The sequence below is a fragment of the Coturnix japonica genome, chromosome 9 (assembly GCF_054131305.1).
Source record: "Coturnix japonica strain WE chromosome 9, WE-NBRP24, whole genome shotgun sequence".
NCBI lineage: Eukaryota > Metazoa > Chordata > Aves > Galliformes > Phasianidae > Coturnix > Coturnix japonica.
Genome location: NC_140671.1, coordinates 19,737,460 through 19,798,515, shown reverse-complemented (window position 1 = coordinate 19,798,515; position 61,056 = coordinate 19,737,460). Strand labels below are relative to the sequence as shown.

The following is a 61,056-nucleotide window of genomic DNA, read 5'->3' as shown; positions in this document are numbered from 1 at the left end:
ATGGGACTGGTGTTCAAGGACCCTCTTGGTTCCTTCAGTTCCTAGGTTCTTTCTTGCCTAGATTTGACACTTTGTTTCAACAGAAGAGCTGATATTCTCTAGTGAAGGCTATTAGTTTGGGCACAAGTGATAACCTAAACCTGTTCCAAGCTGTACATACAGACCTGCAAGTTGGTCTCATTTCAGTCCCTCAGTCAATACTTTCTCTTTTCTTCCCTCAGAGCCAAAACCTGTGTTTATAAACCAGGAGAAGGTGCAGAAAGAGGTGAGTGCTGCCCTGGCAGCAAGTGCCTCCCTCAGCTGTGAAGTAGCACAGGATAAAACCGAAGTAAAATGGTACAAGGATGGAAGACTGCTTGCCTCCTCCAGAAAGTTCAAACTGGAATCTGTGGGCAAAGCACGGCGTCTGGTTGTGGAGCAGCTGGAGAAGAAAGATGCTGGAGAATACATCTGCGAGGCTGCTGGCCAGAAGATGACCTTCAAGTTGGAAACAACTGGTGAGCATTCACTTTGGGAGCACTAAGCAGCTGTTTATGTGGCTTAGAGGAAGACTGGCTGTCTTCTACCCTGTGGGCACGGAACAGCCACAATTCCCCCCGGAACAACATCAATGACCCACACCACAAGTTGGATTCTCCTTTTTAATGTAGTGGTAGCGAGGTGAAAATCTGGCTGTGGAATACTTTTGACTAAGGAAATTCTACTTTAATTTCTAGATGCACTGAATTACCCTCTAGAGTGTCTTTCTGAATATATAAGCAACCACGGGTGACTATGATCCTGATTTATATCTAGGTTCTGGCTTACTTTTTCAGTTAGGTTAGATGAATAGTTCCGGAGAAGATAGGGAAATACAGCAGTTCACTGATACCACGTGTCAGAAGAATGCAGCTCAGTGCTGGGCAGTTTGCTGCTTCATTCCCTCTTACAAGTTGCACCCAAGGCTGGAAAAGACCACTGAGATAGCTGAGTCCAACCCCTGCCCACCCTCACTGGACTTACTAACCACGTCCCCAGTGCCACATACCCGTGGCTCTTGAGCACCTCCAGTGACTGTGGTATATCAGCGTGGTTGCTTCAGTTGTGTGAGTTTTCAGCCACTGGCTGTTGTTCTAACGAGACAAAAAACCAAAACTGATGGAACAGTGTCTATACAGGAAGCAACTGGCTGTCCTGATGGCTGCCAACAGTTTTGCACAAGGTGTGTCATGCAAGCCTGCATGAATCTGGTTTAAAAACTTGCTGTTCTGATGGAAGGAGAGGATGTTGGTACAGGATAACTGCGGGATTTGTGCTCTCCCGACATCCAGTTGCAATCACAGCTTATTGTTGCTATAGAAAACAGCTTATCTGTAGACAAACTAAGTTAGTTCCATTAAGTGGCTGAAGCCCTAAGTGATCCAAGGTGAAGCATGATCCAAACTGGAATTTAGCTAATTGTACTAGGGAATCCAAGCCTTAATGAGATGAGTTATTTAAAATATGAGTCCTCCATCTAAAACAGTGTCACGGAGTTCTCTCTAGAGCTCACTCCGGGACAGTGGGCACAAACCCGGGGCAGCAGGAACAAAAGCCACCCCCCCTTTTCTCTAGCGGCACGGCGGCGCGGCCCGGCGCAGCCCAGCCACGTGCGTTTAGGGAGACGGGGAAGGGAAGGGAGATTGCGATTAAATCTAACAAAAAAATGAGGGAGGAAAAAGGTGATCTGAGAACGAATGGCAGTTTAATAACCTAATAACACTAAACAACAACAAGAGAGTTTCAACAAAGAGAATACCAAGTCCCCAATCTCACCGATGGAGCTGTGGAAGGCAGGAAGGTCTGACCATGTTCTCTCCTCGCAGGGAGCCGGTCCAGCAACGCCGTCCCCTTCCTCCCTTCCCTTCCGGTGCCCCACCCCACATGCTCATTAAGGCAGTTCACAGAAAAAAAAACTTGTCCCCTTTACTCCCATTATTAGGCATGGTGTTCTGATGTGGAATACCAACACCAACCAAATTGCAAAACCATAACATTCCACCCCTTATTACACATCATCACATCATGCCTAACTTTTATCAACATATAAACAGAACAGTAGTTAACATGCATTACATATGTACATACATATACATATATAGATATATATACACACATGGAATCACAGGCTGCACTCCCCCAGCATCAAATTTCCCTGTGGCACACACTGAACATCCCCATCCTTCTGCATCACCCACCAGGTGCACCCAGGTCCCTGTGCAAAGACAGTTCCACGGAGGGGCCTCCCCTTTCCAGAGGCTGGAAGGACCCAAACCGCTTTTCCCAGCATATTCTTTACATGCACCACAGGAACCTTATCTCCCTCCACGGTACGCAGGGAGTTGGACTGTGTAGGGCCATCTTGGTTGGCTGATCCTCGGGTGTTTACCAGCCAGGTGGCTTCTGCTAGATGTTTCTCCCAGTTCTTAAATGTTCCACCACCCATCGCTTTCAGCGTGGTTTTCAGCAAACCGTTGTGGCGCTCGATCTTACCAGCGGCTGGTGCGTGATAGGGGATGTGATAGATCCACTCTATGGCGACGCCCATCTTGCCATTTCACCCCTAGAAACTGGATTTCTTGGGCAGGGCCCTTCACTTTGTCTCGCTTAATAGCTAAACCAGCAGACAGGAGGATTTGGATTATCCGTTCTCCTTTTTTAAAAACCTCCGTTGCTGTATCACCCCACACAACGATATCATCTATATACTGCAGGTGCTCTGGAGCACCGCCCTGTTCCAACGTGGCTTGGATCAGCCCATGGCAGATGGTCGGGCTGTGTTTCCACCCCTGGGGCAAACGATTCCAAGTGTACTGAACACCCCTCCAGGTATGCAAGGAGCCCCCTGGCCAGTCACTATACGATGTTTCTGCCAGTCTCTACCAGTGAGGCTTATCTCGGCCTCCAATACAGACAGTTCCTGCGAACCCCCAGTCACCCCATGTATATGTATCCGTTCTGTCCCTTCGAAACCTGAGGGTATCAGAGTGCACTGTGCACCGGTATCCACCAGTGCTTTATATTTTTGTGGTTCTGATGTGCCAGGCCACCGAATCCACACAGTCCAATACACTCTATTATCCCTTTCCCCCACCTGGCTGAGGGCAGGGCCCCTCTATTGGTTGTCTGCAGCGGTAGAGGCAACCTCAGTAGTGGCTGACCTCTTTTGTAATTTTCTTACCCGTGCTCGCAGTACAAAATTGGGTTCGTCATTGTCATGGTTTAATAATTTTGTAATTTTTGCTATCAGTATTCCACATCATAACATCATATAAAGCATGAATAATTTTACTGAATCTGCAACTTACAGAAGAAGACTACATCTCCCAGGGAACAACACGGGACCTGGACTCTATATTAACTCTGTCGCAGAACAGACTGACGTCTTTCGAGTTCTGGCGTTCAGGGGAGTGTGTGGGAGCCTTCAGCCGTTCGCCTAGATTTACAGTAGGCCTCTCGGTTACGGGACTCATTCTCTCTCCTATTTTGCTTGATTCGTTAGCTCAATTTTCAATTATATTGTATTATATTGTGTTATCCTGTATTTCGATATAGTATTTAGTAAATAAGTGTGCCTCCTTAGATCGTTGCCGCTGTTTTCTTTTCCTAATTAACTTTTTCCTTTCGGCCTAGGGCCCCTCCGGGGCCTACGGCCCCCTGTCACGGACGCAGGTGGATTTTTAGTTCAAACCGTGACAGATTTTGGTGGAGAATGCGGGCAAATTGAGTTGCTGTTTTTTTCTGTGTTTTCTTCTGTTGCTCTTTTAGCTTTTAACAGAGCTACGAGTTTTTTTCCCTGTTAAGGAGCTATCTCGTGTTTGCGATTCTGCACCTGCGAGCTTGACCTTGAAAGTCCAGGCGGACTGCCAATACTCCGGTATATTTTATAAACACTGCTGAGCTTTGTTTTCTTTTACTTTTTTCTCTCTATTGGAGGAAAAAAAATGTTTTCTCTACTAAATTTGTTTTACCAGGGACTGTGTGCCATTGGTTCCTTTTTTGAGACGCTCCGAACATATTGGGCCATGTTTAAGCTAGCCACTTTTTCTTATGGAGCTATACAATTGTATAATGGATTGAAAGCATGGTTAGCAATGCTCACTTCGTATCTGTATACAGCTCCAGAGGGAGCAACTAATGCAACTAATTATACAGAAATGGTGATTTTTAAGCGTGCTCCTCTTTCTTTCTATGAATCCTTTATGCAGTTTTTGAATGATCAGTGGGTCACACTCTTAATCTCCCTGATCTTACTGTTGATTATTGTAATAATCTCACTCAGTATCTGGATTTATAACATCCGGAGGAAGTCTTCTCTAGAACCAGAGAATACTGAGTGGCAGGGAGTGTGGAGAGGCTTTGAAGAGATTCTCAAAGGACAGACATCTTCAGTGTTATGGAGCTTCACTCCTGAACACTTGAAGAATCCTGAGAGTTTGATTTCATATTTGAGGCAGGAATGTTGTGGCTCAGGCAGATCTCAGGAGGCACAAATGATTTTGGGCCTAGCTAATGCTTATCGGGCCTTATTCAATACCATTCCTGAGAGGGAAGTTTTTGAAGCTGAGAGAGAGAGTCTCAGGGCCGAGAAGGAGAGTCTTAGAGCTGAGGCAGAAAAACTTTGGACTGAGAAGGTAGAGAGAGAAAAAGCTTTTGAAGCTGAGAGAAAAGATCTCTTGTACCAACGAGACTCAATCTGGTACGAGAAAGAGAGTCTTAGAGCTGACGCAAAAAAACTTTGGGATGAGAAGGTAGAGAGAGAAAAAGTTTTTGAAGCTGAGAGAAAAGATCTCCTGTACCAACGAGACTCAATCTGGTACGAGAAAGAGAATCTTAGAGCTGACGCAGTAAAACTTTGGGATGAGAAAAGCTCCCTGCAATCCCAACTCAACACTCTCCAGTCCGAGCACAGTGCCCTCCGGTCCGAGCACGACACTCTCCAGTCCGAGCACAGCGCCCTCCGGTCTGAGCACGACACTCTCCAGTCCGAGCACAGCGCCCTCCGGTCCGAGCACGACACTCTCCAGTCCGAGCACAGCGCCCTCCGGTCCAAGTACAACACTCTCCAGACTGAGCGCGATGCCCTCCGGACCGAGCACAATGCCCTCCAGACCGAGCACAACACTCTCCAGTCCAAGTATGACGCCGTCCAGTCTGAGTGCGGCACCCTCCAGGCCAAGCATGATGCCTTCCAATCCAACTGTGACACCCTCCAGTCCGAGCACAACACTCTTCAGTCTGTGCATAATGCCCTCCGGTCCGAGCATAACGCTCTTCAGACTGAGCACAATGCCCTTCGGACCGAGCACAACACTCTTCAGTCCGAGCATAACACTCTTCAGACCAAGCACAATGCCCTCCAGACCAAGCTCAACACTCTCCAGACTGAGCACACTGCCCTCCAGGCCGAGCATAACGTCCTCCGGTTCGGGTACAACACTCTCCAGTCCAACTACAACAGCCTCCAGACTGAGCTTGGTGCCGTCCAGTTTGAGCGGAACGCTCTCCGAGACCAGCTATGTGCCCTCCAGGGTGAGTTGAATGTATTTAACCAACTACCAGGGGCACATGTAGTCCAATTTGGCCAGCCATTGGGGGCACATGTAGTCCAATCTGACCAGCCACCGGGGGCACAGGTAGTCCAATTGGACCAACCATCTGGGACACCAGATACAATGTTGGTTGCCCCTGTAAGAGGGCGAAAGACAAAACAAGTTTCAACTCAGTTAGAGAAAATGCAGAAGGAGTTAGAAGAGCGGAGGGAGTTAGGAGAGCAGGACTCAGGAGACTCAGGGGAGCAGGGGGAGTCAGAAGACCAGAAGAAGTTGGAGGAGCAGAGGATGTTAGAGGGGTATAAGAAGATGATAGAGGAGCAGAAGATGATAGAGGAGCAGAAGATGATAGAGGAGCAGAAGAAGTTAGAGGAGCAGAGAAAGTTAGGAGAGAGGAAAAAAAAGGAGGGTTACCTGGAGGAAATAACACAAGCATCAGGGTCAGGGTCAGAGTCAGAAGAGGAGCCAAAAGCTACTTTTTCTTTACAAGAATTTCTCAAGTCCAAACTTGTAGATGGGGCAGCCTCATCAACACAGTTGCTACCATCAACACCTGGGACTCTTGATAGAGCAAAAGGTGAGCAAAGTATTACGACCATTATTGATCGATCTTTTAAACTGAGTGAAATTCAAGATCTAAGAAAGGATTACACACGTCAGCCAAAAGAAAATATGGTCACTTGGTTACTTCGCTGCTGGGACAATGGTGCCAACAGTGCGTGGCTCGATGGCAGTGAAGCTCGCCAACTGGGTAGCATTTCCAGGGACCCACGTGTGGACAGAGGTATTGGCACATGCCAAAATCGGTCCTACACCCTCTGGAAGCGGATGTTGATAGCGGTAAGAGATAGATTCCCCTTTAAACGGGACTTGGAGCCTGAGAGAAAGAAATGGACTGATATTGAGAAAGGTATCCAGTTTTTGAGAGAAAATGCTCTGGTGGAAATGCTATACAGCCGCGAGTTCAATCGTAATGATCCAGACCAATTACATGATCCCGAAGCAGTCCGCGTTCCACGACAGATGTGGCGTGACTTTACAAAAGCAGCTCCAGAAAAGCATGCCAGTGCACTTGCATTAGTATATGGCAAAGGGGACAGGAAACCCTTTGTGAATGAACTAATTGGCAGACTTCAGGAACTTGAATTATTTATAAGCGCCACAGAAGTTAATCTGTATACTTCAGCCATTGTCAAAATTGTGGAAAGCTTAAGCGAAGTGGAGGGAACACAAAATGATATTATTGACAAATTGGCTAATGTGCCTGATGTAGATGAATCCATGGTGGTACAAGATGATGGAAACCAGGATTTCCACAATCGCCTATTGAGGAAGCTAAACAACATGAGTTCCTCTCGACCTGTATCATCGAAAATCTCAACCATTAAAAAGAGACGTCCTCGTATTCAAGCAAATGACGATGATAAGTCACCTCGAATCAACAATGAGACTACACGTCTTGCCTTGTTGCTTTTCCTCTGTAGTCATGGGGAGGACATGAAGAAGTGGTGTAATTCATCCACTTCTGCACTTCAGGCACGAGTGAAAGAATTACAAGGTGAAACAACTACCAAGGTGAACTCTTCCAAGAAGGGGAGAGTTCCAGTTGCTGCAAGTCAACGAGGTAAACAATAGAGGGGCCCTGCCCCCAGCCAGGGGGGGGAAAGGGACAACAGAGTATACTGGACTGTGTGGATTAAGTGGCCTGGCACATCTCAACCACAGAAATATAAAGCCTTGGTGGACACTGGTGCACAATGCACCCTAATGCCCTCAAGTCACCAAGGGACACAACCAATATATATCCATGGAGTGACTGGGGGTTCCCAAGAATTGACTATGTTGGAGGCCGAAATAAGCCTCACTGGTAAAAACTGGCGAAGGCACCCTATTGTGACTGGTCCAGAGGCTCCATGTATACTGGGAATCGATTACCTTAGGATGGGATATTTCAAGGATCCCAAGGGGTATCGATGGGCCTTTGGGATAGCTGCTGTAAACACAAATGGTGTTAAGCAGCTGTCAACTTTACCTGGTCTGTCAGATGATCCTTCTGCTGTGGGGTTGCTCCAGGTAAAAGACCAAGAGGTACCAATTGCCACCAAAGTGGTTCACAGACGGCAGTACCGCACCAATAGGGACTCATTGCTCCCCATTCAAAGGCTAATTCGCCAATTAGAAAATCAGGGAGTGATTAGCAAAACGCACTCGCCTTTTAACAGCCCCATATGGCCAGTGCGTAAAACCAGTGGGGAATGGAGGCTGACGGTAGATTACCGTGGCCTGAATGAAGTTACACCTCCATTAAGTGCTGCTGTACCAGACATGCTAGAACTCCAGTATGAACTGGAGTCAAAAGAAGCTAGGTGGTATGCCACCATTGATATTGCTAATGCCTTCTTTTCCATCCCATTGGCTGCAAAATGTAGGCCACAGTTTGCTTTTACCTGGAGAGGTATTCAGTATACCTGGAACCGTTTACCCCAGGGGTGGAAGCACAGCCCAACAATTTGCCATGGATTGATCCAAGCTGTTTTGGAACAGGGTAATGCTCCTGAGCACTTGCAGTATATTGATGACATTGTGGTGTGGGGCCATACAGCAGCAGAGGTTTCCAAGAAAGGGAAACAGATAATCCAAATTCTTTTGAAAGCTGGTTTTGCCATTAAGCGCAGCAAGGTGAAGGGGCCTGCCCAGGAAATCCAGTTCTTAGGCATAAAATGGCAAGATGGACGTCGTCACATCCCAGCAGATGTGATTGACAAAATCACTGCTATGTCTCCGCCCACAAATAAAACAGAGACCCAATCTTTTCTGGGAGTAGTGGGCTTTTGGAGAATGCATGTCCCAAACTACAGCCACATAGTGAGCCCTCTCTATCAGGTAACACGGAAGAAGAATAATTTCTCATGGGGTCCTGAGCAGCAGCAGGCTTTTGAGCAGATAAAACAAGAAATAGCCCGTGCCGTGGCCTTGGGGCCAGTACGGACGGGACAGGATGTGAAGAACATCCTCTACACTGCTGCTGGAGAGAAAGGTCCCACCTGGAGTTTGTGGCAAAGAGCCTCAGGAGAGACCCGAGGCCGACCCCTAGGATTTTGGAGTCGAGCATATAAAGGGTCTGAGGAGCGCTACACTCCGACTGAGAAGGAGATCTTAGCCGTGTATGAGGGGGTTCGGGCTGCTTCTGAAGTAGTTGGGACAGAGGTTCAGCTTCTTCTAGCACCTCGCTTGCCAGTAATAAACTGGATGTTCAAAGGACAGGTTCCCTCCACCCATCATGCTACTGATGCCACTTGGAGTAAGTGGATTTCATTAATTACTCAACGAGCTCGAATGGGAAAACTCAGCCGTCCTGGAATTCTAGAAGTGATCATGGACTGGCCTGAGAGTAAAAAAATTGAAATACCACCTACAGAAGAGGTATCACGTGCTAAAGAGGCACCACCATACAATGAGCTACCAGAAAACGAAAAGAAATTTGCCCTATTCACAGATGGATCATGTCGTATTGTAGGGAAGCATCGCAGATGGAAAGCTGCTGTATGGAGCCCCACACGACAAGTTGCAGAGGCCACTGAAGGTAAAGGAGAATCAAGTCAATTTGCAGAGGTAAAGGCTGTTCAGCTGGCTTTAGATGTGGCTGAACGGGAGAGGTGGCCAATGCTTCATCTTTATACTGATTCATGGATGGTGGCAAATGCCTTATGGGGGTGGTTGCAACAGTGGGAGGATGATAATTGGCAACGAAAGGGTAAACCTGTTTGGGCTGCTGAACTGTGGAAAGACATTGCTGCCCGAATAAGGAACATTGTTGTAAAGGTGCGCCATGTAGATGCTCATGTGCCTAAAAGTAAGGCTACTGAAGAACATAAAAATAACCATCAGGTTGATCGAACTGCCAAAATTGAGGTGGCTCAAATAGACTTGGACTGGCAGAACAAGGGTGAATTATTCCTAGCTCGGTGGGCCCATGAGACTTCAGGTCATCAAGGAAGGGATGCAACATATAAGTGGGCCAGAGACCGAGGGGTGGACTTAACTATGGACGCTATTGCTCAAGTTATTCATGATTGTGAAACATGCGCCATAATTAAACAAGCCAAGAGGATGAAACCTTTTTGGGGGGAAGGGCGATGGCAAAAGTATAAATATGGGGAGGCATGGCAGGTTGATTATATCACCTTGCCACGATCTCGCAATGGTAAGCGTTATGTACTCACCATGGTGGAGGCAACCACTGGGTGGCTCGAAACATACGCAGTACCCCATGCTACCGCCCGAAACACCATATTAGGGTTGGAAAAGCAAATCCTGTGGCGGCATGGCACTCCAGAAAGAATTGAATCAGATAATGGGACCCATTTTAAAAATTCCCTTGTAACCACTTGGGCCAAAAATCATGGCATCGAGTGGATTTACCATATTCCCTATCATGCACTAGCTTCTGGTAAGATTGAACGATTCAATGGGTTGTTGAAAACTATGTTGAAAGCAATGGGTGGCGGAACATATAAAAATTGGGAGAACCATTTAGCAGAAGCCACCTGGTTGGTCAACACTCGAGGATCTAGTAATCGCAATGGTCCTAACCAATCCAGCTCCCTACGTACCGTGGAGGGAGATAAGGTTCCTGTAGTACACATAAAGAGCGTGTTGGGAAAGACGGTTTGGGTCCTTCCAGCGTCTGGAAAGGGCAAACCTCTCCGGGGTACTGTCTTTGCCCAGGGACCTGGGTGCACGTGGTGGGTGATGGACAAAAATGGGAATGTTCAATGTGTACCACAAGGGAATTTGATGTTGGGGGAGTGCAGCCAATGATTTTCCTGTAAATATATAGGTAGAGTCTCAGAAAAATATTTCAATTAGATACAGAATAGTTCAATTAGGTATAGGACTTAAGATAGAGTGGATTAATGTTAAGGAAACACTTTTTCTCTATATACCTTAATTAGGCATTCTGTAAGCAAGTTTTCCATCTGGACTCTATATCCTGCACTGGCCATGCATGTGTAGAGCACACATGGAAAGAAGTATAAGTCAAAAGGAAATCTGCTGTGGTGGCTGGGAAAGGATGAGTGCACCTTGATGTGGGGGACGCCCTACTAGCGCTGCCTTTCCCCTCTACCGCTGACATGTTTTCCTTTTTCTGGCAGTTTTGCCATTGTCTCAAAATTAATAAATAGTAGGTTAGGTTATAGAGTTTTGTTCTCAACTTAGGGATTTGTATGGAATAAATATAAATTGTTGAGAAAAATAAGGTTGCTGATTATTCACAATTATACATATGAGTGTGTATGTATGTATAATGTAATGATGTAGAATAAGGGGTGGAATGTCATGGTTTAATAATTTTGTAATTTTTGCTATCAGTATTCCACATCATAACATCATATAAAGCATGAATAATTTTACTGAATCTGCAACTTACAGAAGAAGACTACATCTCCCAGGGAACAACACGATGGGTCACGGGACCTGGACTCTATATTAACTCTGTCGCAGAACAGACTGACGTCTTTCGAGTTCTGGCGTTCAGGGGAGTGTGTGGGAGCCTTCAACTCATTCTCTCTCCTATTTTGCTTGATTCGTTAGCTCAATTTTCAATTATATTGTATTATATTGTGTTATCCTGTATTTCGATATAGTATTTAGTAAATAAGTGTGCCTCCTTAGATCGTTGCCGCTGTTTTCTTTTTCCTAATTAATTTTTTTTACTTTCGGCCCAGGGCCCCTGCGGGGCCTACGGCCCCTGTCACGGACGCAGGTGGAGTTTTAGTTCAAACCGTGACAGTCATGCCACTTCTTCATATCCTCTCCATGGTCACGCAGGTAGTTCCACATGGCACCACGTGACATAGGCTCACTGCGGTCCTTCACTCGGACAGGTGTGCGTTTGCGTCTGACAGCTGAGACTGCCACAGGTTCACTGTGGTTCCTTGCCGCAGACCAGCTCTTCTGCATGTTGTCCTGTCTTTTCTCCATTCGGTCCATTCTATCCACCATTTTACAGATGGCTGCGATGGTGGTGCGGTGTGGCAGTAGTGAGTATTCGATATTTTGCAGTGAAAGGATGAGCTCAAAAATTTCAGGTCTCCTATCCAGCTCATCATACCTGTTAGAGTTCGTTAATAGTACACTGGAATACTTCACTGGTGCTGACCGTATGAGTTTCTTGCATATTTCCGGAGTACCGCTCACCTTTTCTGGGTCATGGTAATCCTCTGGGTCCCCAGGGACAAACGTGGGATCGAACAGCATTTCTGCCACAGCCATTTCTCTCAGGTACTGGATACCTTCCTCAGCTGTACTCCATTTTTCCAGTACAGGCTCCAAATCACTTTTGAGAAGACAGGTTGCCTTTACAGCTGATAGAATCCTCTCCCAGAGATTGGCGACTCCATCGAGACATCTGCTGATCCCTCTATCAATAGATGAGTCTCGAGCGATGTTTCCTAATTGACGAGCCTCATCGCAGCTTAGGGACATGCAGGAGGCCCCATTGTCCCAACACCGGAGCAGCCAAGTGACAAGGCGTTCACCTGGGAGTCGGGCAAACTCCTTTCTCGCACTTTGGATTTCAGTAATTTTCAGAGGTTTACGAGTAGAGGAAGCAGTGACTTTTCCCTCATCATCACTATCTTCTCCGCGTCTGTTAGTCTTCTGGGTTGCCTTCCTTGGTGGTTTTGGGGAGGGTCCCTCGCTCGGATCTTCCTCTACTTCCTCCATCCATTCCAGACGTGAGGACACACGTTCCCATCTCTGGCCTTCCACTGGGGCAACTGACACTGATGCTGGTGCTTCCTGTGGTCGGCTGGGATTAACTTGTTGCCTTCCCCTTAGGATTTGGATCTCATTCTCGAGACTCTCTATCTTTTTCATAAGCCATTCGTTCTGAGATCCCCCTGATCTCCCACACTCACTCAGGGGTTCTATTAATTTCCCAAGGTCCCTCTGGTGTTCAGGGGTGAGATTACCTGATACTGGGGGTCCCGATGCTTCTGGCCCTTTTCCTGAGTCTCTCTGCACTATTCTTTGCAAGTCTCTCTGCAATTTATAGTAAACTACTACAATTAGAGAGACTAACAACACAGTATTCCAATTGACACCCCAGTCATACTTAAGGAATTCAGAGCATTCGTGAGCCAGTTCAAGCACGGTGCCTGTGATGTTCGTTAGTCTGGAAGGGAGCCAGGCAGATATCTCTATCCCTGCCAGCCATCGGCTTAATAAATCTACCCCTACCCCCAACATCAGGAAGTCCTTAAGCCAGGACCACAGGAACCTACGGACTATCAGTCCTACATACAGGGCTGCTGAAAAAAACCACCTAATTACTGCCCAAAACATTGCCCAGAGCTCTGCCCGCATTCTCCACCAAAAATGTCACGGAGTTCTCTCTAGAGCTCACTCCGGGACAGTGGGCACAAACCCGGGGCAGCAGGAACAAAAGCCCCCCCCCCCCCTTTTCTCTAGCGGCACGGCGGCGCGGCCCGGCGCGGCCCAGCCACGTGCATTTAGGGAGACGGGGAAGGGAAGGGAGATTGCGATTAGGTCTAACAAAAAAATGAGGGAGGAAAAAGGTGATCTGAGAACGAATGGCAGTTTAATAACCTAATAACACTAAACAACAACAAGAGAGTTTCAACAAAGAGAATACCAAGTCCCCAATCTCACCGATGGAGCTGTGGAAGGCAGGAAGGTCTGACCACATTGTCTCCTCGCAGGGATCCGGTCCAGCATGCTGTCCCCTTCCTCCCTTCCCTTCCGGTGCCCCACCCCACATGCTCATTAAGGCAGTTCACAGAAAAAAAAACTTGTCCCCTTTACTCCCATTATTAGGCATGGTGCTCTGATGTGGAATACCAACACCAACCAAATTGCAAAACCATAACAAACAGTATTGAACTGTTACCCTGGTTTATGATAGAAGTGAGAGTTTAACAGCAGAAATCTGAAGTTATGCTCCATATTTCTCATCACTCAAGAGAATATTTGAATATATGAATTCCTTTGGCTATGTTAGAGCTCATAATGAGGTCAGCTGATGTTCTTTAAATGCTCGGAGTCTAGCAATGTGGGCAAGTGGACTGCTATTTGCTGTTGAGCTTTAGGCTAAGAAGCCTGATTTTAGAGGACCGTGGACTTCCCCTTTCCCTTCCCCTCTCCTCGCCTTCTCCCTGGACTGATCCTGCATGGTTTGAGAATGATTTCAGAGCAAGGTAAATGAGGAATAGCCATGTGAAAACCTGTTGTTTTACTGCACTGTAAAAGACACTTAGTCAAAAGACAAGTGTGTGTTCCAAGGTTAAGACTGCAGGAGATCCTAGAAACAACTCAGCTGCTCAAACCTGTAGTCTGGCTGAATATTTGATTGGCAGTTGTGGTCAGGAGGAGATGCTTGAGTAAGACAAATAAGAGGTCATGGGTAAGTTGGTCCTTCTTGTGATATTCTTCTAGGCTTTCATCAGGGAAAAGCTTAATTAGTCCAAATAATTATAGCAGAAACACCACACCAAGAACATGTGAGTGATATTTCAAATTTCTTGACGTGAAGGTAAACTTTACCTGGTTCTGCCATTCCCCAAATGTTTGTTTCCTTATGACAAGAAGAACTTTGCAAAAGTAATTTTATTTTTTTTTCAGTCTTGTGTGCAACACAAAAAGGGGTAAAATCTAGGAGGCCACCTGAAATGTTTTTTCCATCTGGAAGGATCCATTTAAGAGCACCCATGGACCTGGTTATGAACAAGTTTTCTTCTTTGCAAAGGCTGTTGCTTAATTAGCAGATACTGTACCTGGGAGAGGAAGAGGGAAGTAACTTATTTTGGAAGTCCTGATGCTATTCAAGCATTCAAGGTCAGGCTGGATGGGGCTTTGTGCAATCTGGTGTAGAGGGAAGCATCCCTGCCTTCAGCAGGGGGTTTGGAACTGGGTGATCTCAAAGGTCCCTTCCAACCTAAACCTTTCTCTGATTCCTTTGATGATTCTATTTCTCAGCTGCTGGTGTGAGATCTCCAACCTCTCCCCGTTGTCTTTCAGGGCGGCAGATGAAGCTGGTGAAAGGTCTGCAGCCCCTGGAATTCCCTGAGAAGGGAACTGTCACCTTTACGGTGGAGGTGTCCCATGAGGATGTGGAAGGGACTTGGCAGAAGGACGGCGTGCGGCTGAAGCCTGCACCAAATATCACGATGGGTGTCCAGGGGAAGAAACATTCCTTGACACTTTCTTCTGTGACCCTTGAAGATGCAGGACTCATTTCCGTTAAAGCAGAAGGCATGAATTCATCGGGGAGGCTGACTGTGACAGGTATTGGTTGGTGCAAGGTGTCATTATCTGCTCCTGTCCCAGATTACTTGAACAGCAGAACCAGCTTTCCTTCCAGCTGCAAAGAATGTTTTGCACTGGGCCATTGCCACCAGAGTATCCCTCAGATATCAAGAGGATTGTTGGAACGTTATTGTCCCTAGCACAAGTAATGATAATGTGCTCAAAACAATAGGTTTTTTTGTTGTCAATTACAAGTTCTAGTAAGCATGGAGAGTAGGCACTGCCTTTCATTATTCCTTATGCCAGATGCTCCTAGAGACCTCATTCCCAACTAAATCCACATCCTTCTTTCTCCTTCTCAGAATTGCCTGTGAAAATCAGCAAACCATCGGCAGACATTAGCGTCACTCAGAAGGACAAGGTCACATTTGAGTGTGAGCTGTCCAGGCCCAAGGTGGACGTCAAGTGGTTCAAGGTATGGCATGTAATGGTATTTTCCTTTCTGACTTCTCTGGAAATGAATGAGAGCCTTTAATTTCACTTCCAAGGGATGCGAGTCTGAGCTTTTGCTTGATAGCTTTTGCATTGCTCTCTTTTCTTAGTGCTCTTTTACTTGCCCAGATCAGCACTCTTTGTTATTATGTCCTGAGTTCATTTATCAAGTTGAACTTGATATCAAGTTGTTTTGGGTTTATTGTGAACTCCTGAGGTCTTGCTTCTCAAAATATTGTTGGTTGGAGCACAGTCTTGAGCTTCAACTCTAACACAGAAATTCTCAGCCAGGATTTTGTAGCCTTGTTGTGAACTGGGTTTTAGGGTGAAATCTGAGTTTTCTTTGCACCTGACAGTGTGAGAATTTGCTCTGGCACTTTGTGTACCTCCCCGGTGCTCAGCTGTTCCTTCCCTTACTTGAGGATAACGTCATTTATTCAAGGTGATGTCCAAACGGGCTTGTTAACGGTCCTCCACAGTGCTTTAAGCTGTCATAAGTCAGCCAGAATTTATGCAAGTTCTATAGCCATTCCTACATGTTGAAAACACTGCACTGTGCTTAAGCTTCAGCATATGTTCCAGTAAGCACAGTTTCATTAATTCTAGGGGAGTGGGTGAATTAAGCATAGATCTGAAGGCTCCCTTTGCTCAGTGCAGAGATGGAAGGACTCATGGAGATCTGACTTGATATTTTCCCTTCTATGATGGGAAGGAGCTCCGTCAAAGTAAAAGAAGTGGGCATTACTTCCCAGGGAAATAAGGGAAGTCTTATTATTCACTAGTGTGAATATGAAAATCAGGGAACATGCACATGCCAAGCAGCTGAAGACAAGACATCAGCTACCCTAAAGGTTCATGGTATGTTTAACTGAAAGAGCAAATAAATCCTATTGTGGTATTTTGCACCACAGGAAGAAATGCTTCATGGGCAGTTTGGGCACTTCTTGGTTAGTCCTTTTGGATACCTTTCTCTTTCTTCTTTATGCTCAAGACAGATTTTCCCTCCATGTGTTGCATTGGTTAAACCCCAGTTTGTAGCTCATCACCGGGCTCTGAAGCATCAGACTGGTTACTGAACACACGGGTCTGCTTTGCCCTGGTAGATTCCACCTTCCTAAGGGACTTCTGAAAGGATGCTTTTTTCTGATTTCCTACTAGCTGCTGTCCTCATGTGGCCACTTGGGTTCAGTGTTAGCATGAACATGAACATGTGTCCTGTCCCATGACTTTGGTGAACTCTCATTTTCTCTCTCAGTCTGCAACCAGGTTGGGTTGCTGTTTCAGTACAGGCTGTTTTATGCAGGAACTCTGCTCCTGAGGTTAATCTAAGTTGTATCCAGGCCCTTCAGAAGGAAAGGGAAATAGCAGCACAGAAATATGGTCTGATTCTGATGTAAATAAGTGCAGACCTGGAGAGTTAAAAGGGATTGTGTGATGTTCAAGGGATTTTGAAGCAAAGATGTCCCCTAGGTAAGATTTGTGGCTGACATTCCCCATACACTGTGGGCACACAAGCTAAGGAGAGACTAGTGATGAGCATGCAGAGAAGCCAATGATTCAGACAGGTTTGTAGTGACACGACATTGTAGAGTTCTGTCTAGTTCTCCTTGGCATAGTTTGGAAAATGAAGATGAGGAGATTGGTGGTAACCAATATGGCTTCCTCAAATTCAAGACATGCCTGACAAACTTGGTGGCCTTTCATGATGGAGTAACAGCATCAGTGGATAATGGGAGAGCAACTGACATCATCTACTTGGACTTGTGCAGAGCATTTGATCCCGTCCTGCATGACATCCTGGTCACCAAACTGGAGAAAAATGGTTTTGATGGATGGACCAGTTGCAGGATAGGGAACTGTCTGGATGGTCACACTCAGAGAGCAGCAGTCAATAGCTCAGTGTCCAGGTGGAGGGTGGTGTTGGGACCAGTGTTATTGAACATTTTTGTAGGCAACATGGACAGTGGAATCAAATGAACCCTCAGCAAGTTTGCAGATGACACCAAGCTGAGCGGTGCTGTTAATGTGCTAGAGGGAAGACTTGTAGATATTTATAAATAGGGTTTGTGGGACAAACGGAATGTTGTAGCAGAGACATCACTCTGGTTGTTATTTCAGGGTTGTTTCAGAGCGGGAAGGGAGCCTGGTAAACAGTTGAAAATCTGCACGTCTGTTAAATGTGGGAGTTTGCTGTGGGTTATTTTTTCTTCTTAAGGCTAAGCTTATGCAGAATATTCTGGCTGTTTTAAAGTGATGCCCTGTAATGTCTAAGGAATGGGATGTGAGCTGTTGCTTAAAGCCAGTATTTTTCAGGGAACAGTCTAGTAACACTGCAAACATTGCTTCAGACTGTAACTGGCCTCTAAATTCTTTGTGTATACTTTGAGATTAGAATCAGTTATCTTTGTCTTCATTTATGTTTATATGTTGCTTACAATAGTAACCTGGCCCTTCTTTTGTGTATTGCTTACAGGGACAGAAGATGATGTTGGTATTTTGCCAAGGACGATGGATATGTGGTTTAAAACTGTTGGAGGAAGGCTATACACAAAAATGGATCTGAAACCTATTCGGTGGAGAGATTACGTAAAACTGACTAATGACAAAGTGAGAGAAGAAATTGCTCTTAAAAATTCGTTGCTTCGTTTGACAAAAGAGGTAGGAAACTACTTTATAAAGAAATGATGAGTACATGCATCTTGTGATAGTTCAGTGTTATCCTTTCCATTCTGTAATGAAAGAGGGTTCTGTATTTACACACAGTTTTCTATTTGTCTTTCTGTTCCTGCTGAAAAAGAATGAAGCATCTTATTAGTGGTGTGCTACACCGCACTGGGGTATTTTAGTTGTGGAGTATGTTAACTTGATCTTACTGATGAGTTGGTTAAGTGTGGACTTCACAGTGTGAAAGGCAGGTGGCAGTAAAATTCCTTCTGAATTATTTCAAGAGCACAGCTGAGTATGAAGTCCGGCTCCAATGATCTTTAAGTATTTCGGGGAAAAACAACACCTGTCTTCTACATGAACCAAAGATGTGTAAAACTGTTTTAGGTTTAGTGAGTATGTGGAAAGAAAATGCAGTGGACAGCTATATGCTGATCTCATCCTACTCCATTAGAGAGTTAAGATGCGATCGTGCGATATAGGTGCCTCCTCTAGTTTCAAGAACCGTGTTCCTAGGTAAAATACTTGACCTTATAAGCTAAGTAGGTACAAGCTTTGCTGACTATACAAAGCCAGATCTGGGTGAGTGTCATGTAGATGAAAACTTCTATGTTAGAAGTTTTACTTCTAAGCATACTGTATCTGGTAGGTGAGATTCCTCCTCTTCAGTAGATGAGAATTTCTTTCTACTTTTGTGCTCTATAAAAAAGCAACACAACCTGAAGCCTGGGAACTGAGTATACATCTATGAACATCATGAGATCTACATGTTGGGAGCTATTCTGTATTTTCTATGACCAAACTACTTAAAAATATTATATTTACAAAATTTAGTCATAACTTCATTTGTGTAACACTTTGATAGCCCGAGTTAAGAAATAATAAGCTGCTTATCTACATTAAGTGATCGAGTATTCTACCTTAACTTCCTTTTCTGAGAGTTGACCTAATAAGCCATAGGATATGGAAGTCCTGAATTAAGAAAATCCCAATAAGAAAAATATTTCAGGAGTCCAAGATTCATGAAGGGTAAAATGCAGATTATAAATGGGCTATTGAAAATCATCTTATTAAATAACTCCTTTTCCTGTTGGGGATTCTCTCCCTATTTGTTCTTTTTCTTTCTGAATCAGGAAGCTGAAGTGCATCAGATCTTATAGTAAAGGAATTGTCAGAAATGAGTAGTAAGGTGAAACCAGTCAAAATGTGTAGCCAGGATTTTTGTGTTGGCACCTTGGAACTATACTGTATTGTTTTGTGGTAGAGCAATACAGCTGCTTCAAAAAATAAATAAATAAATAAATAAAAGCAACCAGTGGTGTATTGGTGCTGTACATCAATAATAAATCCTAAAGTCTCTGTTTTCTTTCGTAGGTAGACCATCACAACAGCACTAATGACAAATCCCCAGCTGATTCTAAGGGTATGTTTTATATTAAACAGTAGCAATTAGAAAAGCTTCTGTAAGGTAAACGACTGGCTTTTTGGCTAATGCTGATAATAAAAGGATTATTTAGCTTTTATTTGTAACAGAACGGAATAATGGGCAGGACATCTGGGCAGAAAACAGAAGGAATAAAATGGCTAGGAGACTACTGGGACATCTATCATAACCTGGTTTTATGAGGTGAAAGTAAAACAAAGAAAAAGAGTATGATTTGTGATAAGATCCCTAGTGGTTTTCCGACAGGCCTTTAGGGCACTTAAGAACTCACTAAATACTTTTTTTTCCCTAAAAAGTCAGAATGAAGTGTCCTTACTAGTTCAGTTCTCTATATTGTAAAGACTGAAGAGTTCTGAATATTTCTAACCCAACTATAGATGTTAGATTGGGTTTTGGAAGTGAAAAAGCAAGCTTTATAGCAGGCGTGTCTTTGCAAATGTGTAGGGCAAGCGTCTTGACTTCCAGATACTTGGTGTTTGTATGAGAGGTGGGGGTTCTCTGTGTTTATGTTCTGGGAAAAATTTTAAGCTGTAAGCTTAACTATTACTTATTTTTAAATGCAGCTAGTTTTACTGTCTCTACATTGACTTGTAATATTTTCTACTTTGCAGGTGCAGAAAATCTCTCAGAAGGATCAGACCAACTTAGCAGATTATCTATAGATGATTTTGTGAAGTTCTCTGGGTTTCATTTTTTGAGATTTACAATGAATGTTTTTATGATTTACTGGCTCCTTTATCAAATGACAGAAAAAAAAGGACACTTCGCCTTGCTCAAGACATCAAGGGATATTCTTACGTAAAAGGTAACTAGAATACTTTGCAAACTGCCAAGCTTGTCATAGAATAGTGTAACATGTTTCTTCTGAGATAGAAAACTCTTAAATGTGTTCAGTGTAGCTCTAGAAGTGTCTGCTTGAATGCGAAGGCAACAAGCTACATGTACGTATCTGCATCTTCAACAGTATTCTCCTTATTCCTGTACTTTGCCCATAAAACCTGTGTGAACTCCACTGCCTTCATCATCCTTGAAAATGAGAGCCATACAGTCGTTATAATGCAGACAGAATCCAGATAACCCATCCCCAATAAAAACTACAAGCTAAAACAAAAAACTTCTCAGATTGACTTCTGCACCAGTGAATACAAACTTTCGGCTTCTGTAGTTTAAGAACTTAGCTTTTGTACTTTCAGTACTAAGGCTGCTTGCTTAATTTGGATGGAGCATACTTTAGTATACTGGTAGGATAAACTGTTGTGCTATACTATACCTTGCCCTTTTCTGTGGGAGGAAGAATCTTAGTCTTATCTGCCATCAGCTTGTCGTATGTTTGAGGCAGAGTTAATGAAGTATTTTATTGTCTTAACTAAATGTTCTTAGTTTGTATACCTTATTTCTTGTTCACTTTCTCTTTTGCTAATGAAGCTTGCAAAAATCACTTTTCCTTCTTTTGAAAGGTTTGCAGTGGGTTCAGATTTCTGATTCTAAAGAAGCTTTCAGACTTTTTAAACTGGGACAGAAACACCAGAGTTTTGCAAGCACAAAGCTAAATACTTGCTCCAGCTGAAGGTGGGAACTTTCACTAACATTGGGTGTAACATAGTGTGGGGAAGAGGGATGAATGAAAATATTGTTTATGGCTTTTTTTCGGGGAAGAGGCTTTAAAAAGGCTTGATATCTAGTGTTCCATGTGATGTTTTGTGACAGTTTGTGATTCTAGTGCTTTAAACTAGAAGGATTAGTCCTTCAAGCAGATAAGTGCATACAAAAGCTAAGTGTTTTATCAAAAACTCTCAACAAAACAACTAAGCCTTCTTCCATGTAAATAATGGTGGTTCATGAGGGGGAAAAAAAGCAAAATAAACCAAGAAAGAATGTGTCTTTAAAAGGTTTAATGCATCTAGTAGAATTATTGTTAATTGAATCTGGAATAAATCCAGCAGTGTTTTGAACAGATGTTATAGATTTTAGAAAATGTGTGTATTTCTGGCTATTGACCTTGCTTCATTTCTCCTTTTAGCCACAGTATATTTACAATTAAGGTACTAAGAATCGAAGACCTTGAAATGCCATGAGTGACACGAGTCAATGAGTAAGTTCAGAGCAGAGTTCCCTTCTTCTTTTAGGATGAAATTGTCAGTTACTTTCAGTATTGATGTATTGATATTAGGCTACGGACACTAGGTTCCCTGATACAGCCTCCTGTATGAGTGGTGGTTCCCCATTTCCTGTCATTATGCAGTACTAAACCATCAAGTTGTAATGCTGTTCTATATCTTGTGCCCGCTGTTCCACACAGTGTTCCTTTATCCTTCTCACTCAACTTCTGAACTAATGTAAATCCTCAGAAGGAAGAATATGGCAGAAAAATGGAAGCTGTGTTGGAAAAGAGTTTGGCAGGAAGTAGTGTGCAACTTCACTAGGAAAGCAACATTAAAAAGCATGAAAGGGTTCAAGAAATTGTTCCTCTAGGAGGAGTGGTTGTGTTGGAAATGATAAATAATCAATGTACATTCAAAGGCAAGAAAACTTAATTTTCCTTATCTGCCTTCAGATTATCACTGTGTGATCTTGCTGGTTCAGAAAGGAATACCAAGACGTGCAATGAAGGTGACAGACTGAAAGAGAGTGGAAATATCAATGCATCTCTCCTAACTCTAAGCAAGTGCATTAGTGCACTCAAGATCAGTCAGCAGTCAAAGTAAGTCCTTGTACAAACTGTAAACTAGTTGTAGATTTCAGATATCATGTACAATGTTTAAACTATTGTTTAAAATGCAGAGTACAAAACTATGTTATGAGTGAAAACTGTAGGCTTCTGCAGATGTGTGAAGACTTAATGATCTAAGAAAGTGATCTATAAACTTGCCTTCTTTTTGTTGTTGTTTTTTGTTTGTTTGTTTGTTTGTTTTTTCAAATAAAACCATTCCAGTTCTAAATTTCTGAATGTGTTTTCATAGACTTAAGCAAATTAGCGTTGTGGTTTTGTTTTTTTTTTTTCTGGCCTTGCCTTCTCAAACAAGTCCTGGGGCAGATTATAAAATTTGTTTTCACTATTTTCACTTTAAATGTGTGAAATGTTAGACCTTTTCCTCCTTTGTTAGTTAGTTGCATTTATCATTTAGTTCTGCTGTAACAGTTTTCCTCAGGGATATTGCTGTGCTTTGTCCTAGCCAAGAGACATGGTCAGAATATATATATATATAATTTGGAAAAAAAAAATTATATATAGATATATATAATTACATATATACATATATATATATTTTTTTCCAAACCTTGATGCAACTTAATCATTCTTTCTGATCTAGCTAACCAAATTCAGAGAGAAGAAAGCCTGCTTGCTACTTCTGTCTGAGGTTGTGCTCTAAATGAGTGCAGACAGAGCTTTCTGTATTTTAAACAATGTAGTATTTATTTACAGTCACAGCTGGATATAATTGCAGAATTCTCTGCTGATTCTCATTTGAAGGTGTCTTTCTGTCCCAAAGATTAGGTGAGCTCTGTGTTCATGAAATGCCACACTGTGCCTGGTAGCCTATTCAAATTCTGTTATGCTTAAAAGTAGATGAAAATAGGCCTTGCTACTGGATTAGTCTCTTATCTGTCTGTCCTTTCTAGGGAAGAAGGATTCCTTAAAATTAGCTGCTGCTTAAAGTGCTTTGATTTATTCAGAACTGTTTTATTTGTTGGTCCTGATCACTTGAAATTTTAACAATATGGGGGAAATGTAGTGATGACTTTGATAGTAATTTTCTTTAAAATAAGAACTCATTTACCACTCCTGCACTAAAGCTATTTATGGGTCACGTGTGTTGTGACAGGAGCGTAGCTATGTGAAGCTTTTAGCTATGTTTGCAGAATTCAGTAGCTGTAAAGAGTCCAGCAGGTAACCTCACTAGAGAACAGTTTGTTTAGTCACGCTTTAGGAGTTCTCTCCTAATTTTCTGTACATCACCAGCTGTTTGATTCAGTGGCTTAACCTTGGTTTAGGAAACACCAGAGATGTTGTGATAAGTATATGCTTCTTTATTTCCAAAGTATTTACTATTGTCCTTTCCTAGAGACAATATACTGAGTGAGTGGTTATCTCTGATTTTGTTGGGTACTGTTTTCTTAGAAGTAGATAGGTCAGTTTGCCAGATGTGGTAAGGGAAAGAGAAAGGTGAGAGAGAATTTAAGCTAACGTGAGGCTGTATGACCTATCTTAGGCTGGATGTTGAATGTACTTTTTGTTTTAAATGTTCTCGTGGGTTGTCTAAGAAGATAATGGCTGCATAGTAGCTGGAACAATCATACAACCTGTCTGCAAACTAGCAAAAAGATTAAATTCAAAACAACCCACAACTCAAAATGATTTAAAGACTAGTGCAGTTATTAATGTGTTGTCTTCCACTTGGATAGCTCTCACATTGAAATGAAGCTGTTAACTTCTGCTAATGGGATTTGTTGTGGTTTTTGTCTTCAAAGGGTGCAGCAGCACATACCATGTGGTGAAAGTAAGTTAACACACTTTCTTCAGGGATTCTTCAGTGGAAAAGGGAAGATACACATGTTAGCAAACATCAGCCAGTGTGCTTCAACCTATGAAGAAACACTCAATGTGCTAAGATTCTCAGCTATTGCACAAAAAGTGAGTATGTTGTAGTCTATTTTGTTGATCAGTACTTATGATTTGCATTTAAAGAAAAAATTCTGTTCTTCTAAGAATATGAATCTATTTGTGTAGTATCTGTAGTGAATCTGGGTGTTTGTCTCCATACAGCAGTCAGGTTTCTTAATTTAGTGTTTTAGTTGAGCTTAATTTTCCTACAGAGTTTTCTAAAAATCTCTACTGGGGTCTTTGTGTTTCTTTGGGGCGTGAGGGCAGAAGCATCTTCTGAGAATCTCATTCCTAAAAAGTATTCAACCTAACAAGAAGCAACTTGTTACATCTGGAGGAGATTTTATGCTATTTACTTAATTTTTCTCTCTTCTCAAAATATGATCCCATGTAGGAAAGCAAATCCAGCTACCCCATATGTTGCTGCTGTTGTAATTTTGAATATTGTCCAGTTCAAGTGTTGACAAAAGAAGTGGAGCAGTAAAGAGTTTGAAAAGCTGTGTTATGGCCATCAGATGGTTCAGTGGGAAAGTGGGGGTTAAGCGGAATGGGTAGGAGTGAGTGCTATGATATAACACTGAAGAAGTTAAGCTGTCAGATCAGTGCTACAGTCTTGATGGAAAACTTTGAAGTGCTGGGAGTTTGTGTTTGAAGCACAATTGATGGATGTGTGCCCTTGGATTGTGGCCTTATCTGAAAGAGGTTAAGTGTGAAAGTAGATGGAGCAGCCTATGAGGGTGATGTGGCGCTGCAAGACAAAGAACTGAAAAGATGATGATCAGTTGCACTGAATGCAACTGGAAACTCAAAACATAAAAAAAGCAGAAATCTACCACTGCATGAAGTGGCAGTTCTTGTACATTGTTTGCCTAGTGAAACTCTTGAGGTTAAAAGCAGGATTGGAGTCTGCAATAACTCCTTTGTACTTTCTTGAAAACTGGTTTAAGTAGTGACCAAACATCAAATACTATAAAATATATTAGCTGTTACTAGAATGCCACTTATCTTCCCCCCATATGAATCACTGTCATGTTGTATGTGAATTTGTGAGGTGGGTTTTGAAGCTGAAATTAAAAACTTCTTGTATGGCTGTCTTCATAGTGGCTATCCAGACTATGTGTAGAAATAACAGCTATTATGTAGTCAGCTATTCACCAGTTTTAACTGATTATAAATTACGTTTCAGGGTGGAGAACATAGCATAGTGCCTGACACCTGTGTTGATCCTGAGGGCATTCTTGATTCTGTGCATTATGATGTCATGGATATTAAAGAGCAAGCTGAGGCAGCACATAGTTCCATTGTATCCCTGGAGGACCCGAAGGAAGATACTGGCTGGTTTGAAAAGCAGCTGGAGAAAACTAACTTTGAACTGATGGAGACCAAAGAAGAGCTAACAGAGGAAAACACCAAACTACTTAAAACTGAAGAAGAGCTGATGCAGAAGAACAAAGGTGAGTTATGCGATGTGAAAGGTAGAAGACAGAAATAGTTCATTAATCTAAAAGAGAAATAACCAGTTTGAGTAGGAATTAGAGGAGATGTTCTACCTTTGGAACCATAGCCTGTAGATAAGTGATAGTTTGTTCCTTGTGTATATTCAGGTTCAGCAATTCCACGGTTTTTGGCTATTTCTTTTCTTTTTTCCCCCCTCTCCTTTAAACTGCAACTAGCAGCTTTACGCTTTCGTAAGTATGGGGTTAAATGTCTATATCTTGATTTTTACTTTTATATTGTAATCTCTACTCTTCTTTATGTCTTGTTGATGCAATGTTTTCGTTCCAAGAAATATAGAAAACTTTTGAATCACTCCCAATAAGTGAAGACCACATGCAAATTAATTAATCTGTTCAAAAGCTACCTAAACATTAGAATATCTGGAAAATTGATTACTTAATAAACTATCTATTGGCTACTTATGTAATACAACCTTTTCTGTGTGTTACAGACTTTGAAATGCAGATGATTAAATTGGATGAGTCTGATGAGCAACTTAAAGAAGCAACTGAGGTAACTTTATCAAGAAGATGTTGTGTAAAATTGTTTTAATACCAACTTGTGGTAGCTTAAAATACTATTCCAGTAGGCTCCATTAATAGATTTCTTACCGAGCTTAGCTTAACTGAATTTGCCTTTAATGCATTGTGTAATTCAGCTACTTAACACTACATTAGAAACTGATGACTGAATTTTTTTTATTTTTTATTTCCAAGAAAATGAATGCACAAAATGAAAGGGTTCGAGAGCTAATGGACATCGTGGTGCAGAAAGATGACATTATTACAGAGCTACAAGACTTAAAATCTCATTTAGAGGAAAAAGTAAAAGATTATGTGAGTTTTACACATCTCCATATCCTTATACAAAAAAAGGAAAACACTAATTCTATGCTTGTAATCAACACATTTTTGGCAAACTGATTTTCTGTATGTAGCTGGTACTCGCTTGAAATTGTAAACAATTCAAATTTATCTGAAGGTAGTTGTTGTTAACACAAACAACAAAAATATCAGTGTGTTCCACTAACTCCTGCCTCACACTCCTACATCAGAGGAAGAGCAACAGTAAAAGTATATTGAGTAGAGTTGGAAGTACGAGTATGAGTGGTCAGGATATCTCCACGTTCTATGCAGTCCATAAAACTTTATCCTGACTAATGTACTGCGAGCTACTGAATATGTGAAGACTAGCTTGATTAAGTATGTGTGCATACCACTTCTGGTGGTTTTTGTTCATTTTTTGATGTTTGGTAGCCTGAAGTAGCTCTGAAAACATTTATAGTTAATTCTGTCACTCAGATCTCTAACCTTGTAAGCTTAGCAACTTGACCCTTCTTAGTCTTTGACTGTCTGCATCACTGCAACTTAGTATTTCCATGGTATTAAAGCTGACTGTGATGAGTAGTCATGTCCTCACCTATTACTTCTTCCAAGAACAAGGCTCCAACTCTATCTGTGAGATTGTGTGGCCTGAACACTTCTGAGGCTTTTCTTTTCATAAGTTACTAAAGATGAATAATCAGTCCTTGGCAGTGCCAGCATGGCTTAACAATCGTCATCTTGTAAGTAAGGAAGCTTCACTTGTGGTCAAGGACACAATCTAAAATATGCGTGACAGAGCTGACTAAGCTTTAAGGTTGGATTATATCTGTCACGATGAAAGTGATTTTAGCAGCTTAGCAGAAGTGTGATGTGATGAACTTGTATGAGAGCTGACCATTTGCTCTTTGACCATGTTTGTAATTTTGTTGACTTCTTGGAAACAGGAAATTCTTTGATAAACTGGTAAACTCTTGATTGTGTGCAAGTCTTTTACTTTGTAACCTGCTAGGCTCTTGCTTTCCCTTGTATACTCTACCGAGTATTGCACTTGTCATTATCTGAAGGTGTACTTGTTCTGTCTTCTATTGAGATTTGTAACTGATGTCTATAGAGTCACCGGGTAAATATTTTAGCTGTATGGTTTTGTGTAAATATTTGCCTACAGAAGATTACTGAGACTTAAGTGCTCCTTTTGTTAAGCTTCAATGTAACTGATCTTATATCAATACAGGAAAAGACTACCTACCATTTAACTACCATTAAAGCAGAACCGGCAGAAGAGAACACTAATAAAGGAACTGAAAGCAGCCAATTTTCAGTGCTTTCAGTTAAAGCACTGAAACAAGAGAAAACTGAGTTGGAAGTGGGAAGAAAGCACAGTACTGATGAGGATAAGCTTACTGTGGAAGAGCCACCTCCAAAGAAAGGTACAGTTTCTTCCATCGTTGAACAGGGTGTCTTCCAAAACAATAAATTGCTTCCTATTCCGGATAGGAAGCAAAAGGCTGTGAAGCGCGTACCTTATGGTATAAGGAGAAAAGCCACTGTGTTAAACTGTAAATAGAAGTAACTGTTATGTAAATATCCCTTTTTCAGAAGGTCCTATGCTGTTCATTTTTGAATGCTTAAGAATAAAAGTTTTTTGCACTATTTTTTTCCTTTTTGCTGCTTTTTCCTCATCTGTTGATGCACTTGCAGATTTGGTAATAGTTTTAAAGCAGTTTCTTTAGGATTGTTTCAACTGCTGTTGCTGATCTTCTGAGTAGCATCAGCTGCTCAAGTGCTTTTTTTTGTTTGTTTGTTTTGTTTTTCCTGAAGCAACTATCAAAATTGTTGATGACCTGCTAATTGCTCGCTCATGGGCAATATTTGAGCAAAATGGTTTGGATAAGCTCTGATGCATTTAACTTCACTTCTGGGCACAGCTGAGCATCAGTGTTCCTAGAATTACGGAAGGCATATACAATGTAGAAGGGAAAATCTAAAACTTAGCTGTAGTCCCTTCCTTTCTTGTATTCCTCTTGCAAAATATGTGCAAGGGAGAAAGTCAAGGCCTTCTTTGGATGAGATACTGTTCTTGGATGATTTGTCCCTGCTGCCTTTATTTGGCATAAATATTGAATCCTAATGTGACCACTGAATGGCATCACATATAAGCATCTTACCAGAGACTGAGGGAGGGATGTGGACTCCTCCATACTCCAAATAGTAGTGGGTTTGTTATAATCATATGACCAAAGCTCTCATTTAAAAATTAATGACAGCAATGCTCCACATAGGAATTAAAATGGGTAGCTGATAGTCACAATGCCATCATGAAGTTTTCTGTTAAGAAGTACTGAGTATTCAATCATGTTAAAATTTTCTTCTATTTGTGAGTATTAATAGCATCCAATTTCAAAAACTGCTTAATATATATTCTTTAGCTATGTTAAATATACACAGTAGAACAATGAGCACAGGTATGTTGTGCTGGTTCTTTTGTAGAATTAGTTATATAAGTAGCACGAGCAAAAGTGTTTTAGGAGATGCTAGGTTATCTCAGCTTCAAGTTCAGGGTATTTACACCATTCTCTGAGCTTTTAGGTCTTGTTTCCTATGCTCTGTAATAATGCTTTTTCCCTACTTCCTGTGTAAGGAGCTTCTAGACTGAACATTACACATCTTCTCCCTAGTCTTATTTATCTTGCTTTAGTGCTTGCTTGTTGTTTTCAGCATAAAGTGTTTAGATTACTTATAAATCATATTCCCCTCACTAGTGATGCTGGGAGCAGCAATCAAAACCCAAACCTGGTTTAGGGTGGAATATGCCACTGCTGTTTCTTCAGTATGACTTTTAAATCAGTTGAGGGCTGTATATAAAACTCCTTAGATGAGTTAAGAGGCTGTTTCCATGCAGTACATGTGAATCTGTATGTAATGCAGGCTGCACGTGGGCGCTACAGCAGAAGTCGCTTTTGATAGAAAGAAAATGCATGTGATTTTAGCTAATTGCTCACCAGTTAAAGAAAAAAACAGCCCCAAGCTAATGGAATATTTATGGAAACTTGAATCTGCAAATTTGTACAACTTTATGAATGAACTTTATATGCAAAAGAGTAAGTGTGGACAGAAGTAGGAATCCTCATATTTTGTTTAGAGATCAACTGAATAAGAGAGACAGATATCAACACTTAAGTGATCAACTTGTCCAGGGTTTTATCTTTCTTTTGAAAGTAAGAGGACTGTGAGTTGGAATGAAATTTCTTAGAGAACTGTTTATCTACCATTTAGATGTAGATGGAGTGATTCCTGGCTGCCTTATAGGGATTGCTGAAGCACGGAAGATAGAAAGAATATAGCTGTGAATTATCTATCTCGTTCCCATGTTTCTTAAATCTAATTAGATTTTCTACTGGTGTGGAGTGGAAGGTTTGAGTAGTGCCATGGTAAAAGTGTTCTTCCAGACTGAAAACCTTTTGCTGTTAATTCTGTATAGAAATCTGAGGCACCTGATTACGTGTTCAGAGAACTTTAATTCCTTCACTAGTATCAAATACTATGTAATGTGAGGGCATGGCTTGCATATTATGACAGTTTTTCACTTAGAAGTTGCTACTTGGTGTTGTGAACTGCTATGTAATAATGATTTTAATCAATCTGAGCTACATTCCTTTTCCCTTTTTTTTGTTTGTTTGTTTGTTTGTTTTACAGTAGTTGTAAATGAGAGAAAGAAAAAGAACACTGTAGAGCAAAAGAAAATTGAACACATGAAGCAAAAGTGCTCCACGTACCGAAAGGAAGTACTAGCACTGAGGGAAAGAACTGAAATCTTGGAACGTCATTTAGCTGTGCTTGAAGAACAATGCAGAAGAGAAAAAAATAAAAAAGAAGATTTCAGTAAGCAGGTAACAAGCCTGCGTATTGAGCTTTCTTTTTCTGAAGAAACAGCTGATGCCCTCCGTGAACAAATTCTGCAGGGTCAAGCTGACTATCGGGAAATTGCTTCTGAACTGGATGAACAGAAATCTATAAATATGACACTTGAAAACAAAAATGCCCAACTAACTAACAACATAGAAGTTGCCAAAGAATATATAATTGATAAAGTGTCACAAGTAAAAGAAATGCGGACCAAATTAGATGAATTATACAAATGTCACTTAGAGTTTCACGCCATCGGTACTGACTTTGTCAGTGTAAAGGATTCCTCAGACTGTGAAAAAGATGAGCCAGGGACATCTCAAATTAGTTCTGGATGCATTCAGTCACAGACTTCTTCCATCTCAGATCTTGTGCAGGACCTCTCCTTTAACTATAGTCTTGAAAGGATTTGGGAAGTATGCAGAAGTATTGTTGATGTTTCCTCACAAAAAAGTCAGCACATCAAAGCACTGCTTCAAGACAATGAAAACCTAAAGGCGGGACTGAACAATGCTGAAAATCATAATCGTCATTCAGAGAGTTAGGACGCTCCTTCCTGCTAAACAGAGAAACAGAGAGAGAGGGAAAGCCAATCTGTTAGCTGTTTACGAGCTTCATACACAAAAGAAACAGCACACTAGCTCATGCAAAATGTTAGTCATTAGAAACTGAACAGCACTCCTTGCCCCAGCTTAGCAGTTGTGTGGATTCCCAAACCCACAGCTCCATGGTGCTGTTTGTTCAGACCCAGAGTGTCTACAGGTAGAGCCAACCATCTGCCTAGAAAGTCAAAGGGGGTCAAGTGACCAGGACAGGCACAACTGACATCAGCACCCCCATGCAGTGTTTGAAGGAAAAGCAAAAGTGCAAAGAAACCGAGCAAATTCAAACCAATGTGTCCTTTGAGAAATGGGTGCACCGTGGGAAAACGCCACAGCAGACAATCCCACAACAAAATGGGCATCATTGAACGAAGAAAGAGGCTGAAGTGAGTCACCTACACGCCACTTCTGCACATTCCACCCCAAACCTGGTTTGCACCAACAGCAGAAATCAGTGGGTTTTGGATCACTTCTAATACTAAGCAAGAGAAGTAATACTTGCATTCTGTGATTCCTCCTCCATATCCAACTACAGTCTTCTCAAAATTCAGAATTTATACAAACTTATAAATAAATGCATCACTCATAAAGCCAGATGTCTGTATTACTTTTTCTTTATCACTCTCCTTTCTGGCAAGTGCAGGTGACCAGCAAGCTGTGGATTTGATTCTCAATATGGAAGCTGGCACAGATTTGGGGACCAAGTTCCAGTGGGAGAAAATGTAGAGCAAGCAGTGGAGGTGGAAACTCAAAAAAGAAAGTAGCTTGTCAGCATGAACACTCCAGAAACAGGGCAGCAGTCAACACCTCCTTGCAAGACACCGATCTGCTTCCCTGCTCCATCAGGCTCCATGCCAGCCCAGTACAGCACTGCTCCTGGACACAGCAATCATTTCACCAAGACTCAGCTCAGCTACCACCATCACACAGTGGGACCGGCAGCCTCCAGCAGTCCCTTCAACCCAACCTGTTCTGTGATCCTGTGATCTGTGACCACGGGTGAAAAACAACTGCAGCTGCATCTGAGGCTGCCCCAGGACTGACTCAAACACACTGACATGGCAGGGGCAGAAAAGAGTTCATTTACAAAGTGAAAGCAAAATGTCTAACGGAAGAGACCAATGCTCAGCCTTTCCATTCTGAGCACTGTCCAGCTGACACGGCGCACTGCACCGCTGTGCCAGCATGGCTCCTGCTTGGAATGGCTGCTTTCTGTGCCCCATCAAGGAAAAACTGCAGGAAAGATAACTTCAGTTTCACAGTCCTGACGTTGGTGTTACCAGTCCCCAGAGTAGTTCAGAATATCCTCAGGGTTGCTATAAATTTTCAGTGCTGACTACAGCCCTTTGGAGTGACTTTCATACACCCACGTCCTTCTGGTCCAGGGGGACTCTGAGCACTTGGTTAGTTCCACCTCATGTTGTGAGGAAAACAGCAAAAGCCTCTATAAGGGCTTGCAGTAGCCAAAACCTGGATCAGAATGCTCCTCCTGTAAGACCTTAAAGCTTAGAAAATGTAACAGAACTACTAGGTTTGCCATCATTGCAAGGTGGCAACAGCCCTCTTTGTAGGCTGAGGGTGCAGAACTCACTGCCTCAGCCAAAGTCAGATGTGCATTCTGACAGTTACTGGTGACACGCATTTCCTGCCCTGCTTAGAAAAGAGGTGTATTTTGTGCTCATATAGGAAGTGCTCAAGAAACGTGTAGATGCGGTAGGCAGGGCATGGTTTAGAAGGGAAATATTGGTGGTAGGTGGACACTTGGATCATTGGGGATCTTTTCCAACCTTGGTGATTTGATGATTCTAATTTAAAGGAGAAAAGACAACTTTTTAAAGTAATCTGGAAGGTGAAGTGCAAATGTCCAATCACACAGGGATGATCCCAGTTTGGAATCCAGCCTCTGCCCCTTCTGCTTTGGGTGCATGAGCTCCTTCCTGATGTAGCAGCTTGCTGGCTCCCTCTGCACCAGCCAAGGGAAGTGTGCCATGTGAGTGAATCTAATGCAGATGTCAGTACACAAAGAGGGCAAATAGGCCAGCACAGAACCTTTCAGCATCACACCACGACCACCCAACAGCAACCTCCAGAACTATGATTAACAAATAGCAGTAGGATTTACCTTTTCCTCCATGACTGGCGATGACTGCAGCGACAAACGTAACAGCCAAAACAGAGCAGCAATTGCACAAAAAGCAAGACAAAAAAAAAAACAACAAAAAAACACAACAACAACTATTAGAGAATGAAGGTCATGCAAACATGCAGCCCTATCAGAGACAGCGAATGCATGCACTTTTATTCATACTACTTGGAGGTGTGCACTGTACCCATTCCCCTCCTCAGATGGCAGCAGACACACACACCCCTCAGCAGTTCTTGCACCATCTTCTCTCAAGTGACAAGGAAGCACCCTTGGTGCATTTACAGCCTTATGCAAATATGTATTTACACAGTCTACCATATAAAACACACCCAAGCACATCCACAGGTGAAGGTAACCAAATGCACTCACAAACATGTAGGAAGACATTGAGAGATTACACCCATATCCCCCCCAAAACACATCAGTGTACCAACTCACAAGTGCTGGTGTTCACCCACACGCAGCTGTGCAGACACAGGACCACACAACCCTCAAAGGCACAAACATACACAAATACAGCACACATGAACAGCCCAAAGCTTGAAATGAAGGAAAACGACCCACTTCCCAGCTGCTGTTCCTACAGATTCAGATGGAGGCCTGGCAAGGGCTGTGACAGACACAGCTAGCTGCTCTTTCTTCCCATTCTTCCAGGAACTAGCAACACGTTACATGGAATAGCATCCCTCCAACACAGAGACAATCCTCAGTGCAAGGTTTGTCCTTCATACCAGAGAACGGGGTGTGGGGGGGCAACCAGCCTAACACACTCCAACCATTACAGCTGTGATCAGGATTGGTTTGGGGCAGAGGAAAACAGAAACAACCTATTGAGGGAGCTGTCAGGAACACACACTCTCACAATCCTAACAACCTACTGGTTCTTCTCACCCCATATCTTCTCTTTCCATACCCATCATGCCTGCCTCCATTCACCTACAGAGGCCACCATCCAGCTTCTGCTCTTCTTTCCTTGTATAGATTTCTATATTTTTCCACTGGTCTGCTAGAAAAGCATTACCTTCAGATGGGAAAGGGTTACACTGTATTCTGTAATCAGTTTTATTTTTCTAAGCCACTCTCTGACATGACACCAATTTACTGCTCTGCAGAAAACACAGCACTGAGAACTTACTATATGGAAAGAACTCAGCCAGATCAGAATGTTCCTATTCCAGTTCCTTTTAGATCCTCTACAGATTTGTGCTGTCCTTCAGAGTTTGTGCAGGAGAAAGCCTAGATAAGTCTCTCTGCCTCTGGAGTTTAGGGTATAACTGCTTCAAACTGCTATATTGCTGCCCCTGAAACACTGCTGGATATTCTCCATGGCAGGAGAGCTGAGCTGCTCTCTGCAGAACAAAAGAAACAGGACCACACACTGACACTTGGCTTCCTGCAATGCTGCACCCTGCCAGCTCAGCAATTCCCAGCTCCCCCTGTTCCCAGCTGAGACATGGAGATGGCAACAAGACAGAAACGCACACATCAGCACAGATGTTCTTCCTACAAACATTCATACCTTTCAGGTAGGTGGGAGAGGTGAGTTGGACTGAACAAAGACCTAATCCACCCTGTTTCTCCTTCACCATGGGTGTGCCTAAGAGCTTGTACAGAGACATCTGACAGCAGAGGCACACAGCCCAGCAGAAGTCTCAAACATGGATGTTCTGCAGTTACAGAGCCCATTTTCCTTCAGCATCCTCCCTTCCTTCTAACACAATGTTACGTTACCAACAGCTGTGAACAAAACTCCCGTTCCCCCCAGCAGCCCTGTGTGCACACCAGTAAGGCACCAGCACAGAACCAGAGGCTGACCCCCAAACCTTTCCCTCACAGCACGATGCTCGGGCAGGAGGCCAAGCACTGGCTGGGGAAGGAACATCACGTCTGCAAGGAATCGGGGAGCAGTTTGTGTCTCTCTTGCTCTCTCCTCTGCTGTTTTACAATACACAACCAAAACCTTGATGATCTGAATTCCTTCCCAGGCACTCCAACCCAGCAAAAGGAAGCCACAGCTTCCAGAGAGCTTATATTGTTTATTTCAAGACCTGACACTTCCTTCCACTTTCTTTATCCCAAACCTAATGGACACACTAGTATTTAAATGTTACGGATCTAAACAGAAGGTACTAAAATAACCTTATGTTTAGAAAATAGGAAGAATATTTCTTCTTTTCTTCATTTGAAATTATCTTTTTATATGTGGTTTTAATAGAGTGGTTTTATATACTGCACTTCATTTCCTGCTACTGCCATTCCTTTAAACAGAGGCTGGCTCTGATCACTTTGGTGCTATGAAAACAGAGGGGAAAAAAACAAAGCACTTTCATGGGCATAAGTAGATCTATTGAGTGACTGACTCAGATAAATCTTCCCTTAAGAAACTGGGGAAGAAGTTACATAAAGGCTAATGCGTTTAACTACTCCAGTTTCGCTGGCTATCACACATGCACACAGACACACACAAATGAACACTCTCTTCCATCCCCATCCATTTTATGGATCAGTCTTATACATGATACCTGAGAACACAAACGTTGCTTTCCAGAAGACGTCCATCTGCAGCAGCACAATGAAGTCTAAGCTTTGTAACAGAACACAAAAAACTCCTCTCTGTCAAACCTTAGAGAACTTATCCACAACTCACCCTCAACCCATTACAAAAAGCTTCAGGTACAATCCATGTCCACAGGGAAAGATCCTTTGGTTTCTTTCTCTTGCAAATATGCACTCACTTGATAAGTTCCTGGATGGCAAACATTATATGGAGAGGTTATGGACCTACCTTCTCCCAGGTACACTGCCCTCAGTTTGATTATTTCCCACAACCTGCTGCATCTTGGATCGTTCGATGTGTTCCACATAGGTCTGGATCATCTGAGAAGAGGAAAAAATACGTGAGGCAAACAGAATAAAACAAAAGACTCCATTGGACTCCATGATCATTATGGGTCCCTTCCAACTTGGGATATTCTGTGATTTCTGTTTTTTGAATATTGTTTTCCAGCATTTACTTCCAATTCCTTAAAATTTCTTTTAAAAAGTGCTATCTGATGTTCAGACAGAACCTCCCGTGTTCCGGTTTGCACCCTCTGATTCTTGTTCTGGCACTGGGCACCACTGAAAAGAGCATGGCTTCATCCTCCTTGCACCTTCCCTTCAGATAATGTTGATGCTCTCAAGTTTCTGAAGCTCTAGTCACTGTCAGGATGAAAAACCCAATTCTCTGATGTGGTTTTATGGGTAAGCTAAGAGTTTGTTTATTTGGAAGGAATCAGGCAACAGCTTACCTCTGTGTGACGCTGATGTAAAGCATTATACTCTTTCTTCATTTCTGATTCACGCTCCTCCAGCCGTGAAACTGCCAAGAAAAGATTCCACCCATCAGCTAACATACAGATCTAGACATGCTCCATGCAAGAGAAGCAATGAAACCTGCACTACACTAGTGTGGATATGTCGCACCCTGTAGATTGCTCTGATTTTTATACCAAAGAAAGGGACAGCCACAGATTTCAGGCTTTCCACAAACTACATTAAAACAAACAGGAAAAAACAGCACATGAAGAATATCTGCAAGTATATGCTCATGGAAAGCAAACTACATAATCGTATCTGGTGCACAGCTTTGCTTACTCTGATCTGCATAGTTTTTGGTCTTCAGCTCCAACTGTCGAGTCTGAAATTCAAGGTGTTCCACTTGGATTTGTAGCTCTTTCTTCTCCTGTTCCAGTGCATCTTCAAACTCTATGAACTTCTGTACAGGGAAAAACCAGAGAAGGAAGTAAGGATGAGGAACAGACCTAAACGTATTTGACTTTTCCTCTTCTCTCCTCCTATACTATGTGTGCGTATATATACATATATATATGTACACACACAAAAAAAGCAAGAGATAAGAATTTCTATGTGCTTTAAGTTAAAACAGCATTTACTCAAGCTAGAAATACTTATCTTCTAAAATAAAGTAAAAGATGTACTTTGTGTATCATTAAGATATAATCTGCTGGCCAATGCAAGTTATGTAAACCAACACGGTTCCATCATCTTCAACAACACCTTTATCATGCTAGGCTGAATTTGGATTCCTGTTAGTTTTATGTCAGAAAAGCCAAATTCTGTGTCTACGGTCACGCATTTAGAAGTGCCTACGTCAGAAATCTCCTTCAGACATCAGAAAGTTCCCACTATTAATGATGTTGCATCTAAATTTTGCAGGAAACATACAAGCCTTGTGGAAAACCAACCCACAACCGTCACACCTCACAGTCTCCTTTGCAATCCACTTCCCAGATCTCAGACCAGAGGTTTTTTCAGGCACACATCAGAGAAGGGGTAGAGAGTTACATGGTTAAAACCAGAGCAACTTTGACAGGTGATTCTATAAGGATGGCACATTCAGCTCCAGAGCTGCTAAGAAAAACTTGAGTCTTACTTTTTCAGTTCTGTAAGTTGAGTTATGCCTCAATTGGTGCAGAATGGAAGCAGTGAGTGATGAGACCTCACAGCAAGAAAATCCCGGCCAGTCTTCTCTGGGCATCAGTAAAAAAGAAAAAGTTCTAACCAAGACAGCCACACTGAGCAACAGGCCTAAAGAAGCCATTTCACTTGGTTTGGACTGGTTGAAACTATGCTAAGAAAAGCAGTATTTCCCTCTGCCCCCTCTCAGGGTTTGCTGGAAGCACTCCATGCTAATGCTCTGTTGACAAACTTCCAATTACAGCCCAGCGCTAAATCCCTCTCCGTTCTCACTTGCTTGGCTTTCACTCTTGTGCAGCTCTCCTGGCACAAGGTGCCCATCTCTTCCCAGCTCCCCACCCAGGCGTGTGCCACCCAGCCAGGCAGGAATTGTGCTTGGAGTAGCAATAAACTTTAACTGACTCTAAGGAAAACATTCACAGAACTCTCAACAGTAAAACAGGAAGCAAAAGAAAGCAGGAGACCAATTTTATTCCCACTATGTAGGTCAACTTTAATAGGATTCCTGGATTTGCTACCGTTGCTTTGGTTTAGTTTAGTGAAACCGATTGGAAGATTAAACATTCCACACTAAGGCTCTTCTTAGTCCTGTCTGTCTTGCAGCCTCAAAGTACTCAAACAAACTGCAAACTAGCAATGAGCCGACCACGTGGAGAAGAAACAGAGACAGCAGCATTAAAAATTAATGCCACTCTAAGTGTTCTCAGGGAAGAAGAGCATCTCAGGTGAGTGCACTGCAGCAATATCCTGCTCCATCTCCTACGGAGATCGAACACCAGCTCTGGGCACAGGGACCCAACGGCTCCTCACTCTGTCTGGCTCCAAAACGCTTCTTGGCTGTTCCTCCATCAGAATCTCCCAGCCAGTGTCTCCCCCTGCATCAGAAAGTCAAGACAAGCAAATAAAGTGGGTGCCGTGGGAGTGGCCACCCAGCAAGCATGGGGACATGGAGGCACTGTTCTCTAAGGAACTGAGAGAGACCTGAAATCCAGCTGCCCTGGTCCTTATGGGTGACTTCAACATTGCAGATGTTAACTGACAGTAACACACAGCTATCTATTTTCCACACATATGTTTACAAACTGCACCAGAACAGAAGGAAGGGATGCCATGGAGCCTGGACAGGCTCAAGAAGTGAGGCCTCAGGAACAGGTAATTCAAATGATGTTGAAGGGAAAATCTTCCTTTCTTTTCTACCCCACTACAATGAAATCAATGGGTGAACTGGAAGAACAAAGAGCCCACTCCCACTTGTCCTGGGAGAGCAAAGCCGAGCACAGCATTACTATTTTTTCCAATCCCTTCATACTTGCTTTCAAAGGATAATTTTCCAGCAGTTATAGGAGCCAGATATATTTTAAACAGTTAGTAATGATGGAACATGATGCTGCTGTACACATACAAATTAGTCTTGCTGGACCCTCTCCCTGGATTTCAAGCAGGATCGCTGGTCTCTAACATCTCAGGATAAGGTTACAACCAGCACCATGGTTCACACGCTCATCGTTAAATGGAAAACAACGAGCACAAAATCATCTTAAGTGAAAGAACGAGTATTCCTCTGCAAAGCAGCGGTACACTGGAGATGGCTGAGCTTCCTGCATTACTGGCTTTCAGAGGAAGAAAATGACTAAAAATAGTAGCATGCGGTCAGAAACCATCATATCATATTAACAATAAATCAGGCAGAGTGAGCTAGGTGTGCATATATGCAGAAATCTTATTATAAGGTCTTAATCTGGGCTGGCTGGCAGCACGTATTACATGCTGACGGGAACAGCAGCAGCTCAGCCGTCACCTTACCCTGCGGCTGGGCAGAGAGCAGCGCTGGGATGCACTGCCCGGGAGAACAGGGAGGATGCACAGCTGGATGCACAGCTGGACGCACAGCTGGACGCACAGCTGGATGCACAGCTGGATGCACAGGTGCCTGTGAGGAGGGGGCTGTCTGCAGGGCAGGAAGGACTCACACCGCATTCCACTCCCCACCTGCAGGAAGGCTGTCAGCCAGGGAGCCAATGCAGGCTGTGCAGCCTCCAACTCACAATTTGGGGCAGTAATTAACTGGCAATTCGGGAAGTTACGTTGACAGTATTCTGTCTTAGGAGGCCAAGACAAAGAAATAGGGCAGAACCCACTGGTGGCAGGACGCAGTACTGCCTGGTGCAGATGCTTTGAGCTACACCCCACGCTCAAATCTTTGCTATCCTCCCCAAAGAGAAACACTCCTCTGAAGGAACACCTCCACCTGCACAGGAGCACACAGCCTCAGTGAAATAACATCCCCTTGACAACTGCAGCCCTTAAGGGCTTTTGCTTCTCTTGCTAATTTCAAGGATTCACAAGCACATCTTTTATGTGTTAGCTACTTTATAGTTGTAGATTGGTCTTCAAATGCTTCTGTGAAATCAAATGCTGTTATTTTGGCATATATCAATAAAAGCATCTCCTGGATTCCTATTCCAAGGGATCTGAGCCTTTTTTTGAAGAATGAGATGCTCTGCCCTTTAAATGCTCTCCATGAAGCAGGCCTGGTGCTATGGCAGAGCCAGGGCAGGCAGATGGGCTCTTCTCAGCCCTGACACAGCTCTGCCCCCGCACACCATGGATCACTGTAGAGGAGCACAAAGGGAGCACGGGCAGCTAACAGAGCTCTTCAAGGCAGCCTTGTGGTAAGTGGGGCTGACAGGGCAGGAGGTGCTACTCGAGTGCAGCAGATGAGACCGGACTGGGAGATGCCACTCATGAAGAGAATCAAAACATCACACAGGAGGAACGAAGCGATGCTGATGGTCAGAGAGGAGCTGGGACTGGGCAAGGGCATGCAAACATCGTGACTGCAATGAGAAGACTTGAGAGAAGGGAGCTGAGCACAAAGCAAAGATGAGCCCCAGGTCAGCTGCAACACAGTGTGAGGAGACAGACAGACGTGCTGCCATCTCCAGCCAACAGGATGTCACACAGGTGAACACGCAGGGTGATCACACCAGATAAATCCTACCATTGTCATTTTGAACAGTGCAACACTCCAATTCATGCTGAAGCCTTCCAGGAAAGCCACCTGCTATTGCAGCCCCACACGCCCAGGGATCAAACCAGGCACAGCCAAGTGTCACCCAAACCAGCTGCACACAGATCCCTCCATGGGGCACTCCAACCTGACCCTCCTCCAGCAGGCAGCGAGCAGAGCTCGGCTCGTGCCACCAACACAATGGAGACCAAAGGCAGGACTGGTTTCTATTAATACTTCAAAGGCACAGATATCTCATGGAGGCAGAAGTTACTTGGAGTAAAAGTCAATGCTGGCACAAGAACAAACCAGTAAAAACAGGCTGCAAGTTAAAAAAAAAAAGAAAGTGGAATTCAGGAGGAGGTCACTTTTAGAAGAGCAGACGCAAGAGGTTTAAGTAATGGCTTTAAGACAAAGCCTGATACATTTATGAAGCAGCTTCTGTAATGCAACTGCCTGCAGTGCTGAGGAATGGGCTGCTGAGTCAGCAGGTCCCTCCCAGTTCTGTGCTCCTACAAGTGGGTGCCATCCTAACACCCGCTACAGAGCAGGAAGAAAATTCCTATGCAAGGTCCTATGCATAAGCTGCAGATGTCACTAAATAGTGGGAGCTGCTGGCTCCCTGGAGTGTAGGGAGGCCTTGCAGTGAGAGCTTGACGAGTTAGTGGGATGTGCATTAGGCTCCACATGAGGATTAACAAGGGAAGTGCTGTACTCTGCACTGGGACAGGGCAGCCCCAGCTCTGTGCAATGACAGGAGCGGCACAACAGAGGTGCTATAAAGGAAGGGAAGAAGATCGCTCACCTGGAGCAGAAGATCTCGGATTCACATGGGAAAGCTGCACCAAGGGGGGATCTCCAGAAAGAGACCCTTGCCAGCAGCAGTCAGCCCCTAAATGGGCTCTAGGAGAGGTGCAGCCATTACCCTGCGCTCACACAATGCAAAGCAGGTGGAAGAACACGGCAATACTGAAAAGCTGACGCTGTTCCACAGCTTCAGTGTTTAGGAGGTCAAGGAAAAGAAATGTGACATTCTGAGCCCTGCAATCACAGACTGACTGCACTGCTTCATTTCAAGGGACTTCTGACTTCAGTGCTCTTGTCCGGGTGCTTCTGCTGCCCTATTTTAGAGCAAGTGGAAAATATTGAGTCACTCTGCAGTCAAAGTGTCCAGAAAAGCTTCGCTTTTGGCTGAGAGTATTTTGAAAGATACTGAATGCAACCATCCTGGGGAAATGAGTGGCAGAACATGGAGACAGAAACCTCTGCTTCAGAGGAAGGGAAATGAAGGCTGTGCAAGCTGCCCCAATGGAGCAGGACATGGCTGGGTGCACGCTTATGTAAAACAAGATCTGGTGGTTCTGCAGTAGCGGGAACAGGAGGATACGACACAACTTTTATGCCAGAGAATAACATCCACTGCTGGTTTCAGTTCACTTAACATCAATAAACTAACGATGTAATCAGACGCCCATGACATGATATTGCAATACAGGAACAAATTACTTTGTGATCACCGACTCCCAGCTCCCCAGCATTGCTGCAGCTGTTGAAATGATCATTGATACACGCAAAGAACTCAACAGCAAGGGATTGAACATCGCTCCTGGAGGTGGAACCCCCACTGAAGGTGGGGCTGGAAGCTGCAGACCCAGGACAGGCAAAGCACACAGCGCCGAGTGCTGCTCAGGGACGGAGATGGGCTTCCCCTGCTACAGAAGTGCAAGGCGTGCTCTGGTGGGGGGTGCATTTCTCTGCTTACAATGAGCTGATGAACAGCAGAATTCTCTGTAGCATAAGAGATTTTCACTTCCATAACACGTAATCCACTGCACAGGAAGAGGCACACAGGAAACTGCTGCAGGTAATGGTGTGCTTTGGTCACACACAAAGGGAATGACAGCTGTATCTCACACACGTGAGCTGATAGCAGAGGCTACACAGGGGGCAAAACCCATTTGTTCTCATAGAAGCACATTATCTATTCCTTTCTGCTAACAAGGCCCTATGCAGATACTTTTTTGCCCATTCAGCTCAGATGCACCTGAGGATGACAGAGTGCTTTTACATCTGCCAACAGCACCATGCTGTGGGTCTGAGCGTCCCTGCAGGACGTAAATGTTGTCACCACATCTGCTTCCAGGAGCAGGCACAGCAGGAAGCAGCACCCCCTGTACCTGGTAAACTGAGAGCAGAAAGATACGAGTCCAAAGATGCAGGATCCATCCATGGGGCTGTTCCACCCCACGCCCCGAGCCCCACTCCTCCCCAGCAGCAGCACATTTCCAAGTATTTAATTCTCAGAAGCTACAAAATACCGGCTTGTGGAATGAAGTCCCACACTTGGAATTGCTTTTCAATCCCTCCCTGCCTTCATATGAATTTGAAAAGATCAGCTGTAAGTTTTATTAACACATACTTAAAACTTAAGGCTACAACCCAAATTGACCAGCATTAGTACAGGGCGATAAATGTCCTGGGCTCACGTCCTCACCATCCAGCACCCAGAGCACCTCCATTGAAATACTGCACGGCGCTTTACTCTGGAGTCATGAAGGGATTTCATTTACCACATCTAAGCAAATCAAAACCCGACTCTGAGCAAGACTCCTCGGACGGAAAAAACCCTCTACTCTCCCAGTGTTAAAACACAGCCAATACAGACGCATACATTCCTTTCCCAGCAGCTTTGCAAAGACATGCTGATGACACGACAGCATTACACTTCTAGCGGTACCAATGTGTCCGGCACGTCGCAGACCGGCCCTGCTGGAGGCCGGAGCCGCCCGGCTGCGCCTATGGCCAGAAAGATGCCGGTGGTGTCGGCGGACTCGAGCGCTCAGTGCGGAGCAGCGCGCTCAGCTCGGCTCCTTTGTCCCCGCATGAGGCGCTGTGCCCCGATGCCGCCCACTCCCAGCACCTGCCGCAGCCCCGGGGATCCGGGACCCGCAGCACCCGGGGAAAGGCCGCTGAGATCAGACAGGGAACCATCTCCAGGGCCGGGGAAGTACAGGGAAGACATCAACCATCTGAGGGCCGCGTTTAAACCCGAAACCGGCAGGAATCCTCCAGTCATCCCCGTGCAGCCGGTGTTCGAGCTCGGGGCAGCGCAGCAACGCGGAGCCATTCCCAGCTATTCCCAGCCATTCCCAGCTATTCCCAGCCATTCCCAGCCATTCCCCTTCCCCTCCGCACGGGCTGTGCGGAGCAGATGGAGCGGGGCCGGGAGCGCGGCCTGCGATGCGGGTACCGCCGCAGCACATCACATCACATCGTATCACATCATCACATCGCATCGCATCATATCATCGCATCACATTGCATCACATCCCCGGCCGTTGGCGCCGCGCACAAGATGGATGCCGGGCCCCGTTGGCGCTGGGCCGCTCTCACTCACCTCCTCGGCCTGTTTGCGCAGCACCTTCTCCCACTCGTACTGTGTGAGCAGCTGCTCATTGTCCTCCTGCAGCAGCTCCAGCTCCACCTCGTGCTCCTGGTTATCGGTCAGCACCGAGTCCAGGTTCTCCAGCACCGTCACCACCAGCGGCATCAGCTCCTTCACCACCTCCTCGTTGTAGCAGTGGATGAGCCGCTCGAACTCGCGGTAGATGCTGTTGGCCAGGCCCGACACCCGCTCCGACATCACCGACCCCGAGCAATAGTCGTTGCCCGGGTACCCCCCCACGCCGCCATCATCCAGCTGGATCTCCAGCATCGTGCCAGCCCCACAGCGATGCGCTGCGCCCCGCGTCGATCCGCTCCGTTCTGTTCCGATCCGCTCCGTTCCAATCCGCCGCTGCCGAGACCCACCGCGCTCTGCCCGCCAACGGGACCCAATGAGCCGCGCGGCGCCGCCCCGACACCGAGACGCGGCGCTGAGCGGACGGAGCTGCAGCCGGGCGGGGTGGGGCGGAGCTGCGGCATCCCCGTGTGCGCCGTGCGGGCCGCGCTGCCGCCGTGTGCATGTATGGAGCCGCCAAGGGGCGGGGGGGGGGGAGTCACAGAACGATGCGGGGCCGGAACGAGCCGAGCTGGAGAGCGGCAGGGGAACACCGGGAACACACAACATAACACAACACAACAACACAACACAACAGCACAATACAGCCCGACCCCCAGCCCTGCACGCACCACCCAATCCCGGCGGCGGGGAGCCGAGTCCCGTGAGCTCCGGCAGCGCGGGCCGATATAGGAGCGATATTTCTGGATGGGAGGAGTCAGGAGCTATAAGCTCATTTTGCAGCTCAATTAGTGATGCCCCAAAAGCCTCCAGACCTGAACGTCTCTGCCCAGAGCCTGTGAAAACCAGGGCACTCCTGTGCGCCTGCATGTAACAGTAGTTTCAATGTAGGTAATGATCCTTCAAGGTGAAGTGCCTGCGGGTTCTGCAGCAAAAGGGTTTGATGGCCCCATTGAGGCGGGGATGGATCCAGAGAGAAAAACAGGGAAAACTGGCTGCCTGCCGTCCCCTTGGTCACCCCCATAGGACCCCACTGAGCTGCAGGCCCTTCTCAGCTCCATTGCTCCTCTCTGGACACACTCCAGGGTCTCAGAGTCCCTAATGCTCCGAAAAAACAATAAAGGAAGTTGTCCAAGGAGAGGTGAAAAGAACCTCATCGCTTATTCACTGCAGGGAAACATCTTCAGTTTGGGGGGTAAACGGAAGAGAAACGGCTGCATAAAATGACAGCTTACAAACAGGAGGAGGCTGTCAGGTGTCACGGTGTTATTAAAGGCCACAAGAGCACGAAGGGAAGGAGTGCAAGAGTGGGATTAGGGCAGGGGAGCTCCTGAGGGCTGCCAGCAGATCTGCAGCCTGCGTTCGATCTGTGTGAAACCCACATGGCACAGTTTGACTTCTGCACATTGGCACATCCTGAGCACAATGGAGTTATTGGTGCGAGGGCAGTGCCTGGGGGATCCCAGCTATTCCGTGCTGTGTAACAGCAGCAGAAAACAGCTGCAGAGAAACCTCAGAGTGCTCTGTGAGATCTCAGCTGCAGCTTATCTTGGGCTTTGGAGTCTGAGCACAGGGACAGCAGAAATCCATCTCCTGTCCTGCACTGAGCTGGGCCCAGCAGGGCAGGCAAACCAGGGCCTGATCTTTGGGAAGGCTCCTGACGTGGATGTGAGTTAGAGCTCAAAGATGAGTGTGATTCCACAATCATTATTGTCATCCTACAGACTCCACGTTACACAAAGCGGAAGGCACTTAAACCTGCCCTAAAAGCATCATTGCAGTGGGAATATCACATCTCACCCGTGATTCACGGCCTTAAGCCCTGCAAACACTCCATTCTATGTGATGTCATTATACCTATATTGCTAGCATGCTGTAGATTCGGTGCACGACGACTTTAAAAAGACACATTTAAGGCTTGTCTCACAGAAAGGAAGAAGTGACCATGAAATATTATTATTTCATCTGAGATGTACTTAGTTATGGAATGGAGCACTGATGAATCACGAGGCAGCTCTGCTTCGAGCATCGTGCAGAGGAGCTCATGGGCTTCTCTGGGACTGCAAACCTCCCTCTGAGGAATCTTAACTGCAAGAAACCTGGCCTGAAGGTTTGGTCCCCATTCCCAGTGTTGTGACAAGAGTCACCTCAGTTCTCTGTTACTTTACTTCAGATAACCCCACTGGGTGACCCTTGTGTTGGTCTCTTACAATTGGATCTAGGAGGTGCTGGCTGCCTGTGTTTATGATGAAAGAGCAGCAGTGATGTGGGTCTGTGTGAGGTCACAGTCATTGCTGGGTTGGGAGGGTTTGGCCCCCAGCTGTCGAGCAGAGCTGGTGCTCTGGTGAGCGTACTGCACACAGACACTGAGCTGTGAGCATTCCTTGTTGGAGATCATCCTTTGGGAGCCCACTGCAGGCACCGCTGCGGCGTGTGTGTGAGCTGGGCACAGCCCGGACTGACCAGGCCAATAAGGTGAGCTGGGTTTGGTGCTGGGCGGCTGCTGGAAGGAGTCTGAGCAGAACAGCTGGGCTGGGGAGGAGCTCCCAGCTCAATGGAGGCCCTTCCGAGTGGCTGTTTGCAGGGGAAATTGATTCCTTGTGAGATTCTGTCACACGTTTTGGTGAGGATGATGAACTGCCATTACTGCCCTGTGTGATGCTGCAGTGCAATGGAAAGCACAGCAGTGATAATGGGGTATCAAAGTCCTGGGCTGCAGCAGGTGAGGATAAGCCCGAGTGCAGCAGCTGTGGGGCACAGAAAGGAAGGAAAAAACTGCTGACCATTGGAAGGGCTCAGGCAGGCAGTGATCTCCAGTCAGACACCCTCACCTGCACTGCCAACCTTTCAGTGATGTCTGGGAGGGGTTTGCATGTGCCTGAGCTGCCCTGGGTTGGCCCTGCCATCCCACCAGGTGCTCAATCTCTGCTTCAAGCCGTGACTGAGCATCGCTGCTACAGCCCTGCAGAACTGCTGCTGGTCCCCAGCCTTTGTTTTAGACATTAGAAGGGAAGGAGAGCACAGACTTCATGGAGTGCAACTTGTGCTTTATTGACCCCCGGATCCAGCACATTTTTAACAGAACCCCCTGAAGTCCTGGTGAGATCCAGGTGCTGAGCTGGGCCGTGGGCTGTGCAGTGACATCACAAGCACAGTGAGCTCACAAGCGCTGCCTGGGGCCACGGCTGCCACCAGTGAGTGCCAGAGCCGTGAGTGCTGCGCAGAGTGTGGACACGCTGTGTCAGCCCTTGTCCCGGCTGGCAGTGACGGTGGTGGTGGCTGCTGGTGCTACCTGCTCTCACTGACGGTGTTGCCCAGCCATTGCACTGGTGTGTTAGCTGGAAGGGAGGAGAACTGCAGCTGTGCCCGGGTAAGCCAGAACTGGAGGTTTCTCAAACGTGTGAGTGGTAGCGCTGCATCCACTGCAGCTGCAGCAAGGGTAGATGATGGAGTCCATCTCATGGCAGGAACACAAAATGTATGCTGCAAGGTATATAACTGCTGGTGGGATGGAGAACAGCACTTGCTGGGGAAGTCATGGCACTTAGACACACATTGGTTCCAGAGCTGGCACAGTTCTTGCAATCAGCTGCTTCCAAGGCATTGCCCTCCTCGAGAGCCCAAACTGCATCAAAAGAAAGCTGGGAAAATGCTTATTCCTCATGATTCTTCCCTTGTAGGCACTTCCTGTAGGGTTCCGGTCCGAGAGGACTCTTTGGGGATCCAAGCAGTTCGAGCACAACCGTCTCTTTGCAAGAGCAGGGAATTCCTCTGGAGATAACCCAGACGGGCTCTAAGAATTTCACCATGTCTCAGCAAAGAGGCGACTGCTACTTCTACTTCTACTCCACCTGCACTAAGGTACGGTTGACTTTCTTCTGCCTGGGTTTTCTTCCATTTCCTCATGTTGAAGAGAAAGTGGTGGAGCAGGGGAGACCTGCTGGTGATGTTACCCTCATAGCGCTGCTAACAGCCTGGGCTAATGGCATGGACATGTTTCAGGCTGTGCTCTTATTTTCCTGTGGTTTCCTTGTGCTTGCAGGGAGACAGCTGCCCCTTCCGCCACTGTGAAGTGGCTCTGGGGAGCGAACGAGTCTGCAGACTGTGGATGGAGGGCGGCTGCTCGAGGAGTAACTGCAAGTTCCGTCACATGAGGATTGATGTGAGTGTTTGCCTAAAGATGTGCTTTCCAGCTTAGTCTACAACACCACTTTTCATGGCTGTGGTTGGGTTGAATGCACTTCTGCAGGCTGGATATGTTTGCTGTGAAAATCTTACTGGTTTCTGTTTCTAGAGGGGACTGGGAGGAGGTAAAGAAGGCAGAGAATTCAGTGCCTTAGGTATATCACAGCGGGAGATGTTTGCATTAGGAGCCAAAAGCATTTTCTCCCCAGATGCAAAAAGCTCGCATTGCTCAGCCTCCTAAAGCTGCTGGAGCTGGGTGGTAGGAGAGAGTGGCACTGCCCTCCTGCCAGCAGGGCTCGGTTGTGCCCTATCGGGCCTTCTCCATCCTGGATTTCTCCAGAGCAGTTCATTCTGGCTGCTTGGAGTAGTGAAAGGAGGGGCAGGAAATGAGGGTACAGAGCTAAGGCTCCACACAATGGTTTCTGATGGCTGTTGGAGCGCGGCATCTCCCTGCAGACCTGATGTGCCCGTTTCCATGGCCCTTTCTTTCCTTCTCTCTGCAGAAGCAGCGCAGTTTGATTCCCTGCTTCTGGGAGAACCAGCCCGGAGGCTGCCAGAAACCACACTGCGCCTTTCGTCACCTGAAGGAACGCGGTGGGAACAGACCAACTGCACTGCTGAGCCACAGTGAGTGTCCGATGGCGTGAAGCATGAAAGGCTCAATTCTGAATGTCAGTTCTGAGCGGGTGCGGGATGCATGTCACCATTCATTGGGGAGGCAGGGGAGAGTCGTGATAGTGAAATATCCGTCTGTGCTTTGGCTGTCAGAGCAGCGCTGGGCTTTTTCTGGAGTGAGGAAGATGCACTGCAGGTCTGTGCTGACTGCACAGCATTTGGGCAGCGGAAGGCAAATGTAACAAACAGTGCTTGAAAATGTGAAGCTTGTGGTTGACTGTGCTCAAACCTGCCCCCAAAGAGACGCTCATCAATCATTCCTTGTTTCTTTTCTGCCAGAAGTTGACACCAGTGGCCTTCCTCCAAAGAGCGGCCTTGCAAAAAGTCTGGGGAACCAGACAGAGGTTGACAAGGCACCAGAGAGAGGTACAGATACTCAACAGGCTCCTGGGTTTGATGCTCTGTTTTTCTACTGAGATCTGACTGTTCTTTCCCGGGACTCTTTGCAGTTGACATCCCAGTTTCCTCCCATGGCCCGGCTGGACTTAAACGCAAACGGTCGGAGGAGGAGAAGGGAAAAGCGGGGGAATCGCCCTGCAAGAAAAGAGTTAAAGGTGAGCACGAGGAACTCGTTACGGTGCCTCAGAAAAGCAGTGCTGTCATTTTGCATTGCTCTCTGTCAGACTTTTCCTTGCCCTGGATTATTACTGAGTGCAGCTATTGGGTTTCTTTGTTCCTTTGTACGCGTTGTTGGTACACAGAGATGACCGTGTGCAAAACATGGCTGAGAATCCCGGACAGGGCATTGCAATTCCACTGGCCAAATGTATTTAACTTTGTGGAAGGGTGGTGGGACTGATAAGAGAACTTGATCTCTCTTGAGGCGCAGCAAGACAGTACCAGCTCTCTCTTCCTTTTACTTTAGGTGGGCGCAGGGTCTCTGTGAGGCCCATTGATTGGAAAAACACCTTCCCCCCAACGCGGAGACAGAAACGAAAAGCAGCAGAAATTCATCCATCTGCTGCTGAGGACGCGGATGAGCCCCCAGCTAAAAAACTACCAATGGTAAGAGCAGTGGAAAAAGCAGTAGTGGATATGAAAGGTTTACATTGCCCTTGAAGAAAAGGAAGAAATTCCAAGTGTTCTACAGCTCTTCTGTTTCCCTTGAAGGCAGCAGATGTCTCACAAGGTACTTGTGGAAACTCTGACCTGTGCTTCATACTCTGTCTTGTTTCTTCCTAGGAGACTCTTGCTTCAGTCCCGCCCGAATACACCGTGCTCAGCACCGAAGTCATAAAGCTTCCAAGCAGGTGATGACCACAACTTGTTCTTCCTTAATGCCCTTTTCCCATCAGACAGAAGTTCTTTCACACTGGGGGAAAATGGGGTGTTTGAGATGTGTCATGGCATAATGCAACAAAGGAAGAGGTCATCTGAGATCATTGAAACTGCTTTGTCAAAACCTCTGCTGAGTTCATGGGGAAAAGTACCTCAGCCAGCAAGCAGGATTTTGCAGAGGAAGATTTCTTGACATGTTTACAGACAAAGCATTGAGGGTGGCAACGTGTTTCTGCTACAAAGCCCAGCCCCTGATTGCCAGACTCAAACTGCTCTACTTGAACAGATGAAAAAGGCACCTGCTGGTTTCCTTAACTCCAAAGGCAGCCGCAGGTTAATCGAATCACCATCCCTATGTGGGTGTGAGGGGCGGGAGGGTCAACTACAGACCTCAGAGCTGAAAGCACATCTCAGAAATGTCACGTAGATTGTTCTTTTCCTTCCCACAAGTCTGGAGCTGCTCCCAGGAAGCCATGCAGACCCCATGGCACAGCCAGAGGAATCCAACACTACATCATGTTCCTCACAAGGGGCAGAAAATTAGCAGCTGAGCTGCACAGGGGCGGGGGAAGCAGCCATCACTGAAGACAACAACCTTGAGGAGCTTCTGATGGAGCTCACAGAAGAACTGGAAGGAGAAACTGATGTGACGTTGAGGATGTGGATGAGCTCCTTCTGGACCTGTCCGACATGACGGCTTAACACCATCGCCTGATTGGACAGTTTAAAACAACAACAATTAAAACCAGCCCTGTTCCTTTCCAGCCCTGCTCCTTTTTGTTGTTACTCTGTGGGTATTTCTGAGACTCTGCACAGTCTTAAAGCCGAGTCAAAGCAGTGACAATCAGCACTGACTGCATCCTGTTCTGATTTCCTTGTGGCTCTGAGTTCAGGTCCTGCACCCGCCGCCAGCTCTGGGTGCTGCTTCAGCATCGAGGGCACAAAGCTCCTCTGTGGGCACAGAATGGCGTCCATCCAGGGCTGAAACTTCCTCCTTCCTTCACCCTCAGCAAAACTCTGCCTTGGGCCCAATGGGAGCTCTGCTGTTCTGATTCCTTGGGCAACCCTTTGAGAAGGCAGTAACAGTGGGCTCAATAACTGAGGCTGAAGCACAGCACTCAGGGCAGGGGCTCATGGGGGAACACAACAACGGGGGATTCAGGAGCTGGGGGCAAAGCCGCTGTGCAGGGAGCGGCCCCAGCAGCCGCCGTGGCTTCATGGTACCCCGGTGGTCGGGGCCTGGGCGGCCTCTGGCGGCGGCATTGCTGGCACAGCCCTTACGTTCCTTTCCATTCCCTCCCGTTCCCCATCCCATCCCATCCCACCCCATCCCATCCCCATCCCATCTCTATCCCATCCCATCCCATCCCCATCCCCATCCCATCCCACCCCATCCATCCCATCCCATCCCACCCCATCCATCCCATCCCATCCCATCCCATCCCATCCCATCCCATCCCATCCCATCCCATCCCATCCCCATCCCGTCCCTTTTCGTTCCTCCCCGCCCACCCAGCGGGGAGGATGCGGGATCATCTATGAAGGTGCGGGGCCGGGCAGAGCTGCGGGGTGTCCGTGCTGCAGGTGCCATTGCCATTGCTTTGCCCCATGTTTGGCTTTAGCGTCCTTCTACTCCATCGGATGGGATCGGACCGCACTCCGCCCGCAGCGCAGCGCACTGAACTCACCACACCAGGTCTCCGAGCCTCAGACTCACGGCCGCCATCTTACCGACACCGCACAATGCACCACAGGACAGCACAGCACCACGAGGGGCGGGGGTGGCGGAGACGGTGATTGGACAGTAGCGGTCACGTGGGCGGGAGGGCTGTCCTTCTTGCTGCATAATCAAGTTTCTGCCAGCCTGTTAGACTTCCCCACGTAGATACCACTTGGGAGGTTTCACAGAAGGAATGGATATCTCGCATTCAAATTTGGCTTCTTCAGGCTCAGTCACATCCTCATCACACAGCTCCTTTACTAGATTAATGGATTGCTCTTTAAGAAGGATGGAACAAGAGAAAGCAGATATTTAGAAAGAATGTAAAAAACTCTTACATTATCACCCTACTTACTCACGTCAGCATTACTGCACATGAACACTACACCTATCACCTCAAAATGCCTTAAAAAATCATTAAAAAATAATAGAAAGAAAGGAATGTTGTTAAGAAGTCAGACAATAAGACTGACAACCTGAAGAGAGCCCAGATCTTCTGATTCCCAGTTCAACATCCAAATCAAACCATGACCTTCCCATCCCAATATCAAACTCCTCGCATTACAAAATGGAAAAGAGGTTCAATGAAACACGAACACTGATAAATACTTTGGTTAAATACAGCAACTTAGCTCTGAACAACAAGTTTTCTCCTAGTAAAGGTCTCTGTAGCTCAAATGTAATGACTCAACTTAGGAGAAATTCCTTTTCCAGGATGTTCTTGCCCTTACCATTCTAACAGTGGCAAAGCTGGGGACTGAACTCTTGAGTAGTGTGCTAACTCAAATGTCTCCATTTTCTTTATCACACTTAACATCATATATATACCCTAACATTGTATACATTAAAAAAAACCCAAAACCTGTGCTCTTCTGAAACAGACAGAGAAAATGAAGAAAAAGTCAAGCTATGTTTTTTATCCCTCAACATTCAAACACAAATCTGAAGACTAAAGGTAGAAAATCAACCTCCTAAGAAAATAATCTGTTTTACTTAGCAAAAGTAAATCCCAAAAGACAAGCTGGAGATTTTGTGGGCACAAAGGTAGGTAGGTAGGAGTTTTTATTTTTGTCAAAGGTCCTGGTGGTGTTTAACTTCCTTCACATTAAAGCAAAGGATGTTAGCTGGTTTATAACAGAATTTAAGCGAAATCATCATCAGAAGCATAGTTACCTTTAACTGTAAGATGGGCACGAGATTCTGCCCTTTATGCTACAAATTCGATTTCTGCTGCATCATTGACTTGGACACGTGTGTAAGTCAGCAAGTAGGTCTTTACTGAAGCAGAGAACCACAGAGTCACTAAGGCTGGAAAAGACCACTAAGGTCATCTAGTCCAACCTCCAACTCATCCCTACCAAACTGTGCTCTTGAGAGCAAACCCACAACTATACTTGGCTTCCTTGAGCAAAGAGTTCTGAGGCACATGGCCAGGCTGAGCATCACCCATCTGGTTTCACAGCATCACTGCCTGTTCTCTCATGTCAATGAAACCACCCATTCCCCCACATCCACATCCCCACCAAAGTGTAATCTAAACATGGCTTCTACAAGGACTGACCGAATGCGGCCACTGTCACCATTAAAGTACCTGAGACAGAAGGATCACACTCACTGTCAGACAAAACCTCTTTGGAGAGGTGAACTGACTGCTCTGTTCACCCCCACTTTGGAAAGAACTGCACTCATTTCCTACCTGCTCCTGGCAGTGTGGGATGGTGGGATAGCATCACACTTCCCACACTAAGCTTCCCACCATGTCACTTGTTCCACCATAACCTCAGTCCCAAAACAAAAGGGGAACTCCCTTCTGAACTTTCTTCACTTCATTTCAGATGTCCTTTCTGCTTGATCTCCAACCCACCCCCCACTCAGGAGAAAGATCACCCGCTTACACCCTACCATCTTGCCGCATTCTGATGTTGTCATCAGCCTTCAGCTTGTCGTCATCTTTGTACCACTGGCTCTGAACCTCATCGTGTGAAATCTCACAGACAAAAGATTCACTCCCATATTCATTCACTTCCACATCTTCCAGTGGTTTAACAATCTTGATATCTCCAGCTGTGAAACAGTAGAGATATATTTGTCAGGGTATTTCCAGAACTGAGTGCAGCATCTTTTCCTTACACATATTTGCTTGGAAAATAAGTAGGATTATGTTTTATTCTAAACCATCATCCATTCCTGATTCATTTCTCTCTTCAACACAGTCAATGCATTATTGCCTTTGAACTTAAAGATAGACTTACTAGCTACAATGGAGCTCCCTGCAAACACTTTTCACGGAAACCAGAATCTCATTTATTCTAAAACTGTTCAAGCAAAATTAAGGTTAGAAAAACAATAGGATGGAATGAATCTTTAAGGTCATTTAGTTCCAATGCCCCTGCTATAGGCAGGGACATCTCCCTCCACACCAACTCTTCTCCTCAGGGTCAAGGCTTCTCTCAAATCATTCTCCTCTAAGCCTGTGCCTGTGCTTGGGATTGCCCTGACCCAGGTGCAGGGCCTTGTACTTGGCCACACTCAAGTTCATGAGGCTGCCAAGGGCCCACCTCTCCAGCCTGTCCAGGTCCCTCTGGGCAGCATCCCTTCCCTCTAGCACATCAACAGCACCGCTCAGCTTGGTGTCATCTGCAAACTTGCTGAGGCTGCATTTGATTCCACTGGCCATGTTGCCTACAAAAATGTTAAATAACACTGGTCCCAACACCACCCTCCACCTGGACACTGAGCTATTGACTGCTGCTCTCTGAGTGTGACCATCCAGACAGTTCCCTATCCTGCAACTGGTCCATCCATCAAAACCATTTTTCTCCAGTTTGGTGACCAGGATGTCATGCAGGACGGGATCAAATGCTCTGCACAAGTCCAAGTAGATGATGTCAGTTGCTCTCCCATTATCCACTGATGCTGTTACTCCATCATGAAAGGCCACCAAGTTTGTCAGGCATGGCTTGACCTCGATGAAGCCATATTGGTTACCACCAATCACCTCATCTTTATTTTCCAAACAACAAACCTGTCTGAACCATTGGCTTCTCTGCATGCTCATCATTAGTCTCTCCTTAGCTTGTGTGCCCACAATGTATGGGGAATGTCAGCCACAAATCTTACCTAGGGGACGTCTTTGCTTCAAAATCCCTTGAACATCACACAATCCATTTTAAATCTCCAGGTCTGCACTTATTTATGTCAGAATCAGACCATATTTCTGTGCTGCTATTTCCCTTTCATTCTGAAGGGCTCGGATACAACTTGGATTAACCTCAGGAGCAGAGTTCCTGCATAAAACAGCCAGTACTGAAACAGCAACCCAACCTGGTTGCAGACTGAGAGAGAAAATGAGAGTTCACCACTTGTGAATAATGAGACTTCTCTTATTTCCCTGGGAAGTAATGCCCCCTTTTTTACTTTGATGGAGCTCTTTCCTATCCTAGAAGGGAAAATATCAAGTCAGATCTCCATGAGTCCTTCCATCTCTGCACTGAGCAAAGGCAGCCTTCAGATCTATGCTTAATTCACCCACTCCCCTAGAATTAATGGAACTGTGCTTACTGGCACATATGCTGAAGCTTAAGCACAGTGCAGTGTTTTCAACATGTAGGAATGGCTATAGAAAATTCAGAAATTCTGGCTGACCTATGACAGCTTAAAGCACTGCGGAGGACTGTTAACAAACTCGTTTGGACATCATCTTGAATAAATGACGTTATCCCCAAGTAAGGGAAGGAACAGCTGAGCACCGGGGAGGTACACAAAGTGCCAGAGCAAATTCTCACACTGTCAGGTGCAAAGAAAACTGAGATTTCACCCTAAAACCCAGTTAACAACAAGGCTACAAAATCCTGGCTGACAATTTCTGTGTTAGAGATGAAGCTCAAGACTGTACTCCAACCAACAATATTTTGTACAGCAAGACCTCAGGAGTTCACAAGAAACCAAACACAAACTTCAATTTAAACTTGATAAATGAACTCAGGACATAATAACTAAGAGTGCTGATCTGGGCAAGTAAAAGACCATAGAGAAAAGAGAGCAGTGCAAAAGCTATCAGGCAAAAGCTCAGACTCGCATCCCTTGGAAGTGAAATTAAAGGCTCTCATTCATTTCCAGAGAAGTCAGAAAGGAAAATTCCATTACATGCCATACCTTGAACCACTTGATGTCCACCTTGGGCCTGGACAGCTCACACTCAAATGTGACCTTGTCCTTCTGAGTGATGCTAATGTCTGCCAATGGTCTGCTGATTTTCACAGGCAATTCTGAGAAGTAGAAAGAAGGATGTGGATTTAGTTGGGAATGAGGTCTCTAGGAGCATCTGGCATAAAGAATAATGAAAGGCAGTGCCTACTCTCCATGCTTACTAGAACTTGTAATTCACAACAATAAAACCTGCAGTTTTGAGCCCATTATCATTACTTGTGCTAGGGACAATCATGTTACAACAATCCTCTTCATATTGGAGGGATATTCTGGTGGCAATGGCCCAGTGCATAACATTCTTTGCAGCTGGAAGGAAAGCTGGTTCTGCTGTTCAAGTAATCTGGGACAGGAGCAGATAATGACACCTTGCACCAACCAATACCGGTCACAGTGAGCCTCCCCGATGAATTAATGCCTTCTGCTTTAAAGGAAATGAGTCCTGCATCTTCAAGGGTCACAGAAGAAAGTGTCAAGGAATGTTTCTTCCCCTGGACACCCATCGTGATATTTGGTGCAGGCTTCAGCCGCACGCCGTCCTTCTGCCAAGTCCCTTCCACATCCTCATGGGACACCTCCACCGAAAAGGTGACAGTTCCCTTCTCAGGGAATTCCAGGGGCTGCAGACCTTTCACCAGCTTCATCTGCCACACTGAAAGACAATGGGGACAGGTTGGAGATCTCACACCAGCAGCTGAGAAATAGAATCATCAAAGGAATCAGAGAAAGGTGTAGGTTGGAAGGGACCTTTGAGATCGTCCAGATCCAACCCCCCCCTGCTTTAGGCAGGGATGCTTCCCTCTACACCAGATTGCACAAAGCCCCATCCAGCCTGGCCTTGAATGCTTGAATAGCATCAGGACTTCCAAAACAAGTTACTTCCCTCTTCCTCTCCCAGGTACAGTATCTGCTAATTAAGCAACAGCCTTTGCAAAGAAGAAAACTTGTTCATAACCAGGTCCATGGGTGCTCTTAAATGGATTCTTCCAGATGGAAAAAACATTTCAGGTGGCCTCCTAGATTTTACCCCTTTTTGTGTTGCACACAAGACTGAAAATAAATTACTTTTGCAAAGTTCTTCTTGTCATAAGGAAACAAACATTTGGGGAATGGCAGAATGGGGTAAAATTTACCGTCACGTCAAGAAATTTGAAATATCACTCACATGTTCTTGGTGTGATGTTTCTGCTATAATTATTTGGACTAATTAAGCTTTTCCCTGATGAAAGCCTAGAAGTATATCACAAGAAGGACCAACTTACCCATGACCTTTTATTTGTCTTACTCAAGCATCTCCTCCTGACCAAAACTGACAATAAAATATTCAGCCAGACTACAGGTTTGAGCAGCTGGGTTGTTTCTAGGATCTCCTGCAATCTCAAGCTTGGAACACACACTTGTCTTTTGACTAAGTGTCTTTTACAGTGCAGTAAAACAACAGGTTTTCACATGGCTATTCCTCATTTACCTTGCTCTGAACTCATTCACAAACCATGCGGGATCAGTCCAGGGAGAAGGGGAGGAGAGGGGAAGGGAAAGGGGAAGTCCACTGTCCTCTAAAATCAGGCTTCTTAGCCTAAAGCTCAACAGCAAATAGCAGTCCACTTGCCCACATTGCTAGACTCCGAGCATTTAAAGAACATCAGCTTACCTCATTATGAGCTCTAACATAGCCAAAGGAATTCACATATTCAAATATTCTCTTGAGTGATGAGAAATATGGAGCATAACTTCAGACTTCTGCTGTTGAACTCTCACTTCTATAATCAACCAGGGTAAGAGTTCATTGCTGTTTTAGATGGAAGACTCATACTTTAAATAACTCAGCTCATTAAGGCTTGGATTTCCTACTACAATTAGCTAAATTCCAGTTTGGATCATGCTTCACCTTGGATCACTTAGGGATTCAGCCACTTAATGGTACTAACTCAGTTTGTCTACAGATAAGCTGTTTTCTATAGCAACAATAAGCTGTGATTGCAACTGGATGTCGGGAGAGCACAAATCCCGCAGTTATCCTGCACCAACATCCTCTCCTTCCATCAGAACAGCAAGTTTTTAAACTAGACTCATGCAAGCTTGCATGACACACCTTGTGTAAAACTGTTGGCAGCCATCAGGACAGCCAGTTGCTTCCTGTATAGACACTGTTCCATCAGTTTGGGTTTTTTGCCTCGCTAGAACAACAGCCAGTGTCTGAAAACTCACACAGCTGAAGCAACCACGCTGATATACCGCAGTCACTGGAGGTGCTCAAGAGCCACGGGTATGTGGCACTGGGGACGTGGTTAGTAAGTCCAGTGAGGGTGGGCTGGGTTGGGCTCAGCTATCTCAGTGGTCTTTTCCAGCCTTGGGTCCAACTTGTAAGAGGGAATGAAGCAGCAAACTGCCCAGCACTGAGCTGCATTCTTCCGACATGTGGTATCAATGAAGTGCTGTATTTCCCTATCTTCTCTGGAACTATTATTCATCTAACCTAACTGAAACAGTAAGCCTGAACCTAGATATAAATCAGGATCATAGTCACCCGTGGTTCCTTATATATTCAGAAATACACTCTAGAGGGTAATTCAGTGCATCTAGAAATTCAAGTAGTCTCTGAAGGTCTTTGTATTTTCCAATCTCTGTTGGCCGCAGAAGTATGTGAAGTGATGCACATGGCCCAACGATCAGCACTGACAATCAGCTGCAAGTTAATATCTGCGGGTTGTTTGGTTTGTTTGCTTGTCTGTTTTATTTCCTACAACCATTCAGTTTGGAGAAAAGATGAGCAACTGCCAATAGAAGTGATAAGTGCACATTTTGGGACACAGAAGCAGAATTTTGTGACAACTGTCAGCCAGGAATATGTTGATGATGAAGTTGTCCTAACAGTGCATGCCAGTGATTTGACAAACCCTGCTCGGTATGACACAGTTTGTCTTCAATTTTTGGTATCTTTGATTCCCAGTTGGCTCTTAGGCAAAAAAAAAAAAAAAGCCACCCAAACAACCTAGTCCTCATCTCATCCTTCCCATCCAGCTGCTGCCTCACAGAAGGGGTAAAATAAAAACTCTCTTGGACTAGCAGAGAGATTTACAATGGAGTAACTTAAGTAAGGATGGGAGACTGAAGGTGTTGGGGAAGACATCCAGGCTTTAGCTACAGGGCATGCATGCAGAATCACAAAACAAAGGCCAGTCAGAGAAATCAGAGCTTCGTCAGAATTAATGCGGTTGTTTCTACATGCCCACCCTATCTGCCAGTGTAAACCCTTCCAGTGAAAAAAAAGAAAGCTACAGATGGGTGGGGAGAATTGTTGGTGAAATTATTTGCGATATTTTTTGCTAATAATATGCTTAAAGTCCTGGAGCAAGACTTCAAGTTAAGCAACTCACTCTATGTAAGTAGACTTACAGAAGGGAACCATAAAGCTTATGGAAGGGAACTGTCAAGCTAATCCACAGCTAAAACAGAGTAGAGACGAATTGCAGGAGCTTGTTTACTTTGCAGAAGTGTGAGCTTTAACCACTGCTGAGCTCCTAGTACAAAAGTCTGAACCAATGCAACAAACCAACCCGTCCATGTAGTACGAAGGAATGTACTGACACCACCAGAACACAAAATTCTATGGCTGAAAATACCCGCAAAAATCATCCAGCCCTTCTCCATTGCTCCAGGACATGCTCAGCTCTTTGTGCCCCAGATATTTCACTAACCTTTTCTGAAATCCACCGTGAAGGCTTCAAAGCCCCTCCAAATGACTTATCCAGTCATCCAGCCATTAAAAAGCTTTTCTGTTGTAGAACTTGCATCTTTGTCATTGCAATTGAAGTCCCTTATTTCTGCACAGAGAACAGATTGTTTGCTTCCACTTTCTAAGAGCCTTTTATATACTCAAAGCCTGCTATCATATTATATATGAGCACCTTCAAAGAGCCAACAGAGTCAATGATTTCATTGGAAGCATCAGATTTTATGACTCGCAGGAAGTGATCACCATAACTCACACTCACATCTCCTGCCTGTAGAGGAGATCCTCCTTGCATCTACAAAGATGCAAGAAGAAAAGAGGCAAAGAAGGGGTAAAATAAATCCCATCTTACATTTGGGATGCTTAATTCCAGCCTTGAAGGCTGATTTGCCCACTTAACAGCTGTGCTCTTCAGAAGCAGTTGTTCCACAGTTATTTAGAGAGAAAGACAAGTTTTGTACTTGGTTGTTAACACAAAGAACAGCATAAACACACAAATGAACTCAGCTTTGCAGTGTTGTAATGGCTGATGAGGAAAGCCAAGGATCCTTCCACACTGTCAGCCTTCATTTCCAGAGACATACCTTTGGGGGTGATGGTAATGCTGCTCTTGTCATCTCTGGACTCACACAAGTACTCTCCCTCATCCTCAGCCCGGATCCCTGTTATTGTCAGGGTTCTTCTGACCCCTTCCTCATCAACCTGGAAACCTTTGCTTGGTTTGATCTCACAGAATCACAGAATTGTAGGGGTTGGAAGGGACATCTAGAGATCATCGAGTCCAACCCCCCTCAACTGCATTCTTGCTCCACACCACCTTCCCTTTGGCATGGCTCACTTAACAGGTTAAAGTGACTGTGCCTCCAATCTCAGCATTAACAGCTTCGAGCTTCTTAGTGAACTTTACTGCGATTTCTAAAGACGCAGAAAAAAGAAAGGAACTATGAGAATGCAGAAGCTAAGAAACATGTTCTACAAAACCAAATAAAAAACCCCATGAACAGACAGACTCAGGGATCAGGGCAGGCTGAAAGAAACCCAAAAGACAGAAATCTGGAGATATTATCAGCATGGAATTATATTATCATATTTCTGCAATGTAAGAACAGTGCCTTAAAGAGGCTGAAAGACTACCTTCCAATGTCTTAGCAGAGCCAGGAAGAGCTGAGGCTCTGAACACATCCTACCAAATGCTTTAGGAAGAGATAAGATGTATTAATATGCTGAGCATGGCCTAACTAAGGCATATTTTCTATTCATTCTACTCCCGTTCTCTTGGCCTCCTCATCTTGTAC

The 61,056-nt window shown here is 45.0% G+C and overlaps 3 protein-coding genes and 1 long non-coding RNA gene across 5 annotated transcripts; 3 read left to right on the top strand and 1 right to left on the bottom strand.

Annotated features, from left to right (window-relative positions):
- The first annotated feature begins 18,895 nt into the window (after positions 1 to 18,895).
- On the top strand, positions 18,896 to 24,001 carry LOC146759761 (uncharacterized). The gene is made up of 6 exons (XR_014931922.1): positions 18,896 to 19,419; positions 20,052 to 20,245; positions 20,898 to 21,009; positions 21,461 to 21,532; positions 21,995 to 22,141; positions 23,911 to 24,001. It is a non-coding gene; the product is annotated as an uncharacterized LOC146759761 (long non-coding RNA).
- Positions 24,002 to 24,945: 944 nt separating this feature from the next.
- LOC146759760 (kinesin-like protein KIF20B) lies at positions 24,946 to 31,459 on the top strand. 2 transcript variants are annotated; one of them, XM_085509645.1, is made up of 5 exons: positions 24,946 to 25,497; positions 25,992 to 26,053; positions 26,257 to 26,376; positions 27,596 to 27,791; positions 30,058 to 31,459. In XM_085509645.1, exons 1-5 carry the CDS (start codon positions 25,305 to 25,307, stop codon positions 30,810 to 30,812), a joined length of 1,326 nt encoding a protein of 441 aa, XP_085365771.1. In that variant the 5' UTR covers positions 24,946 to 25,304; the 3' UTR covers positions 30,813 to 31,459. The 2 variants fall into 2 exon arrangements, with proteins under 2 accessions (XP_085365771.1, XP_085365773.1); XM_085509647.1 differs by lacking the exon at positions 25,992 to 26,053 and having other exon boundaries at positions 25,433 to 25,497.
- A 252-nt stretch (positions 31,460 to 31,711) lies between these two features.
- On the bottom strand, positions 31,712 to 44,234 carry LOC146759759 (C-Jun-amino-terminal kinase-interacting protein 3-like). The gene is made up of 6 exons (XM_085509869.1): positions 43,902 to 44,234; positions 36,652 to 36,772; positions 36,306 to 36,376; positions 35,801 to 35,892; positions 32,992 to 33,015; positions 31,712 to 31,922 (listed from the first exon to the last, which is right to left on the bottom strand). The coding sequence occupies exons 1-6, from the start codon at positions 44,217 to 44,219 to the stop codon at positions 31,712 to 31,714; spliced, it is 837 nt and encodes a 278-aa protein (XP_085365995.1). The 5' UTR covers positions 44,220 to 44,234.
- Positions 44,235 to 48,048: 3,814 nt separating this feature from the next.
- On the top strand, positions 48,049 to 50,646 carry LOC146759758 (uncharacterized). The gene is made up of 7 exons (XM_085509868.1): positions 48,049 to 48,126; positions 48,653 to 48,776; positions 49,104 to 49,190; positions 49,274 to 49,378; positions 49,690 to 49,829; positions 50,007 to 50,074; positions 50,553 to 50,646. The coding sequence occupies exons 1-7, from the start codon at positions 48,073 to 48,075 to the stop codon at positions 50,644 to 50,646; spliced, it is 672 nt and encodes a 223-aa protein (XP_085365994.1). The 5' UTR covers positions 48,049 to 48,072.
- The last annotated feature ends 10,410 nt before the right edge of the window (positions 50,647 to 61,056 follow it).

What these genes read in the sequence shown, in the direction of transcription:
- LOC146759760 (XM_085509645.1), top strand. Translation starts at nt 25,305, where the DNA reads ATGGATATTAAAGAGCAAGCTGAGGCAGCACATAGTTCCATTGTATCC. An exon ending in GCTGATGCAGAAGAACAAAG is followed by an intron (nt 25,498 to 25,991) that starts GTGAGTTATGCG and finishes TGTGTGTTACAG; the next exon opens with ACTTTGAAATGCAGATGATT. An exon ending in AACTTAAAGAAGCAACTGAG is followed by an intron (nt 26,054 to 26,256) that starts GTAACTTTATCA and finishes TTTATTTCCAAG; the next exon opens with AAAATGAATGCACAAAATGA.
- LOC146759759 (XM_085509869.1), bottom strand. Translation starts at nt 44,219, where the DNA reads ATGCTGGAGATCCAGCTGGATGATGGCGGCGTGGGGGGGTACCCGGGC. An exon ending in TGCGCAAACAGGCCGAGGAG is followed by an intron (nt 36,773 to 43,901) that starts GTGAGTGAGAGC and finishes TTCCCTGTACAG; the next exon opens with AAGTTCATAGAGTTTGAAGA. An exon ending in TACATCAGCGTCACACAGAG is followed by an intron (nt 35,893 to 36,305) that starts GTAAGCTGTTGC and finishes TCCTCTTCTCAG; the next exon opens with ATGATCCAGACCTATGTGGA.
- LOC146759758 (XM_085509868.1), top strand. Translation starts at nt 48,073, where the DNA reads ATGGAGGGCGGCTGCTCGAGGAGTAACTGCAAGTTCCGTCACATGAGG. An exon ending in TGACAAGGCACCAGAGAGAG is followed by an intron (nt 49,191 to 49,273) that starts GTACAGATACTC and finishes GACTCTTTGCAG; the next exon opens with TTGACATCCCAGTTTCCTCC. An exon ending in CTGCAAGAAAAGAGTTAAAG is followed by an intron (nt 49,379 to 49,689) that starts GTGAGCACGAGG and finishes CTTTTACTTTAG; the next exon opens with GTGGGCGCAGGGTCTCTGTG.